The 72,089-nt window shown below is 36.3% G+C and overlaps 5 protein-coding genes across 5 annotated transcripts; 1 reads left to right on the top strand and 4 right to left on the bottom strand.

Moving 5' to 3' along the window:
• Positions 1-49,751: 49,751 nt before the first annotated feature.
• On the bottom strand, positions 49,752-51,248 carry LOC141667708 (uncharacterized). Its single transcript, XM_074474307.1, has one exon. It carries the CDS (start codon positions 50,883-50,885, stop codon positions 49,848-49,850), a length of 1,038 nt encoding a protein of 345 aa, XP_074330408.1. The 5' UTR covers positions 50,886-51,248; the 3' UTR covers positions 49,752-49,847.
• Positions 51,249-57,305: 6,057 nt separating this feature from the next.
• On the top strand, positions 57,306-59,019 carry LOC141664139 (anthocyanin synthase-like). The gene is made up of 2 exons (XM_074470033.1): positions 57,306-57,882; positions 58,058-59,019. The coding sequence occupies exons 1-2, from the start codon at positions 57,374-57,376 to the stop codon at positions 58,824-58,826; spliced, it is 1,278 nt and encodes a 425-aa protein (XP_074326134.1). The 5' UTR covers positions 57,306-57,373; the 3' UTR covers positions 58,827-59,019.
• A 192-nt stretch (positions 59,020-59,211) lies between these two features.
• Positions 59,212-61,089, bottom strand: LOC141664141 (glyoxylate/hydroxypyruvate reductase HPR3-like). The gene is made up of 2 exons (XM_074470036.1): positions 60,496-61,089; positions 59,212-59,863 (listed from the first exon to the last, which is right to left on the bottom strand). Exons 1-2 carry the CDS (start codon positions 60,952-60,954, stop codon positions 59,339-59,341), a joined length of 984 nt encoding a protein of 327 aa, XP_074326137.1. The 5' UTR covers positions 60,955-61,089; the 3' UTR covers positions 59,212-59,338.
• A 47-nt stretch (positions 61,090-61,136) lies between these two features.
• LOC141664140 (glyoxylate/hydroxypyruvate reductase HPR3-like) lies at positions 61,137-62,661 on the bottom strand. The gene is made up of 2 exons (XM_074470035.1): positions 62,091-62,661; positions 61,137-61,820 (listed from the first exon to the last, which is right to left on the bottom strand). The coding sequence occupies exons 1-2, from the start codon at positions 62,556-62,558 to the stop codon at positions 61,296-61,298; spliced, it is 993 nt and encodes a 330-aa protein (XP_074326136.1). The 5' UTR covers positions 62,559-62,661; the 3' UTR covers positions 61,137-61,295.
• A 218-nt stretch (positions 62,662-62,879) lies between these two features.
• On the bottom strand, positions 62,880-65,079 carry LOC141668651 (subtilisin-like protease 4). Its single transcript, XM_074475616.1, has one exon. The coding sequence runs from the start codon at positions 64,983-64,985 to the stop codon at positions 62,922-62,924; it is 2,064 nt and encodes a 687-aa protein (XP_074331717.1). The 5' UTR covers positions 64,986-65,079; the 3' UTR covers positions 62,880-62,921.
• Between the last annotated feature and the right edge of the window lie 7,010 nt (positions 65,080-72,089).

Here is a 72,089-nt window from a genome sequence, read left to right as displayed (position 1 = left end):
TATAAATAGCCTTTTACCGTATTTTATTTCGTATCAAAATCATTTGCAGACAGATAATTATATAATTTTCAGAGAAAAGCCCTAATTACATAAACTGTTCTAAGAATCAAATAGCAAAACAAAGGCGTTACCGATCTCTGTTTTCAAAGCTTGAGTAACCAAAACGAAGGATTTGAGGTTCTATCAGATTCTGAGCTTTGTTTCACTGCAGAAATCAAGGTTATTTTTCTAAAAATTTATTTATTTTCGAATTTATTTTATTAAAAATATGAATTTTTGTTCGGATGATTGTTTGTATGATTTGATGATTGCATGTTGTAGAGCTTGTTTTCCTGATGATTTTCATATGTCATACGTCTGATTTGGAGTTCAATAACATGCTCAAAAGTGGGTTTAATTTTCGAATATCAAAATTAGGGTTTATAACCCGTATGAATGTTCTTAATTGAAATTTGGGGGTTTCTTATTCTGTGATAGATTGATGTTGTGTTATAGTGGGTTGTGTTCTCTGTGAAATTCGCAATCTAGTCGTATAAGTTTCATGAACCAACGAGGTCTATAGAGAAGGGAGTTGTGTTTTGAAGTTTTCCGATGTTCGCTGGAAACTGGAAAACTTCACGGCCAAATTCCGGCCAACTCAGGGATTGTTAGGTTGTTTTGATTGCATGATTGTATTCCTGGTAATTTGTAGATGTGATCTGGAGCTTGTGGTAAGGTGAGGAGGTCAGAATCGTGTTCTCCGGCGAACCCGACTGTTTTCCGGCGACGGGGTGTAAAATTGCAGTTTGGTCCCTGGACTTTTGGGGACGATACAGTTAGGTCCCTGAAGTTTCCAGACTTTGCAAATTTAGGATTCATGTTTATAAAATGTTTAAAAATCATATTTCCTATTTATTTTTATTATAAAAATTCGTTTTTAATTTTTGAAAATTCTAAAAATTATTATTTTAATTCTGAAAATTATTTTTAATTCACAAATAAATCTAAATTAATTAGTTAATTAATTTCAGTTAATTTATAATTGATTAATTGGTCAATTAATTCAAAAATTAATTGATTAATTGATTTAATTGATTTAATTAATTATTAATTGATTTTAATTAGTTATTTAATTAGATTTAATTATTTAAAAATGATTTAAAAATTCTGAAAAATAGTTTCGAGCTTTAAAATATTATTCTAAATTATTTCCAAGGCTCGATAATTATTCTAAAATTATTTCGGAGCCAGATTGGGCCAACCGAACCCTGTTTATTAACCCGAAATTGATACAACGACCCATTTTAATTCTGAAAATTGTTTTAAAAATCATTTTAAATACCAGAAAGCCTATTTATGACCCGAGACTTCTTTATAAATAATATATCATTGATTACGTGATGTATTATGTGCTACATGTGATTTGTTAATTGACTATCGGTCTATATATTCGGTGTTTACTTGATTATTGCATAACCTTCAATCCGTCAATCGAATTTGGGTAAAATGAAGGGTAGATAGAAGTATGTGTTGAATAGAATTTCATGAGTAAATTATTGATAGATGCTTATGATATGTGAGCAGAAGAGGCAAGACGTAGGAAAGGGAAACAGGTAGTTGAGGACTAAAACGGTTGTGATTGGAAGCGAGTGCAGTGTAGTAAGCTAATACCAGGCAAGTGTTCTGAACTTTCTCGAGATATTGTAGTACTTGATAATCCTGTGATATTGCAAGTGCTTTGAAGCACAGAAACCTAAATCCTGATTATTGTCCTTGAGCCATGAATCATATTCTTTCTAATCCATTGATTATTGTATACCCAAACAAGAACACAAAATCTACGATACTACTCTACAAATACATACAAACTAAATACCAAACACTGAAATAAACTATTATATACTCAACCCATGGTATCTTATACTTTGAAAGATCGAATTCTTGAAACCTTGAAACGCTGATTCCTTTGTTATCCAATTCTTTCATTACCAGCATCCAAGCTTTTAAATTGCCTTATTGATCCTTACAAGGATTGAAACCCTTTCATTGTTAAACATTTATTGTTGTTAATGATTTCGGTTATTGTTTACTATTGCATATTCTGTTATTATGTTAGAATTGGATTGTTTTTATAAAATTGTGGACCAGATTCGTGGTCAGACCATATAATGATCAAGTTAGGCCAATGTGTGCCTTGGATCCAGTAGTTAGAGCAATGTTGTGTACCTTGCTCGGGGTTAGTGCGTGACTGATCAGCAGCCTAACCTTGGTTTTTAAATTAAAAGTATAATATCCAATTCTAAATCATAATCCATTGTTCACTTGATATCATAAACATATTCACCTGATGATCATTATTCTCAGTTTTGTCATTGTGACTTGCTGAGCTAGTTAGCTCATTCGTGCGATGTTGTTTATATTCTTTCCAGTTAAAAAGGAACCAGTTGGTAAAGAGGATCCCCAGTCCAGCGCGAGAGCTAGGGGTTCAGGTTGAGAAAGCTGAGCTAGTAGGCTTCTTTTGGAATAATTTAAGTTTGTAAAAGTTTGTAATAATGTTTAATACTCAGTTTGAATTTGAAATAGTTGGGATTTGAATGGTTTGTAATATATTAGTGTGTTTGGCTTGTGTGCATACTTTAACCTATTGTGGTCCATGGTGATTGGTAAGTAGGGTCATTGCATATATTATTATTATCTTTATTATTGCTATAAGCAGGTTATAATTAAGATGTGTGTGTGGACCCCAAACTTCTGACCCGGGTTTGGAGGGCGCCACAGGTTTGGTATCAGAGCTACAGGTTATAAGTCACTGACACAAGCCTAGGTTGACGAGAATGGGTAGAGGGATAGGATTAGAAGTAAGGTATAGGATGATAGAACGTCGAGAGGTTGAGTGTTATGGTATAACCGGTATTAGTATAGGTTGCGTCGTGCTACGAGATTCTTATCTTACGATATGATTTCAGATAGCAGAGATGGCCGACTCTTTTATTCCCGTATCAGCTGATCACTCAGAACCTTCAGTTGGAGCACCAGCGTCGGATCCACGTCCTGTGATTCCACCAGCATTGGCTATTCTACCCCCATCGGTGTTGCAGCCCGTACCATTGCAGGCTATTCCACCTCCAGGCATGAGGCCACCTGTCAGAGGACCCCCACCTGCTGATTCAGGCTTTACTAGTCATTCAGTCACAGGAGTACCTTTCCAGTTCTCTTCCTATCCTGTCCCATATCATCAGTTTGAGGCTTGCCTTATGGAGCAGCGATTCCTACAGGGTCAGATCCAAGAGTTATTGTATATCATGCGTACCAGAGAGATGGGGAGTGGTGAGAGGCGACTTAGGGAGAGGCTTCAGGTGTTTCGTAGAGCAGCTGATGTGAGGATTGCTGAGGCTACACATGAGGACATCACCCCTGATTTTCTAGTGGAGTGGGCTAAGTGGGTTCTAGAGGAGCTTGAGGAAATAGGAGGTCCAGATTTTCCATGAGCCAGAGATTTTGAGATGGAGATGTTGAGCAGTGTTGTTATGGTTATGTAGTATGGACAGTAGTGTGTAGTGTGTATCATTAGACTTTTGAGTTATATTTATAGACTAATGGCTGACTAGTGAGTAGGTTGTTGTACCCTTTTTGCTTTTACTTTTGAAGTGTCTTTACGCTTGTACTACCTAAAACTTTTGATCTATATATTAGTACCTTTTCCTTTCCAACACTGTCATTTACTTTATCGCACCTGTTGTACTTTACCTTATTTATTGCACCAGTATACCTGTGATACCATGTACCCTGTTTTCCATAACTGTTTATATTCTGTAAAGAAGCATGCAATTTACTTAGTTACAACTGTTTTCAAAAAGAGATATTTCTATTTTACAAAACTTTTCTTTTATACAAAGATTTGATTCAAAAGCTAAATAAATTGATTGATTCTTTACAGAAAATGCCTCCCAGAAGAAATACCCGCACCAACACCCAGAATGAAGAAACCAACAATAACAACAATAACAACCAAAATGATATAAACCAGAATGTGAACCCAGGACCCATGGACCCAGCAATAGCCCAGATTCTTCAAATCTTGGCCCAACAAACAGTTCACCTGGCACAACAACAGCAGAGACAGACCAATCCCCAGGTAACTTTCAAAACTTTTCAGGCAGTAAACCCACCAGAATTCAAGAGTTCCTTAGAGCCAATTGAAGCAAATGTGTGGTTAAAGGAAATAGAGAAGGCATTTGCCTTGGTAAAAGTGAAAGAAGAGCAGAAGGTTGAATTTGCAAGTTACTATCTGAAGAATGAGGCCACCTATTGGTGGGAGATGGTGAAGACCTTGGAAAGCACAGATGTTATTACTTGGGAAAGGTTTAAGGAATTTTTTTTAGAAAAGTATTTTCCTCAGTTTGTTCAGGATCAAATGGAGCTGAAGTTTTTAGAATTAAAGCAAGGGAACATGTCGGTAACAGATTATGAGGGGAAGTTTGAGGAATTGTCAAGGTATGTGCCGTCGTATGTTGATACTGATAGAAAGAAAGCTAAGAGATTCCAGCAAGGCTTGAAGCCATGGATCAGAGGGAAGGTAGCTATTTTTGAATTGGATACCTATGCCGGGGTTGTACAGAAAGCTATGATCGCAGAGACAGAGAGTGTGATGTTCCAGAAAGAAAAGGAAAGCAAGAAAAGGAAAGTTGAGGAAAGTGAGGGTCAGTCACAAACAGGGAAGTTTCCAAATTTTAAGAAGGGCAAGTTTCAGCCAGGGAGAAATTTTAATTTCAGGAGACAAAATGCAGGAGACGGAGGCCAGGGCAATCGTCCAGCTAATGTGAATCAGCCGAATCAGTTGAGATTAACTTTTCCAGATTGTCAAGTATGTGGAAAGAAGCATGGAGGAGTTTGTAACAAGTTGAATGTGGTATGTTTTAAATGTAACCAGAAAGGGCACTACTCGAGAGAGTGCCGAAATCAGCCAGCAAGAGAGCCAGCAAATAAGGATCAGCCTATCCGGAATCCAGCAGTGAAGGTTCCAGCCATTGGATTTACATGGTTTAAATGTGGGAAGCTAGGACATATGGCCAGGGATTGCAAGACACCGGCCCCAGTCAGTAATGCATTAAGGATTATGGGATCTACTCCAACAGTGAATGAGACTCCGACGGCTAGAGTTTTTGACATGTCGGTGAAGGATGCGATCCAGGATACGGATGTCGTGGCAGGTACGCTTAATGTGAATTCTTTATGTGCCAAAGTGTTAATAGATTCGGGAGCAACTCGATCGTTTGTTTCACATGATTTTGTTAGTAAGTTAAATTGTCCAGTTGGGTATTTAAATGAAATAATGACTGTGGAATTAGCAAATCAAGAACGTGTAGCTGTTAACCAAGTTTGTGGGAATTGTGAGATTGAGATTTCTGGTAGTAAATTTTATGTAGATTTGATACCGTTTAAGTTAGGAGAATTTGACGTTATATTAGGGATGGATTGGTTATCTAAGCATGATGCTCGGATAGATTGTCGAAATAAGAAAGTAATGGTGAAAACGCCAGACGAAAGAATAGTAACGTTCAAGGGACAGAAGCAGGTAAAGAAGTTCTTAAGGATGATTCAAGCCAAGAAGTTACTACGACAAGGATGTGAGCATTTCATAGCATATATGATCGACAGAAGTCAGAAGCCAGCAAAACTTGAAGATATTCCAGTTGTAAATGAATTTCCAGACGTATTTCCTGACGAGTTACCAGGACTTCCTCCAGATAGAGAAATTGAATTTGCAATTGATTTAGCACCTGGAACCGAATCAGTATCCAAGGCCCCGTATAGAATGGCGCCCGTTGAGATGAAAGAATTAGCAAAACAATTGCGAGAGCTGTTAGAGAAAGGAGTAATTAGACCCAGTGTATCCCCGTGGGGTGCACCGATATTATTTGTTAAGAAGAAAGATGGAAGCATGAGACTGTGCATCGACTATAGGGAGCTCAATAAGTTGACGATCAAGAATAAGTATCCGTTACCCAGAATTGATGATTTGTTTGACCAATTGAAGGGAGCCAAGTATTTCTCCAAAATCGATTTAAGATCGGGATATCATCAACTAAAGATCAAACCAGAAGATATACCAAAGACAGCTTTCAGAACAAGGTATGGGCATTACGAGTTTTTAGTGATGTCGTTTGGATTGACCAACGCCCCAGCAGCGTTTATGGACCTGATGAACAGAATTTTCAAAGAATATTTGGACAAGTTCGTTATAGTATTTATAGACGATATTTTGATCTATTCAAAGACGGAGGAGGATCATGCGGAACATTTAAGGACAACTTTGGAGATTTTAAGGAAAAAGAAGTTATATGCTAAATTGTCGAAGTGTGAGTTTTGGCTACAGGAAGTTCAGTTCTTAGGACACATAGTCAGTAACGAAGGGATCAAAGTGGACCCGGCAAAGATCGAGGCAATTACGAATTGGGAAAGACCGAGAACACCAACTGAGGTAAGAAGTTTCTTGGGATTGGCAGGATATTATCGACGATTCGTTCAGAATTTCTCAAGAATTGCAACACCATTGACAAAGCTTACACGAAAGAATGAAAAGTTTATATGGAATGACAAGTGCGAAGAAAGTTTTCAGGAATTGAAGCGGAGATTAATCACAACACTTGTTTTGTCACTTTCAGACGATCAAGGGAATTTCATAATTTATAGCGATGCTTCCTACAAAGGATTAGGATGTGTTCTTATGCAGCACGACAAGGTGATTGCGTATACGTCAAGGCAATTGAAACCACACGAACAGAAGTACCCTACTCATGATTTGGAGTTAGCAGCTATAGTTTTCTCTTTGAAGATTTGGAGACATTATTTATATGGAGAAAATGTGAGATTTTCACGGATCACAAAAGTTTGAAATATATATTTACCCAGAAGGAACTTAATATGAGACAAAGGAGATGGTTAGAATTGATTAAGGATTATGATTGCTCGATTAATTATCATCCCGGTAAGGCGAACGTTGTAGAAGATGCGTTAAGTCGGAAGGAAAAGTTAAATGTATTATCTGTACCTGAAGAGATATATAAAGAATTTCAAAAATTGGAATTGGAGATTAGAATTTGCAAGCCTGAGGAAGCAAAAGTGTACAGTATGATTTTCCAACCGGAGTTATTGGAGAAAATAAAGAAATGCCAGAAAGAGGTAATGGATCAAGATATAAATAGTTTGGTAGGTGAGGAATTATGCACGCAACAAGATGATCAAGGTATTCTTAGGTTTTCTTCAAGAATTTGGATTCCACCAGTAACGGAGCTGAAAAATGAAATTTTACAAGAAGCACATAGTTCAAGATATTCCATCCATCCAGGGAGTACCAAAATGTACAGAGATTTAAAGAAGAATTATTGGTGGCCAAATATGAAGAGGGAAATTGCGGAATGGGTTAGCAAATGCTATACCTGTCAGAAAGTTAAAGCGGAGCATCAGAGACCAAGCGGATTGCTACAGCCATTGGAGATTCCAGAGTGGAAGTGGGAACATATTGCCATGGATTTCATAGTTGGATTACCAAGGACAAGGGCTAATCATGATGCCATTTGGGTTATAGTAGATAGACTTACCAAGTTAGCTCATTTTCTGCCTATAAATGAAAGATTTTCGCTCGATAAGTTAGTTCATATGTACTTGAAAGAAATTGTAGTTTGTCATGGAGTTCCAGTGTCTATTGTATCTGATCGAGATCCAAGATTTAATTCAAGATTTTGGAAGAGTTTTCAAGAATGTTTGGGAACAAGATTGAATATGAGTACGGCCTATCACCCCCAAACGGATGGTCAAAGTGAAAGAACGATCCAGACAATCAAGGACATGCTACGTGTTTGTGCTATTGATTTCAAAGGAAGTTGGGACGAGCATTTACCCCTAGTAGAGTTTGCTTATAACAACAGTTATCACGCCAGTATTGGGATGCCACCTTATGAAGCCCTTTATGGACGCAAATGTAGATCTCTAGTATATTGGGACGAAGTAGGAGAACGCAAAATACTCGGACCTGAATTGGTGCAACAGACTAAGGAAGTTGTTGAAATTATCCAGAAAAGATTAATAGCTGCACAAGATCGTCAAAGGAAATATGCGGACCAGTCAAGAAAAGACATGGAATTTGAAGAAGAAAGATTGGTATTATTGAAAGTATCACCGTGGAAAGGACTAACGAGGTTTGGGAAGAAAGGGAAGCTAAACCCAAGATATGTCAGACCTTTTGAAATCCTAAAGCGTATTGGCAAAGTAGCTTACGAGTTGGCGTTACCTCCGCACATGGAGCACATTCACAATGTTTTCACATATCAATGCTTAAGAAATATAATCCAGACTCCAGGCATATAATAGAATATGAGCCAATAGAACTTCAAACAGATTTATCATATGTAGAGAGTCCAATAGAGATTCTAGAGAAAAGGGAGAAAGTATTAAGAAATAAAGTGATAAAGTTAGTAAGAGTATTGTGGAGAAACCCAAAGGTTGAAGAGACAACCTGGGAGTTAGAAAGTGATATGAGAGAAAAATACCCTCATTTGTTTTCTTAGAGATTCTGAGGACAGAATCCTTTTAAGGGGGGAAGGATGTAATATCCGGGATATATCGTGTAATTATTTTTTCTATTATATAATTATTATGTGTGTTCAGTATTTATTCTGTGAGCTAATTGTTAAGTGTTATCTGTACTTGAATATTCAAAAATAATATTAATTGAGTATTTTAATTTTTATATGTCCAAAATAAAATATAGATAATTGTCATATCTTCCTAATTATTTTTATGTTGGTTTATGGATTTATAAGAATCATATGAAATTTCTAAAATCTTTTTCCAGGTAATTAAAATCTATTTTATAAAAACGGGAACCAACCGACGTCAACCGTTGTTACGTTTTTGGAACCCGAAACTCTTTCGAGAACTCCTTCCTAACCTAATTGTAATATTCCGAGCATATTCCATGTTTCGACTTTTTCGATCCGGGGTACGGTTTGTCCTGCGCGGGTCCCGGCGCAACATTTTCGATACAATATTCATTTCGGTAAATCAATAAAACCCGTATTTTCGATAAACGGGAGCTTTTTATTAAAATATCCCAATTATCACTTCGTAATACGTGTAACCAGGCGCTGAGACCAAGACCGCAGTACAAATTGTACTGATTTGGATAATTATCCCGAAAACTGATACCGTTTGGATCAGTTTTTACAAATAAACGTACCGTTTTATATCGGGAATGATCCAACGGGATACTAATTTTCCGTAATTATAAATAGCCTTTTACCGTATTTTATTTCGTATCAAAATCATTTGCAGACAGATAATTATATAATTTTCAGAGAAAAGCCCTAATTACATAAACTGTTCTAAGAATCAAATAGCAAAACGAAGGCGTTACCGATCTCTGTTTTCAAAGCTTGAGTAACCAAAACGAAGGATTTGAGGTGTTCTATCAGATTCTGAGCTTTGTTTAACTGCAGAAATCAAGGTTATTTTTCTAAAAATTTATTTATTTTCGAATTTATTTTATTAAAAATATGAATTTTTGTTCGGATGATTGTTTGTATGATTTGATGATTGCATGTTGTAGAGCTTGTTTTCCTGATGATTTTCATATGTCATACGTCTGATTTGGAGTTCAAAAACATGCTCAAAAGTGGGTTTAATTTTCGAATTTCAAAATTAGGGTTGATAACCCGTATGAATGTTCTTAATTGAAATTTGGGGGTTTCTTATTCTGTGATAGATTGATGTTGTGTTATAGTGGGTTGTGTTCTCTGTGAAATTTACAATCTAGTCGTATAAGTTTCATGAACCAACGAGGTCTGTAGAGAAAGGAGTTGTGTTTTGAAGTTTTCCGATGTTCGCCGAAAATTGGAAAACTTCACGGCCAAATTCCGGCCAACTCAGGGATTGTTAGGTTGTTTTGATTGCATGATTGTATTCCTGGTAATTTGTAGATGTGATCTGGAGCTTGTGGTAAGGTGAGGAGGTCAGAATCGTGTTCTCCGGCGAACCCGACTGTTTTCCGGCGACGGGGTGTAAAATTGCAGTTTGGTCCCTGGACTTTTGGGGACGATACAGTTAGGTCCCTAAAGTTTCCAGACTTTGCAAATTTAGGATTCCTGTTTATAAAATGTTTAAAAATCATATTTCCTATTTATTTTTATTATAAAAATTCGTTTTTAATTTTTGAAAATTCTAAAAATTATTATTTTAATTCTGAAAATTATTTTTAATTCACAAATAAATCTAAATTAATTAGTTAATTAATTTCAGTTAATTTATAATTGATTAATTGGTCAATTAATTCGAAAATTAATTGATTAATTGATTTAATTAATTATTAATTGATTTTAATTAGTTATTTAATTAGATTTAATTATTTAAAAATGATTTAAAAATTCTGAAAAATAGTTTCGAGCTTTAAAATATTATTCTAAATTATTTCCAAGGCTCGATAATTATTCTAAAATTATTTCGGAGCCAGAATGGGCCAACCGAACCCTGTTTATTAACCCGAAATTGATACAACGACCCGTTTTAATTCCGAAAAATGTTTTAAAAATCATTTTAAATACCAGAAAGCCTATTTATGACCCGAGACTTCTTTATAAATAATATATCATTGATTACGTGATGTATTATGTGCTACATGTGATTTGTTAATTGACTATCGGTCTATATATTCGGTGTTTACTTGATTATTACATAACCTTCAATCCGTCAATCGGATTTGGGTAAAACGAAGGGTAGATAGAAGTATGTGTTGAATAGAATTCCATGAGTAAATTATTGATAGATGCTTATGATATGTGAGCAGAAGAGGCAAGCCGTAGGAAAGGGAAACAGGTAGTTGAGGAGTAAAACGGTTGTGATTGGAAGCGAGTGCAGTGTAGTATGCTAATACCAGGCAAGTGTTCTGAACTTTCTCGAGATATTGTAGTACTTGATAATCCTGTTATATTGCAAGTGCTTTGAAGCACAGAAACCTAAATCCTGATTATTGTCCTTGAGCCATGAATCATATTCTTTCTAATCCATTGATTATTGTATACCCAAACAAGAACCCCAAATCTACGATACTACTCTACAAATACATACAAACTAAATACCAAACACTGAAATGATGTAACACCCCCAGATCTGGGGTCGGGGATCCGGGTTGTCACGGTCTTTCTTTCCACAATATCACTTCACTTAATTAATAATAAATAACCTCATGCTGTGACCCCATACTAACACACACCACAACCCGTTATAGTCTCAGAGATGAAATTAAAATAAATACAAGTCTTTGAATCCACCATTTAACAGTTATTACAACCCAAGATGATTACTTGATAAATTTACAGTTAATTGCCATTATCTGCCACAAGTTATAATTATACATAATTTGATTCTCAAAAGTAGATGGTCTGATCTACCATGGATCTACCTCTGCAGCTATAGCAGCTACAACATCATCGGGAAGACGCGGGACGCTTCCCACGCGCTTGCGCTGGGTCTGCTGGAGTCTGGCCATCTTTCCTAACTGTTGTTGTGTGATGAAGAAATAAAGCAAGAGTGAGCCTTACAGCTCGCAAGATAATATATAGTGATAACAATAATATAAGTATCTAAATGGATACTTACTAGAATCTTTTATCGTGTGTAAGATAATTACTAGTATATACTTACTAGTATATGAGCCTTCTCATAGTACTCATGAAAGTCTTGGTCAAAAGAAATGAACCAAGTTTGATATCTTAATGCGATGAAGTCGCAAAATATTCAGTATATATACATATATACTTTTCAAAATATTGGAAGTCCTCTTCCATGCATAATATACACAAAATCCCAGTGTATAACTGTATAAAAATATCGTTGCAAGGTGATCTCATATATCTAACCTTGTCTCAACGTTTTTCTGAAAATCTTTGTCATTCATAAGACAATTATTAATTAGATATAAGTTTAAAAGATGAGGTTACCAAATACCCCAATATACTTATATCTTTCCCAAATACTACTTGAACTACCACCGTTCAAGTTATAATCAGTTTCAAAAGTTCATCACATAGATGAGACTACAAGACAAGATTTGAATAGATTCAATCTTTGAAATATTATTGAATGAAATAAAGTTACGAGATACTTTATTTAGTCCCGATATATATATATCCACATATATATATCTCTCAAACATTTCCTGGAACCTCTGTTATGTAAAGTATGAACAGAGTTTAAAACATCCAATGAATTTTGGAAAGGAAAAGAATTTTGGCATAAACCCGATATATATATTTCAAGAATATGAAACAGGCATGCATATATACCATATCACATGCTACAATATATCGCAAGAATTTGCTAAATAACCAACATGCATCTATCGCAAGATAATGCATATACAAGTGTATTCATCACAACAACAGTATAACGGATAGAATACTTGCCTGAGCGACTGGGGGTTACGAATGGCTCGGGACGAGTCTGGTAACCTATAAACAACAAGTAAGTTGGAATTAAACCAAAATCACTTGTAATTCTATACTTTAACTAACTTAGACTCTAACGCTTGTTTTGCGCTCACTGATTCGCTTAAGTCACTCGGGTACCCTCGGCTCCATCATTTTTAATAATTTAACCTTTACGAGTTTTAAAGCGATTCCTTCGCGAGTGACTTACCAACTGCCTAAAACACTTACCATAAATGTTTCATGCATTAATTAACCCTTTTTGGTCTTTAACCTACATTTCAAAGTAAGGCGAGGGGAAAAAGTTTCGTTCGCGAAACGCCGTTACTTGAAACGGTCGTTTCTCCTAAACCGTAAATCGGAATCGAACGAACTACATATCAAAACGAAGCTCGTAACATGAGCTATCTAAACATGGCAGTGGTCACAATCTAGCAGGGGGTTCTCGGGTCCTAATGCTATGCACAAAAACAGTCCAAAGAAAATCGGACGTTACGACGGCTATGTTTACGTGATTTCCAAATTTTAACCCATTCACAAACAACCCAAATCAACCTCAAATCCAACATACAACCATCCTCCATCCTTATCACATCATAACAACCCCAACCAATTCAATTTAACCATTCATACTTATTCTTAAACTTTACTTTAATCATTCTTAAGTTCTTTTAAATCAAAACCACAATAATTACCATTCCATTTCACTACCATACCAAATCTCAAACTCTAAATCATAACAACAAGCTACAATAACATCCTACTCATCAAAATCACCTTATAATATATATGAACCTAGGGTTTGGAAATGGTATACCTTCCTTGAAGTGGTGGGTGGAGCTAGGAAGCCTTAAGAAGCTTGGAGAAGTTTTAAGAAAGCTTGGATCTTCAAGAAAACAAGACAAACTTCAAGTTAAAAATCTTGAAAACACTATTCATTGTCTTCTTCATTGATTAAATGAAGAAGTTAGAGAAAGAATTAATGGCTTAAACTCATGATATAGCCATAACTAAGCATGAAGATGATTAGGGAATTTTCTTACCAATTTAGGAAGCTTTGATCTTTGATTTTGAAAAATCTATGCTTTGAAAATGCTAAAAAGCCGTGAGCAAGATGAACTCATGCCTTGGTTGTTTTGATTTTTTGATGGAAATGATTTTTTACTTGGCTTGGTTGACTTGATTTGTATTTGATTTAGCAATTTACTACCTTGCCCTTGAATTTGTGTGGTTCTTATTCAACCACACCTCCTTCCTTCCCATGTCATGCTTACCTCATCCTCATGATGTCATCCTTCCTTCCTTGTCTTCTTTCTATTGGTTGGATGACATCATTCCCATTAATCCCTTTGATTAACTTCCTAATCGTTGCCTAATGACCGCTGATCTGTTATACGGTTCGCTTAACTTTCGCTTTCATTTATCGTTTGAAGGATCATACCCGGGATCTTATTACTTAGGTCCCCTTAACCTTTCTCAATACATTGTATTCCTTTTATGATCCTCTCTTATAATCCTTTAATTTAAATCCTTTTTATCCTGTTACCTTATACTCAATTCTCTCCGTATATTGTGGATTTCCGGGAAAAATCAAAGTGTTCGGAATTGGATTCTGACGATCTTTACATACACTTATATACCACCTAGAGTACTAATAATATCCCATAAGATCAATAACAGAACCCCTACATAGCGTGGCATGAACAGTTTTCGCATTCAGCAAAAACACTATTCATAAGGGTTTCAAAAATTTCCAAAAATTGGGGTTATTACAGTCTCCCCTCCTTAAAAGGATTCCGTCCCGGAATCAGATAGAAAACAAATGGGGATACTTTCTTAGCATTACACTTTCTAACTCTCGAGTCAATTTTCCACATTGTGGTTCTACCACCAAACTCTGCCTAGTTTGATAATCCTTCTCCTAAACACTTGTTCCTTTTCACTCTATAACCCTTCCTGGTTGCTCCATATAGGTTACGTCGGGTTGCATATCTATTCGCTCATATGCCCCTATTTGACTGGCATCCGAATTACACTTCCTTAACATTGATACGTGAAACACGTTACGACCTGCTACATGTTCGGGGTTAGGGCTAGCTCATATGCTAACTTCCCAACGTCTTAATATATCCAAGGGTCCAACAAATTGTAGACTTAGCTTTCCTTTCTTTCCGAACCTCATCAATCCTTTCCAAGGGATACCTATATCATTACTAGGTCCCCTATTTCATACTCTTTATCCTTTCGTGTCAAATCAATATACTTATCATGTCCATCTTGGGCTACTACCAGCCGTCCTCTGATTAGATCTATCATATCCTTGGTCCTTTGGACTACTGCGGGTCCGAGCATCTTGCGCTCTACAACTTCATCCTAACATAAGGGAGATCGACATTGTCTTCCCTCAAGGATCTCATAAGGCGACATCTCGATAATGACATATGATCTATTGTCGTAAGATAACTCAATCCGAATTAAGTGATCATTCCAAATTCTTTCAAGTCTATTGCCCAGACTCTCATTATAGCTTTTATCATTAGAACTTTTGCTTCTCGGTACCCATTCTTTTCCAGTTCGTAATCGCTACTACCTTCCGTTCCTAATATTATACTGGTTATACTTTTGCTCGTTAGCGTTCTATAACCTTTTAATAACCACGTCAACCTTAGTATCACGAATGTGTTCCCATTCCGCATACTACCACCACTTTATTACTCCTTTTTCAGTTGTTTCTATTTTCCAAAATTTGATCAATCAAATAGAAGTAAAGGAATTTGTTGAGAGATCACTATGATCATGAACACTTGTTATATCGCATAGTTAGTACAGAAGGTGGCCAGCCTTTAGTACTTGACAAGCAATTAAACAATAGCTGGTATCCTACTCGGCTTCTATCACACAGATAGATAGTCATTCGGCAATACCTCCCCTTCTGGAAGGGTTGTTCTTCTCAGCTTACACGAAACGAAAAGAAGAGAAAAGAACGAACTGAAGAGAATTGTATATATAAAAAAAATATATATACTGCCACAAAATATCTGGCTTGGAACCTACCTCTGAATTATAGAGGTTTGTCATAGGAGAACAAAACATAAACGTATTTATATCAGCATCAAGTATTATAGCATCGCATTTCCCATGCCTAAATATTTCTATTCCGTCCATCATTCCATGGACCCACACTCTTCCTCGAGCTTATACATAATCACCTTTGAAACTCCCTCGACATCGAAAATCGAATCTGGGATCTCATTCTATACATCATCGTTACTAGAATTCTATGCTTGCACCGCAACCTTCCTCATATAGTAATACGACTCTCTTTTCATAAGAGGGAATAAATATACAATAGGTAGATACTCTACTTAATTAGTCTATCAATGATAACTTATACACTACCACTACCCGATTAGTGGTACTCAATCTCAACACCCATTCCAATACAACTCTCACGGTTGTAATCAGCTCATTAATCGCAGAATCATTACTGCCTTACTATGGTCCACCACTGACCTACTGTAGTCATTCATTTTCCATGAAGTCTTAATAACTAACCATACGGAGTCCATACATCTCGTATCTAATTCTCCTAAGGAGTTAACATAACCACCAATCACAATTCATGAAGAACACTCCAAACTCTGACGTACTTTCATGACATGAAGCAGATAAAATTTGCAGAAGAGTTTCGCTCAAAGCAACGATAGCAGGTTAATACCATTCTTAATCATATGCCTTCAATAGAAGACTTAACTCAAAGGTTTGTTTAGTCCTTTTTGAACTATGGTCCTGGCTTATCTCAAGATAGTATCTTCTGAGATAGATAGCCCGCTCATGGCGATTACACGAATTAAACCTTTACTAACTACTATTACGGTTGGGTATTGCACAGTCATCAGAAGGAATGTCAATCTTCCAAACCATAATACAACCTTCACAGTTTTAACCATCATCACTGTATTCTTTTGGCACATGCGCCTATAATTATCCACTTACCTTTAAAGTGTCGGCCACCTCTTTGGCCTTTCCTGATAGTAAAATTTCCTTACAGTCAATGTCATTTTAACCACCTCCAAATAAATTTTCTACCTTATTTCCGATCACTGCTTGAGTGAAGATGTTTTCCTTAAAATCAGATGGGTAAATAAAAAAAAATCACCATTTTTCCATAAGTTATTGCCTCAATCTTTAGAGGCTAATCACTGTCAAGACTGACTCTTAATCATACTTAGAACATCTTTTATCTTAAGTCCTAATTGCCCTGAACAGTTTCGACCATTACTGGTTCGATCCATACTTTCTCGTGGTTTAACACGTGCCCCACTTGGCATCATTATAATTACGTCATATTTCCTTTATCAACATTTCTATTCTTGAGAATTTTGAATATTACCTTTTTCCTTATAAAACCTCTAAGGTTATCCTTCAATCGTTCCTCCTGTATTCCCTAGATACAGGGCATATCACAATACCATTTACTAATAGTAGAACCATTGTCTATATACTTCTGCAAAATTTCTCCACTGATTCTTAAAGGTTGTTGTTACCTTAACCCTTTCCCAATCATACTGTCAAAACTCATACTGTCCCTATTAAGGGTGACATGCCAACCTTTATGCAGTCCCCTAGGATTCATTTTAAGTTACCAGTGTTCGATCCTTAATTCCACCTTTAAAAGGTACCTGCATCCTTCCATGGATAAATCAAGTCATATTTCCTTGATAGATTATCATATTCATCATTCCCACCTCGATAGTCTATACCTAACTTCATAATAGCATCCTTATTCAAATTGAGGTCAATCCATATGGCCTCCAAATGATAACAACGATTATCCGCTTGTCTTGCCTAATTTGGTAACGATAACAAGGATGTTCTGGAAGATATTGGTCGTGTTCAACGTGAACTTCTTCTTAATAATTCCTTATTTACTTTTGTTGTTTATCTCAACAGTCACCTCAATGTTGGGATATCTCTCATACCTGGCGTCTCCCTATCTGGGTATCAAGCCACCGATCTTACACTTCACATTCTTGAAGGTCACTTCCTTCATCCAATTTTCCTAATTTCTTACTTCCTTGTCTCCTTAGTCTATCCGCGTCTCATTATTTATCCTTCGAATTATCTCAAGGTTTCCTCGAATCTTCCCAACTTATGGGGGATAAAATATATGTATCTCTTATGCCCTCAACCATCAATTTTAACTCATGGTGAATCATCATCATCCTGACGATTACATACTTTTCTATTTCTATTGCTATGAGTCTTTAGGGTTTCCTCATACCCAACTCCCTTATCATTCCTCAAACTCTATTGCCGTTATATTCCTTTCTCTTATCATTATTTCATGAACCAACACAACATAAGCATTGATTCCAAACATTCCGTCATTCTGGATTCGTGTCTTCAGAACGAATCTTGACAACTTTTACAACTTAAATTCACAATTCATCATACTCGTCTGCCTTTGTTCTGGCTCTAAAGCTTTTACTCTATCTCTATAACCTTGGGAAGTACTTTCCTGAAAACAATTGACTGAACTTAAATCAGTTTATTATAATCTCTTGCTCCGTGCCTTCCTTGGTCTTTCACCAGCGGGTGGTCTCTCTCTTAGGAGGGTGAGTGATAAAAACAGTCTTTTGTGGTTCATCAATCATTTTGAATCTCAAATGATTCCTCTATTTCCTTTAGCCAGGCTCTTGCCTCGACTGGGTCAACCTGTTCCTTGGAACTCTGAGAGCTTAGCGACTTAAAGGTCATGAAAGAATTTCCTACCGCATTGTTTCCTCAAGGTGGTGGTTGGGGATAATAGTCTAAGTTCTTTTTAGACAGGTCCATGAATTTCCGTATAGGAGTACCGTCTCGGGTCTCCTTATCTCGCTCGACTTTCTGTTTCCTTAGTATGAAATGTTTCATCCTACTCCCCATAATTGGGGTCATCTTTTAATTTAAAATCCTCATTTTCCACTCCATTATGTCATGGGTTCCTTCTATCTTGATGGCGACCTCCCTGACTATCACGTTCAGGGTTTGCTCTAAATCTTATTCCTCAAACTATGGCTCTCATCTAAGTTCTCATCCTTAAGCTCTTGAACTTTCGGAACCCAAATTCTATAGGAATACCTCATTATTCCCTTATCATCTTTCTCGATATTAATCTTTTATCTAATTGTTGGCTCTCTACCTTCATTCATAACTTTTTCTGGCACAATATGATCTTTTCCAATAATTCGGGCTGTATTGCAATCTCAAACAGCTTTTCGGTACCGGCTCCGGTTACCTTCACTACTATTTCCATTTTCTCAAAATCTCTTATCAACTCTCCCAAAGACATTATCATCTTGAGTCTCTCCTTTTTACTAATGGTATCAGCCACCACATTGTCTTTCCCCGAATGATAAAGAATCTCCCAATCATAATTCTTGATTAGCTCTAACCGCCTCCTCTGGCGTATGTTGAGCTCTTTCTACGTAAGAATGTACTAGAGCACTTATGGCTTAGGTAATTCTCGCACTTCTCTCCATACAAGTAGTGCCTCCAATCTTTAGGGTAAAACTATTGCCACGAGCCTAAGCTCATGGGTGGGGATATCGAATTTCATATTACCTTAATTGTCTTGACATGTACGTGATTACCTTACCGTGCTGCATAAGCACGCACCCTAAGCCCTTGTGCGAAGCGTCACTGTACTTCACAAAATCTCTTTTTCCATCCGGCAACGCCAGCATAAGGGCCATCACCAACCTCTGCTTCAGTTCTTGAAAGCTGTTCTCGCATTTCTCTGTCCATTCGAACTTCTCAGTCTTACGAGTAAGCCGCGTTAAAGGGGCTACTATCTTTACAACTTGAACGAACCTCCGGTAGTGACCGGCCAATCCTACCTCTGGTAGTCGACCAAACCATGGTCATCAATTCATCAGTGGTCCTTTATCCAATCCTGTCAGGATCCTCCATGGGATCCTCCTCAACAACTATCCCTTCTAGGACAATATCCTCAACCGCTACATCCTCAATATCAACATCATCCGGTCCTGCATTAGGACACTCTATCGGATCCACAATCCGATCTCCAATTAGTAATAAAATATCATCGCGATGTTGCTCCTCAACCTCAGGGTTCGGAGTCCCGCTACCATATACGATAATGAACTACGCTTCTATCGCTACATTTATAAGGGTTCCCATAAGGGTTTTAACTGTCAGTACTACGTTAGGTAGTCCGACTATGAACTTGGCAAGAGTTCTTATTATCTTAGTGAACTTATTATCTTAACGTCCCATCATCTCTGAGGTTTATAACGCTTGGCTCTGATACCATTTCTGTAACACCCCCAGATCTGGGGTCGGGGATCCGGGTTGTCACGGTCTTTCTTTCCACAATATCACTTCACTTAATTAATAATAAATAACCTCATGCTGTGACCCCATACTAACACACACCACACCCGTTATAGTCTCAGAGATGAAATTAAAATAAATACAAGTCTTTGAATCCACCATTTAACAGTTATTACAACCCAAGATGATTACTTGATAAATTTACAGTTAATTGCCATTATCTGCCACAAGTTATAATTATACATAATTTGATTCTCAAAAGTAGATGGTCTGATCTACCATGGATCTACCTCTGCAGCTATAGCAGCTACAACATCATCGGGAAGACGCGGGACGCTTCCCACGCGCTTGCGCTGGGTCTGCTGGAGTCTGGCCATCTTTCCTAACTGTTGTTGTGTGATGAAGAAATAAAGCAAGAGTGAGCCTTACAGCTCGCAAGATAATATATAGTGATAACAATAATATAAGTATCTAAATGGATACTTACTAGAATCTTTTATCGTGTGTAAGATAATTACTAGTATATACTTACTAGTATATGAGCCTTCTCATAGTACTCATGAAAGTCTTGGTCAAAAGAAATGAACCAAGTTTGATATCTTAATGCGATGAAGTCGCAAAATATTCAGTATATATACATATATACTTTTCAAAATATTGGAAGTCCTCTTCCATGCATAATATACACAAAATCCCAGTGTATAACTGTATAAAAATATCGTTGCAAGGTGATCTCATATATCTAACCTTGTCTCAACGTTTTTCTGAAAATCTTTGTCATTCATAAGACAATTATTAATTAGATATAAGTTTAAAAGATGAGGTTACCAAATACCCCAATATACTTATATCTTTCCCAAATACTACTTGAACTACCACCGTTCAAGTTATAATCAGTTTCAAAAGTTCATCACATAGATGAGACTACAAGACAAGATTTGAATAGATTCAATCTTTGAAATATTATTGAATGAAATAAAGTTACGAGATACTTTATTTAGTCCCGATATATATATATCCACATATATATATCTCTTAAACATTTCCTGGAACCTCTGTTATGTAAAGTATGAACAGAGTTTAAAACATCCAATGAATTTTGGAAAGGAAAAGAATTTTGGCATAAACCCGATATATATATTTCAAGAATATGAAACAGGCATGCATATATACCATATCACATGCTACAATATATCGCAAGAATTTGCTAAATAACCAACATGCATCTATCGCAAGATAATGCATATACAAGTGTATTCATCACAACAACAGTATAACGGATAGAATACTTGCCTGAGCGACTGGGGGTTACGAATGGCTCGGGACGAGTCTGGTAACCTATAAACAACAAGTAAGTTGGAATTAAACCAAAATCACTTGTAATTCTATACTTTAACTAACTTAGACTCTAACGCTTGTTTTGCGCTCACTGATTCGCTTAAGTCACTCGGGTACCCTCGGCTCCATCATTTTTAATAATTTAACCTTTACGAGTTTTAAAGCGATTCCTTCGCGAGTGACTTACCAACTGCCTAAAACACTTACCATAAATGTTTCATGCATTAATTAACCCTTTTTGGTCTTTAACCTACATTTCAAAGTAAGGCGAGGGGAAAAAGTTTCGTTCGCGAAACGCCGTTACTTGAAATGGTCGTTTCTCCTAAACCGTAAATCGGAATCGAACGAACTACATATCAAAATGAAGCTCGTAACATGAGCTATCTAAACATGGCAGTGGTCACAATATAGCAGGGGGTTCTCGGGTCCTAATGCTATGCACAAAAACAGTCCAAAGAAAATCGGACGTTACGACGGCTATGTTTACGTGATTTCCAAATTTTAACCCATTCACAAACAACCCAAATCAACCTCAAATCCAACATACAACCATCCTCCATCCTTATCACATCATAACAACCCCAACCAATTCAATTTAACCATTCATACTTATGCTTAAACTTTACTTTAATCATTCTTAAGTTCTTTTAAATCAAAACCACAATAATTACCATTCCATTTCACTACCATACCAAATCTCAAACTCTAAATCATAACAACAAGCTACAATAACATCCTACTCATCAAAATCACCTTATAATATATATGAACCTAGGGTTTGGAAATGGTATACCTTCCTTGAAGTGGTGGGTGGAGCTAGGAAGCCTTAAGAAGCTTGGAGAAGTTTTAAGAAAGCTTGGATCTTCAAGAAAACAAGACAAACTTCAAGTTAAAAATCTTGAAAACACTATTCATTGTCTTCTTCATTGATTAAATGAAGAAGTTAGAGAAAGAATTAATGGCTTAAACTCATGATATAGCCATAACTAAGCATGAAGATGATTAGGGAATTTTCTTACCAATTTAGGAAGCTTTGATCTTTGATTTTGAAAAATCTATGCTTTGAAAATGCTAAAAAGCCGTGAGCAAGATGAACTCATGCCTTGGTTGTTTTGATTTTTTGATGGAAATGATTTTTTACTTGGCTTGGTTGACTTGATTTGTATTTGATTTAGCAATTTACTACCTTGCCCTTGAATTTGTGTGGTTCTTATTCAACCACACCTCCTTCCTTCCCATGTCATGCTTACCTCATCCTCATGATGTCATCCTTCCTTCCTTGTCTTCTTTCTATTGGTTGGATGACATCATTCCCATTAATCCCTTTGATTAACTTCCTAATCGTTGCCTAATGACCGCTGATCTGTTATACGGTTCGCTTAACTTTCGCTTTCATTTATCGTTTGAAGGATCATACCCGGGATCTTATTACTTAGGTCCCCTTAACCTTTCTCAATACATTGTATTCCTTTTATGATCCTCTCTTATAATCCTTTAATTTAAATCCTTTTTATCCTGTTACCTTATACTCAATTCTCTCCGTATATTGTGGATTTCCGGGAAAAATCAAAGTGTTCGGAATTGGATTCTGACGATCTTTACATACACTTATATACCACCTAGAGTACTAATAATATCCCATAAGATCAATAACAGAACCCCTACATAGCGTGGCATGAACAGTTTTCGCATTCAGCAAAAACACTATTCATAAGGGTTTCAAAAATTTCCAAAAATTGGGGTTATTACAAATGAACTATTATATACTCAACCCATGGTATCTTATACTTTGAAAGATCGAATTCTTGAAACCTTGAAATGTTGATTCCTTTATTATCCAATTCTTTCATTACCCAGCATCCAAGCTTTTAAATTGCCTTATTGATCCTTACAAGGATTGAAACCCTTTCATTGTTAAACATTTATTGTTGTTAATGATTTCGGTTATTGTTTACTATTGCATATTCTGTTATTATGTTAGAATTGGATTGTTTTTATAAAATTGTGGACCAGATTCGTGGTCAGACCATATAATGGTCAAGTTAGGCCAATGTGTGCCTTGGATCCAGTAGTTAGAGCAATGCTGCGTGCCTTGCTCGGGGTTAGTGCGTGACTGATCAGCAGCCTAACCTTGGTTTTTAAATTAAAAGTATAATATCCAATTCTAAATCATAATCCATTGTTCACTTGATATCATAAACATATTCACCTGATGATCATTATTCTCAGTTTTGTCATTGTGACTTGCTGAGCTAGTTAGCTCATTCGTGCGATGTTGTTTATATTCTTTCCAGTTAAAAAGGAACCAGTTGGTAAAGAGGATCCCCAGTCCAGCGCGAGAGCTAGGGGTTCAGGTTGAGAAAGCTGAGCTAGTAGGCTTCTTTTGGAATAATTTAAGTTTGTAAAAGTTTGTAATAATATTTAATACTCAGTTTGAATTTGAAATAGTTGGGATTTGAACGGTTTGTAATATATTAGTGTGTTTGGCTTGTGTGCATACTTTAACCTGTTGCGGTCCGTGGTGATTGGTAAGTAGGGTCATTGCATATATTATTATTATCTTTATTATTGCTATAAGCAGGTTATAATTAAGATGTGTGTGTGGACCCCAAACTTCTGACCCAGGTTTGGAGGGTGCCACAATATATATATGTATTGATATAGTTTTCAAAACTATTAATCGAATAAGGTTTATTCGATAACTTTATTTTATTTAATGAATATTATTTTGAATATTCATTCGAGGACTTATGACTCCGCTTACTTTATTTAATGAATATTATTTTGAATATTCATTTGAGGGCTTATGACTCCGTTTATTCTATTAATGAATATTTTTATATATTCATTCGAGGACTTATGACTCCGATTATTTACTAAATAATATTCTTTATTTTATTAAAGAATAATGTGTCGATAATCAAACTTACTTTTGATTATTCAAATAAAGATATTACTTTCGTATAAGTATATCTTTGGTTATTTAATATTCATTTCAAGTATAAGTTTTACAACTTCGACTTCAATTATTTTTATAAAGATTATTCTTTATGGGAATATTATTTAAATAATAATATTCAGATATTTTCTAATATATTGGGACTGCTTTATTTTATTAAATCAGCATCACTCCAAACATTCTTAAAAATATTTTTGAGTCCTCAAAATGATTTTAAAGGTTAGGGCGGATCCCAAAACTCATTTTTATATTTAAGATCCTCCTTTCGAAGGGGATTTAAATACTCGCTCAAAACCTGAGGGATCTGGCTCTGTGGTGTGTTTCATAATCGCAACAAGGTTGCTATTTTGATAAAAGAGTTTTCGATTACTTACCCAACACTCGGGAAGTAAAATTCTTGGAATAAGTTAATCCATTAACAGGCATCGCCTGGGAAATATTCGTGAGTTTTCCTTTCCAACTAGATACGACTTCTTGGTGGAGCCGTATCAACAAGTTTCTACTTGGCGAAAAGGAGAACGAGCTTTACGTTTCAGGGTCATGGATTTCATCTGAACTAGGAGTGGCGTAAGTGGTCGAGTAGCGCCGGCCCAGCCTTATTATATTGGCCCAAATGGCCTGGAAGTTTCGCTAAGACGGTCCATTCCTTAGGAGTCCAGTGTTCGGTTGACAAGTAAATCCGACAGGTTCTCCTCTACATGTAGAAAATGGTGGGGTTGCACTACTACGACTGATCATCTTAAGAGGTCTTCCTGGCGCGGCAAAACTCCCGTAATGACTTCATCATCCAATTGGATATTTCTGCAACACTACCCAGAGCACTTCGATAGAAAGGCTACGGTTGGGCGATTGTTGAGTGTTGGCAGGGTCAAGTTTTCAAAATGATGTTTGCATCAAATGAAGTATCTCGTAACTTAATTTTATTTTGATGATATTTTAAAGATTGATTCTATACAAGTTTTGTCTTGTAGCTTAATCTATGGGATGAACTAATTATAACTTGAATGGTGGTAGTTCAAGTAGTATCCGGAAAAGATATAAGTATATTGGAGTATCTTGTAACTTCATCTTTTAAACTTATATCTAGTAAATGATTATCTTATGCATGATAAAGATTTTCTGAAAAACATTGAGACAAGGTTAGATATATGAGATCACCTTGCAACGATATTTTTATACAGTTATAAACTGGAACTCTGTGTATATTATACATGTCAGAGGATTTCAAAGATTGTGAAAAGTATATATGTATATATATACTGAATATTTTGCGACTTGGTCGCGTTAAGATAACAAACTTGGTTCATTTCTTTTTGACCAAGACTTTCATGAGTACTATGAGAATGCTCATATATTGTTAATCATTATACATATTATTTTGGTGGGCTTGTTGCTCACCCTTGCTTTCTTCTTTCATCACACAACAACAGATAGAAAAGATGAACAGGACCAAGCTCCCGATTCGCAAGCGGTTAGGAAACATTCCGCAGTTTCCTGTAGGTGTTGATGCCGTTGTAGCCAAGGTAGGATCTACCAATAGGCTAGGCTTTCAACTTCTGATGTACCAGACTTATGTATATTTATGAATTGTATTAATGGCAAAGAAATGTAAAATTATTCAGAAACCCTTTTAAGGTGTAACAGTTTATAATTGTGGAATATAAGGACTTGTGTTATTTTTGGGTATTCATCTCTGAGACTATAACTTTTGATGTGTGTGTGTATATTGTGGGGGTCACAGTAGAGAGTAGTTGATTGTTTATTAAGATTGGGTGTTATTAAGGGAAATGGAACTCGTGACAACCCGGATCCCCGACCCCGGATTTGGGGGTGTTACAAAAATGGTATCAGAGCGAAGCGTTATAAACCTCAGAGATGATGTGACGTTAAGATAATAAGTTCACTAAGATAATAAGAACTCTTGCCAAGTTCATAGTCGGACTACCTAACGTAGTACTGACAGTTAAAACCCTTACGGGAACCCTTATAAATATTATGATAGTAACATAGTTCATTCTCGTATAGGGCAGCGGGGCACCGAACCCTGAGGTTCAGGAGCATTAGCATGAAGATGTTTTATTACATGTTGGAGATCAAATTGTGAATCCGATAGAGTACCCTAACGAGGGACCGGATGAGATTCATATTGAGAATGTTGCGGTTGAGGATGTTATCCCAGAAGGGATTGTTACTGAGGAGGATCTCGTGGAGGATCCTGACGAGAATGAAGAGAGGACCGCTGAGGAATTGATGACCGTAGTCAGGGCGACTACCAGAGCAAGATTGGTCGCGAGGGTGGCACTAGAGGATGAAGAGTTACCAAGGGCACAAAGGTTAATGAGGGCAGAAGGAGTGGGGCCTTCGACGACACCAATTATACCAATATCAAACCCTCTTCCAGAGGTTTCTGAAAAAATCCATGAGGTTCCACCAATTCCTGTTCCCTCCCGTGTTCAGAGCCCAGCACCTACTGAGGAAATGACACCTTTATCTCCTGCACCATTGTCACCTGATACCGTGCTAGGTTATCCATTTGGATCTCCTGGGTCTGCACCACCTGCACCCCATGGACTGCTAGATGCTACCACTCAGGCTTCTCTTATCGCCGATTATTATATGACTTTGGGTGGCCTTTCTGAGGCCCGTAATGTTAGGAGTGATCTGTTGGATCGACTTACTACACTAAGAATTGAGGGCGGGGTACTTCCGGCAGGATTAGCTCATAGCATGGACAGAATTGAGCTACCACCCGAATTACAGCTAGAGGCCATCTTGAGGGTCAGGTTGATCCAGCTCTACTTGCGACTATCTTAGACCTCATCACCTCGGTGATGGAGGAGGTTAGGGATGTCGTGCGTGCCCGCATTTCTTGATCCATGGTAGTGTGCAGAGCCAGAGCGATCAGACAAGGGCTTCATGTAGCACCGCTTTTGGAGGATCAGCCTAAGTTATGAATGATTAGTTTTAATGACTAGATGATTATCTATGGTAGTACTTTTGGGATAGAAGCGATCAGATCAAATGATGTAATTCTCTTTAATGTGTTCAGTTGTTGTACCCTCGAACAAATGGTTATGTATATATTCGTTAATTTCAGTTCAGATCAGTTTGTTTGTGATAAGATCATATTGTTAATTGCACTATTAACACTTAAGAGAGTGTCATGAAGTTTATAGAACTTGAGAATTCATAATTTGCAATCATGCAAGGACTGAACGAGGGAAAGACTTAGGCAAAGTAAGTAAGACAAATATCCAGAAATTCTCAAAAAATTTCCAAGCAATATGCCCCCACGAGGAATAAGATTAGGGGAAAACCTTGAATGTGATAATCAGGGAGGTCGCAATTAAGATATAAGGAACCCAGAATATAATGAAGTGGAAAATGAGGATTTTAAATTAAAAGATGACCCCAATTATGGGAAGTAGGAAGAAATATTTAGACTGAGAAAACAGAAGTCGAGCAAGATAGGAAGAACCAGGATGGTACTCCTATTGGGCAATCCATGGACCTGCCAAAAACAAAACTTATACTTTTATTCCCAACCACCACCTTGAGGAAACAATGCGGTAAGAAATTCTTTCATGACCTTTAAGTCGCTAAGCTCTCAGAGTTCCAAGGAACAGGTTGACCCAGTCGAGGCAAGAGCTTGGCTAAAGGAAATATAGGAATCATTTGAGATTCTAAATGATTGACGAATCACAAAAGACTTTTTTTGTCACTTACCCTCCTAAGAGAGAGGCCACCCGCTGGTGAAAGGCCAAGGAAGGCACGGAGCAAGAGATTATAATAAACTGATTTAAGTTCAGTCAATTGTTTTCAGGAAAGTACTTCCCAAGGTTATGGAGATAGTGTAAAAGCTTTAGAGCCAGAACAAAGGCAGACGAGTATGATGAATTATGAATCTAAGTTGTAAAAGTTGTCAAGATTCGTTCTGAGGACACGAATCCAGAATGACAGGATGTTTGAAATCAATGCTTTATGTTGTGTTGGTTCATGAAATAATGATAAGAGAAAGGAAAATAAAAAGAAACTGAAGTGGAAAGGAATATAAAGGCAATAGAGTTTGAGGAATGATAAGGGAGTTGGGTATGAGGAAACCTTAAAGACTCGTAGCAATAGAAATAGAAAAGTATGTAATCGTCAGGATGAGGGTGATTCACCATGAGTTAAAGTTGATGATTGAAGGAATAAGAGATACATATATTTTATCCCCTGTAAGTTGGGAGGATTCAAGGAAACCTTAAGATAGTTCGAAGGATAAATAATGAGACGCGGATAGACTGAGGAGACAAGGAAGTAAGAAATTAGGAAAATTGGATGAAGGAAGTGACCTTCAAGAATGTGAAGTGTAAGACCGGTGGCTTGATACCCAGAAAGGGAGACGCCAGGTATGAAAGATATCCCAACATTGAGATGACTGTTGAGATAAACAACAAAATTAAATAAGGAATTATTAAGAAGAAGTTCACGTTGAACACGACCAATATCTTCCAGAACATCCTTGTTATCGTTACCAAATTAGGCAAGAAAAGCGGATAACCGTTGTTATCTTTTGGAGGCCATATTGATTGACCTCATTTTGAATACAGATGTTATTGTGAAATTAGGCATATACTATCGAGGTGGGAATGATTGAATAAGACACCTTTATCAGGGATATATGACTTGATTTATCCATGGAAGGATGCATGTACCTTTTTAAAGGTGGAATTAAGGATAGAACATAGGTAACTTAAAATGAATCCTAGGGGAATGCATAAAGGTTGGCATTTCACCCTTAATAGGGATAGTATGAGTTTTGACAGTATGAATTGGAAAGGATTAAGGTAATAACAACCTTTAAGAATCAGTGGAGAAATTTTTCAGAATTACATAGACAATGGTTCTAGTATTAGTAAATGGTATTTTGATATGCCCTGTACCTAGGGTGTACATGATGAAGGATTTAAGGAATACCTTAGAGGTTTTACAAGGAGAAAGGTAATATTTAAAATTCTCAAGAATGGAAATGTTGATAAAGGAAATATGACGTAATTATAATGATGCCAAGTGGGGCACGTGTTAAACCACGAGAAAATATGGATCGAACCAGTAAAGGGTGAAATTGGTAAAGGTCGTGATAAAAGATGTTCTAAGTATGATTGAGAGTCAGTCGTGACAGTGATTAAGCTCTAAAGACTGAGGCAATAACTTATGGAAAAATGGTGGTATTTTTTTTACTCATCAGATTTTAAGGAAAACATCTTCACATAAGCAGTGATTGAAATGAGGTAGAAAATTTATTTGGAGGTGGTTAAAATGACATTGACTGTAAGAAAATTTTACTATCAGGAAAGGCCAAAGAGGTGGTCGATACTTTAAAGGTAAGAGGATAATTATAGGCTTTTGTGCCAAAGGAATACAGTGATGATGGTTAAAGCTGTGATGGTTGTATTATGGTTTGGAAGATTGGCATTCCTTCTGATGACTGTGCAATACCCAACCGTAATAGTAGTTGGTAAAGGTTTAATTCATGTAATCGCCATGAGCGGGATATCTATCTCAAAAGGTACTATCTTGAGTAAGCCAGGACCATGTTTCAAAAAGGACTAGAAGAACCTTTGAGTTAAGTCTTCTATTTAAGGCATATGATTAAGAATGTTATTAACCTGCTATCGTTGCCTTGATTGAAACTCTTCTGTAATTTTATCTGCTTCATGTCAGGAAAGTACGTCAGAATTTGGAGTGTTCTTCATGAATTATGAGTGGTGATTATGTTAACTCCTTAGAAGAATTCTATACGACATGTATGGACTCCGTATGGTTAGATATTAAGATTTTATGGAAAGTGAATGACGACAGTAGGTCAGTGGTGGACCATAATAATGCAGCAATGATGATTCTGCGAGTAATGAGCTGATTATAACCGTGAGAGTTGTATTGGAATGGATGTTGAGATTGAGTACCACTAATCGGGTCGTGTTGACGTATAAGTTATCTTTGATAGAAAAAAAAACTAGGTCGATTATTTACCTATTGAGTATTTATTCCTTCTTATCAATAGAGAGTCGTATTACTATACTAGGAAGGTTGCGATGCAAGCATATAATTCTAGTAACGATGATGTCTAGAATGAAATCCCAGATTCGATTTTCGATATCAAGGGAGTTTCAAAGGTGATTGTGTATAAGCTCGAGGAAGAGCATGGGTCCATAGAATTATGGACGGAATAGCAAAAATATTTAAGCATGCAAAATGCGATGCGATAATACTTGATGTTGATATATATACACATATGTTTTGTTCTCCTATGACAAACCTCTATAGATCAGAGGTAGGTTCCAAGCCAGATATTTTGTGGCAGTATATTTTTTTCATATATACAATTCTCTTCAATTCGTTCTTTTCTTTTCATTTTGTATAAGCTGAGAAGAACAACCCTTCCAGAAGGGGAGGTATTGCCGAATGACTATCTATCTGTGTGATAGAAGCCTAGTAGGATACCATCTATTGTTTAATTGCTTGTCAAGTACTAAAGGCTGGCCACCTTCTGTACTAACTATGTAATAGAACAAGTGTTCATGATCATAGTGATCTCTCAACAAATTCCTTTACTTCTATATGATTGATCAAACTTTGGAAAATAGAAACAGCTGAAAAAGGAGTAGTAAAGTTGTGGTGGTATTCGGAATGGAAACACATTCGTGATACTAAGGTTGTCGTGGTTATTAAAAGGTTATAGAACGCTAACGAGCAAAAGTATAACCAGTATAATATTAGGAACGGAAGGTAGTATAATATTACGAACTGGAAAAGAATGGGTATTGAGAAGCAAAAGCTCTAATGCTAAAAGCTATAATGAGAGTCTGTGCAATAGACTTGAAAGAATTTGGAATGATCACTTAACGCGAATTAAGTTACCTCACGATAATCGATCGTATGTCAGTATCGAGGTATCGCCTTATGAGATCCTTGAGGGAAGACAATGTCGATCTCCCTTATGTTAGGATGAAGTTGTAGAGCGCAAGATACTCGGACCAGCAATGGTCCAAAGGACCAGGGATATAATAGATCTAATCAGAAGACGGCGGGTAGTAGCCCAAGATGGACATGAGAAGTATGTTGAGTTAACACGAAAGGACAAGGAATAGGAAGTAGGGGACCTAGTGCTGTTATAGGTATTCCCTTGGAAAAGATGGATGTGGTTCGGAAAGAAAGGAAGGCTAAGCCCACGAAGTATTGGACCCTTGGAGATATTAAGACGTATTGGGAAGTTAGCATATGAGCTAGCCCTACCCCCGAACCTGTAGCAAGTTCATAACGTGTTCCACGTATCAATGTTAAGGAAGTGTAATTCGGATGCCAGACAAATAAGGGCATATGAGCGCATAGACATGCAACCAGACGTAACCTATATTGAGCAACTAGGAAGGGTTATAGATCAAAAATGGGCAAATGCTTAGGAGAAGAGTTATCAAACTAGTCAGAGTTTGATGGTAGAACCACAATGTGGGAAAATTACGTAAGAGTTAGAAAGTGCAATGCTAAGAAAGTATCCCTACTCATTTTCTATCTGATCCAGGGACGGAATCCTTTTAAGGAGGGGAGACTGTAATAACCCCAAATTTTGGAATTTTTGAAACTCTTATAAATAGTGCTTTTTGCTGATTATGCTGAATAAGAAAACTTTTCATGCCACACTATGTAGGGGTTCTTTTATGGATATTCTGAGATTTTATTGGTACTCTATATGATATATAAGTGTATGTAAAGATCGTCAGAATCCAAATTTGAACATTTTGATTTTTCCCGAAAATCCACCAGATATCGAAAGAATTGGGTATAAGGTAACAGGATAAAAAGGATTTAAATTCAAGGATTTTAAGAGAGGATCATAAAAGGAATATAATGTATTGAGAAAGGTTAAGGAGACCCAAGTAATAAGATCCCGGGTATGATCCCTCAAATGATAAACGAAAACGAAAGTTAAGCGAACTGTATAACAGATCAACGGTCATTAGCCAAGTAATTAGAAGCTAATCAAAGAGGTTAGTGAGGATGATGTCATCAAACCAATAAGAAGAGGACAAAGGTGGGAGGGTGACATCACATGGTGACATAAGCATGACCAAAGCAAAGTGTGTTGTTGGTTGATTTAGAACCACACAAAAGTTACCATGGTAAAAGGTAATAAAACAAAACAAATCAAAATCAACCAACCAAGTCAACCAATAATTCATTTTCACCAAAAAAACACAAAGCTATTTCATTTTCTTCATCTTTGCTCTCGGCTTTCAAGGAAAAAGCAAGGAAGAAAAATCCAAAGTCCAAGCTCCACTCAAGCATAAATTCCATGGTTTGTTTTATGGATTCTACATTTCATAACTTAGCTTGGGTATAATTTTAAGCTCTTGATTCAAATGGATTCATAGCTAATTAATTCACCAAAGATTAGGGTGAATAGTGTTTTCAAATTTTAACTTTGTGTTTCTTGATTTCATTTGCAAGATCAAGGTTATATAAGGATAGATCAAGGTTCTTTGAGGCTCCCTAGTAACTTTCCACCCTCCAAGAAAGGTATAAATCTTCACACCCTTTAGTAATAAGTTTGAATGTTGAAGTTTGGAGATGGTTTGGATGGATGAGTAGTAATTTGAATGATAAGCATGATTCGAGCTTAATTGTTAAGTAGTTTAGTTGAATTTAGAGGTGTTATAATATATGATTGGATTGAGATCCTTGAGCTTATTATGACTGAAATCAGTAGCATTGATGTGTATCTTGAGTTGTTATTGATTGGTAGTTGGATTGATATGGTTTGGAATGGTAAAAATTTGGGAAATTGCGTAAACATAGTCGTCGTAATGTCCGATTTACTTTAGACTGTTTTTTCTCTTAACATCAGCACCCTAGAACTCACTGTTAGGTTTCTACCATTGCAATGATTAGATAGTTCATGTTACGAGCTTCGTTTTGATATGTGGTACGTTTGAATCCGATGTACGGTTTAGGAGAAACGACCGTTTTAAGTAACAGCATTTCGCGACCGAACCATTACCCCTCGCCTTACTTTGAAACCTTGGTTAAGGACTTTAAATGACTAATTGGGGTATGAAAAAATTATGTAAAGTGTATTAGGCAGTTGGTAAGGCACTCGCGAAAGAATCGCCTTAAAACTCTTAATGGTTAATTTATTAAAAATGGTGGAGCCGAGGGTACTCGAGCGTCTTAAGTGAATCGTTAAGCGCGAAAGCGAACGTTAGGACGCTAAATGGTTAAAGTCTAGTTTCTTAAGCGACCGGAGTTTAATTCCGACTTATGTTGTTGTTCATAGGTTATCGGACCCACTCTAAGCTTAAGTCTATCCGGGAGCACTCAGACAAGTTTTCGATCCGTTATACTGTTGTTGTGATGTATATATTTGTACATGCATTATCTTGTGATAGATGCATAATGGTTATTTAGCAAATTCTTGCGATATATTTTAGCATGTGATATGGTATATATGCATGCCTGTTTCGTATTCTTGATACATGTATCTGTTGATTCAGTTGATAATACCTATGCTAGAGATAAGCGGTAATTTGCATATACCCTTAGTATAGGGGACCCAAAGGTGAACACTTTCTAAAACCGGGAGTCAATATTCCCGAGTATATTATATATATATATATATATATATATATATATATATATATTTATATATATATGTATTGATATAGTTTTCAAAACTATTAATCGAATAAGGTTTATTCGATAACTTTATTTTATTTAATGAATATTATTTTGAATATTCATTCGAGGATTTATGACTCCGCTTACTTTATTTAATGAATATTATTTTGAATATTCATTCGAGGGCTTATGACTCTGTTTATTTTATTAATAAATATTTTTGAATATTCATTCGAGGACTTATGACTCCGATTATTTACTAAATAATATTCTTTATTTTATTAAAGAATAATGTGTCGATAATCAAACTTACTTTTGATTATTTAAATAAAGATATTACTTTCGTATAAGTATATCTTTGGTTATTTAATATTCATTTCAAGTATAACTTTTACAACTTCGACTTCAATTATTTTTATAAAGATTATTGTTTATGGGAATATTATTTAAATAATAATATTCAGATATTTTCTAATATATTGGGACTGATTTATTTTATTAAATCAGCATCACTCCAAACATTCTTAAAAATATTTTTGAGTCCTCATAATGATTTTAAAGGTTAGGGAGGATCCCAAACCTCATTTTTATATTTAAGATCCTCCTTTCGAAGGGGATTTAAATACTCGCTCAAAACCTGAGGGATCTGGCTCTGTGGTGTATTTCATATTCGCAACAAGGTTGCTATTTTGATAAAAGAGTTTTTGATTACTCACCCACCACTCGAGAAGTAAAATTCTTGGAACAAGTTAATCCATTAACAGGCATCGCCTAAGAAATATTGGCGAGTTTTCCTTTCCAACTAGATATGACTTTTTGGTGGAGCCGTATCAACAAGTTTCTACTTGGGGAAAAGGAGAATGAGCTTTACGTTTCAGGGTCATGGATTTCATCTGAACTAGGAGTGGTGTAAGTGGTCGAGTAGCGCCGGCCCAGCCTTATTATATTGGCCCAAATGGCCTGGAAGTTCCGCTAAGATGGTCCATTCCTTAGGAGTCCAGTGTTCGGTTGACATGTAAATCCGACAGGTTCTCCACTACATGTAGAAAATGGTGGGGTTGCACTACTACGACTGATCATCTTAAGTGGTCTTCCTGGCGCGGCAAAACTCCTGTAATGAGTTCATCATCCAATTGGATATTTCTGTAACACTACCCAGAGCACTTCGATAGAAAGGCTACGGTTGGGCGATTGTTGAGTGTTGGCAGGGTCAAGCTTTCAAAATGATGTTTGCATCAAATGAAGTATCTCGTAACTTAATTTTATTTTGATGATATTTTAAAGATTGATTCTATACAAGTTTTGTCTTGTAGATTAATCTATGGGATGAACTAATTATAACTTGAATGGTGGTAGTTCAAGTAGTATTCGGAAAAGATATAAGTATATTGGAGTATCTTGTAACTTAATCTTTTAAACTTATATCTAGTAAATGATTATCTTATGCATGACAAAGATTTTCTGAAAAACGTTGAGACAAGGTTAGATATATGAGATCACCTTGCAACGATATTTTTATACAGTTATAAACTGGAACTCTGTGTATATTATACATGTCAGAGGATTTCAAATATTGTGAAAAGTATATATGTATATATATACTGAATATTTTGCGACTTGGTCGCGTTAAGATAACAAACTTGGTTCATTTCTTTTTGACCAAGACTTTCATGAGTACTATGAGAATGCTCATATATTGTTAATCATTATACATATTATTTTGGCGGGCTTGTTGCTCACCCTTGCTTTCTTCTTTCATCACACAACAACAGATAGAAAAGATGAACAGGACCAAGCTCCCGATTCGCAAGCGGTTAGGAAACATTCTGCAGTTTCCTGTAGGCGTTGATGCCATTGTAGCCAAGGTAGGATCTACCAATAGGCTAGGCTTTCAACTTCTGATGTACCAGACTTATGTATATTTATGAATTGTATTAATGGCAAAGAAATGTAAAATTATTCAGAAACCCTTTTAAGGTGTAACGGTTTATAATTGTGGAATATAAGGACTTGTGTTATTTTTGGGTATTCATCTCTGAGACTATAACTTGTGGTGTGTGTGTGTATATTGTGGGGGTCACAGTACAGAGTAGTTGATTGTTTATTAAGATTGGGTGTTATTAATGGAAATAGAACTCGTGACAACCCGGATCCTCGACCCCGGATTTGGGGGTGTTACAGGTACCCAAGTTTCCTTGGGTCCTGCCTTGTTAGCTTTCTTCTTCTGTTTCTTAGGTCTTATCTCATTTGACTTAGGAATTTCAGATTCTTCCTTAGTCATTGGGGTTGGACCTTTGAAACCATTCAATGTAACAGAATTATCATGCATATTATGGCTAACAGGAAATGTCATGCTTGGTATAAACATGTTATTCCAGTAAGGCATGCTAAATGGAATTTGAGGTATACTGTATGCAGCATAATATGGATTAGGTGCAAATGGCATGTTATCAAACTGTGCATTCATGTTCTGTGTAGGCATAGCATTAACAGGCATGGGAGGCATGGCATTCATGTTAGGAAATTGAGACTGAACAGACATGGGAGTAGGCATGGCAGATTTGCAATTAACAGACAAATAATTTACACTACCAAACTTGACACAGATTTTTCTAGGAGCATATTTATCAGGTGTGTAGTTATTGTGTTTGTTAATCCCTACTTTACCATTCCTATTGTTTTTCCTTTTAGTCTCTGTTTTTACCTCAATTTTCTCAAGTCTGTCACTTAACTGTTTGACAGTCATGTGACCAACATTAGCCTTTTTCCCTTTCTTAACTTGACTTGACTCTCCTGAAACAAAGTTCTTGAAAACATACCCATACTTCTCATTCAGCTTGATTAGTTTGGCTTTGCTAATGGGCTTGCTCACAGCCGATGGATGAGGATTTTCATCTTTCGACGGATAACACTTTTTGTTATCCGACGGATAGTCCTCATCATCCGTCGAGTCTATATCTGTTAGCAAACCATCTACCAAATTAGGTTCTAGTTTCTCTTTGCTCTTTTTCCAGGCTTCATCACAAAAAGACTCAATTCCTTGAACTTTGGTGATTTGAGCATGGACATCCCTGGATGTTTTCCATGCTTTAATCACCTCTTGTTCACGCTCGAGCTGCTTCTTTAAAATATCTTCCTTTTTCAAGGACTCAGTTAATTCCTCCTTGGCAATCTTACACTCAATTCTTAGTTTCTCAAAATCAACAAACTGAGACTCAAGCACATTATTCCTCTCACTTAAAAACAAGTTGTTTTCTTTGATTTTAGAATTTTCTTTAGTAAGAGACTTAAGAGTAACACGCAAATGATATAATTCTGTAGACATATCATTTATGGCATCATTACACTCAGCTTTAGATAAATGTGCAAGGTTTGTAGTAATTACCTGATTGCTTGAGGAACTTGTCTCTGTTTCATCAGACTTGGCCATTAGGGCTAGATTGACATAGCTGACATCTTCATCTTCATCCAAACCATCTGTTGCCCAGTCATTCTCTTGTATAATAAAAGCCCTTTCCTTTTGTTTGATTAGATCAAAGTATTTTTGCTTATAATCCAAAGACTCAAACCTTTTCTTACTGGAATCTGACTTTCTACACTCATTTGCAAAATGCCCTGCCAAGCCACATTTGAAACATTTGAATTTTGACTTATCCACCATGTTTCTATTTGGCTTGGCTGCTCCAAAGTTCTTCTTGAACTTGAGCTTGGCAAATCTCCTGGAAAGAAATGCTAGGTGCTCATCAATGTCCTCCATGTCATCTTGGCTCAATGAATCTTCACTTTCTACTGCAAGCCCCTTGCCCTTGTTCTCACAGACCTTAGAAGTTGACTCAATAGCTTCCATCTTCACTTCCTTCTCCTTTTCCAAATCAGCAACTAGTGCAATGGATCCTCCTTTCTTCTTTCCTCTCTCCATCCTTTCATCCTGCTCTATCTCAAGCTCATAGGTCTTCAGGATGCCATACAATCTCTCCAAAGTAAACTCTTTATAATCTTGTGAGTTTCTTAATGAGACTGTCATTAGTTTCCATTCCTTTGGAAGAGATCTAAGGAATTTTAGATTAGAGTCTTTAGTCTGATAGACTCTTCCATGCAACTTAAGAGCATTTTGTAGTTTTTGAAATCTACTAAAAATGTCAGTGAGTGACTCACTTTCCTCATTATGAAAATGCTCATATTGCTGAATTAAGAGCTGCATCTTGTTTTCTCTAACTTGCTCAGTGCCATCACAGATTATCTGTATAGTATCCCAGACTTCCTTGGCAGTTTTGCAGTTGATAATGTTGTCAAACATGTCTGCATCAACTCCATTGAACAGAATGTTCATGGCCTTTTTATCCTTCCTGGCTTGTTCAATGTCAGGATCAGACCATTCGTGCCATGGCTTGGGAACTGATGGCTCGTTTCCTGTTGCAGCTCTCATTGGAACGTGAGGGCCTCTTTCTATGCAGTCCCCATAGGCCTCATCTTAAGAAAGCATATGAAGATGCATCTTTACCTTCCAATGATGGTAATTATCTTTATCTAGAAAAGGAATTTTGACTCCCACGTCTTTCTTGTTGATCTTGCTGAATTGTTTTGATCTTTAAACTCTTTGTAGATTAAGAGCTTGCTCTAATACCAATTGTTAGCCCCTTAACAATATAGCAATAATTACGGAAGGGGGGTTGAATGGAATTCTTGAACCTTTTTCTCGAAATAAAAATGTTCAACTCGAATATAGATATAAGTGTTTTGATTAGCACAATGTGGAATAGAAACTTAATTGAATCAAAACATAAGTAATTAAAAACAAGAATCTTTAAAAACTTTCTGGTGGATTTAAACAATTCCACCAGAGATATATATTATATATCGAGAGAACTCTGTGTGCAAGAATGCTCTTAGCTGCTTACAAATTGAACTACTGAGAATACAGGGAAATGCTAAAGATTCTGCTTACAAAGATTTCTTTTTTTTTGTATCTCAGCTCTCTTGTTTTTATTTGCTACGTTCTTGGTTTATATATTACCAAGATTACAAAGTCAAAAAGACTGAATAAATATAAAAACTATCAGTCTTAAGTTTTGCTACTTTTTGTCCTCTATTACCCAGTTAATGGGCTTCCACAGTAGATTTGTATAGATCTCGACGGCTGTGCTCAGCTTTCACTGTTCAACTGCTGTTTAAATTCTTTATATGATCATCCATTGGACTTTATGAACATCCATTGGATATATGATCATCCGTCGACTTTCGAACATCCATTGATGGCTTCATTGATCATCCGTCGACTGCTATATTAAACATCCATTGATAGTCATTTGATCATCCGTCGATGGCTTTGTTAATCATCCGTCGGTAGTTATTTTGGCACTTGACTTCATTTCACTTATGCAGAATTACAAGACATCATTTATATACAATTAATCAACCTATTCTGCATATCTAGTTAAAGTCAACATGACTTATAGGCTACTACAGAATCTATACAAAGATGTATACAGAACTGTGCTACAGACTCATTATTACATAAGCTACTCACTCGATGGATAATAAGTCAACATCCGTCGAGACTATAATGAGTTATCCGTCGGGACTATAATTCTTATCCGTCGAGTGCTACATTATTTCACTAAGTAAAATCTACTTTGATGTTTTGTTTATGAAATCATCAAGTACACAACATATGCACAACATGGATCAATTTCACCTTCTGGACGACTTTGACACCTTCGATTGAGGGATTTAGATCTAGATTTAGGTTTCATGTAATGGATCATCTAGATCAATTAGGAGTTATTTCAATTAACAATGTAATTAGGGCAGCTCGATATTTTTATGTTAGATATGAAAGACATATTGTACAAGTTGTGCAAAAAGAATCAATACAATTTATGTTTAAAGTATATTGTAATTATTGAGCTTTATATGTGTTGAAAATTGTTGAGATTTTGCCTCTTTTAAGTTACATTTATGACTATAAGTGGGTACTAAGTTGCATGTAATGTTGCAAATGATAGTACTGTGTTGCATGTGTTGTGGCATTGTAGGTTTATAATGGTGCATACGAGGTTCTCTTCGGTGTCTAGGTCTCCTTCGGAGTGTGCTTCTGCTTCAAAGGGGAAATTTAAGATGAGCCCAAAGGAAGTTGCAATGAAAAAGTCGAAGTTAAAGGGGAAAGGGAAGAAGGCGAACTTTACAATTCAAGATAACATGATTCCACCTCCTAAGGTACTGCATTTTTTTCGTATACTAGTATGATATTAATTATATATTTGTATTCATTATTTTCTATTTTACAGGGGATGCAGTATGTTATTCCTGTTAAAGAGCATGGGACAGCGAAAATTAACACCAATAATAAGTATAATCTAATTAGTGATTTACTGAAAACATTATCTGTAAAGCAGCTTGACGATCTTCGTGCTTCCTGTTTTGGCCATTTTATCCATTTAAGATCTTTGAAAATCCAATACCAACTTATCCATAACCTCTTGCTTAGACAGTTGAAACAACCAAACCCTCTTGAAATCTGGATTGGTATTGCTGGGACAAAGCTTCGTTTTGGCATACGTGAATTTGAGCTTATCACTGGTTTGGGTTGCGTTGGTGCTTTAGATAAGAAAAGGTTTTTAGGTCTGAGAATCAATTTGTCGAGCAATACTATCATGGTGCTAATAGTACAACCAAGAGTCATGTCAAACAGTCCTTTTTTCAGAAAGAATGGAAAACTGATGAGGATGCAATTAAGTTTGCAAAATTGTATTTACTTCACCATTTTCTTCTTAGCTCCAGTAGTGATTCTGTGAAACCTAAGGGTGACCTTGATATGCTGGATAATGGAGATTTTGATCAGTTTCCATGGGGTAGGGAAATTTATAAGACAATCTTAGAGTCACTTAAATATAATGCAAGAACAGGTTCCAAAGACAACTATTATCGTTTGAATGGTTTTCCCTATGCTTTTCAACTGTGGTTCTACGAGTGTTGTCCATATTTGAATGGAAAGTACTGTGATGCAAATAGTGGATGTATTCCATGTATGCATACCTGGTCAAATGATGGTAATGTGAAGTTTGAGGATGTGTATACTACATTGTCATTGAAAGCAAAAGAGGTATAACTACTAAATTTACCTTGCTCTCGTTTTAATTATATAGTAATGTTTTATTCATTTGTTTTTATTTGTGCAGCTGGAATTGAGAAACTTAACTGCTACCGCAAGTGAGATTAAGGAACCTTATCAAGTTCTCTCATGTGATACTCAAATTTTTTAATAGTTTATGCATTTGCCGCTGAGAAGAAATACTCTTTAACCTTTTTTAAGTTCTTCTTGAACTTACTTTTAATGTTGCTCAGGAGATGAAAGATGCAAAATCCATGTGGTATCTCTGGATACACTTTGCTGACAACTTTTATTATGCTCTCATGACGATCATATATAATGGTCATGTCTCCTCTCAATCCATAAGCATGTCTGAACATGTAAAAAAACTATTCCCAAGAATCATCATTTTATGAATTGACTACAGCGAATGCCAATGGAAAGATCTTACCCCCTGCGTCCTGAGTTGCTGCCACCAATAATATACCTCTATGAGCTGATTTTAGAAAGGTACCATTAGAATGACAACCGGTATGCAATGAGGCCATCATTTCATTGAAGCATTCAATACAACAAAGACGTATAAGAAACACCCATCGTCTCTCACTTTAAAACTAATATTTAATCCGGGATTTGTTTAATGCAACATATACAAATAAGATACCAGTTGAGCATAAGATTCGGTTGCGTTGCCTCTAACAATTTCTTCCGCTTTTTCCTTGGATCTCCAAGCTTTTCTGTACTTCACTTGCACTATATAATAATGCTTCATGTCTCTTATTATATCCGCAACTGTGTATTTTAATTTGATATTGGTGTATTTGTTTTTTATGATGTCTGCAATGACGGTTGCAGTGGCTTGCCTTTGATCTTTAAATCTAAACTCCAGATCACAGGTGTGAGTGTCAACCAACTTTCGTATTATGAACTGACTTGTTTGTCCATTTCGTGATGCTCGCATCATCCAGCTGCAGTTGTTGTAGATGATTCTGGAGATAACATCAGTTCATTGAGAATAAGTCCTAGCAAGTTATTATAAGTACAATTGTTTGGAATCAATAATCCGCAGACCTTAAAGTTGATGTAGTTCTGATTTTCATTCCATTGGCCACCATGTTGTATTATAACTGTGATATTTCCATTTATCCTTCAGAAAATAATACCAAAAATCAATAGCCAATTGCAACTACAATCAACCAAATTCAACAATATACAACAAACAATGTATTTCATAATGTTCTCGTGTGTGCATAAAGAATTATAATGTTGATTAAACATGTTAGGTCACACAACACTATAGAAGGGGGTTGAATACAGTGTTAATACAATCAAATCGATTTAACACAATTATGTAACAAAGATCAAGTATATTGAATAAACTCTGTTACAATAAGAACTGTTGTTCTCTCTCAGTGATGAACAAATATCACTAAGAGCTGATAGGTTACAATGTATAATCTTCTCGATAATGATAACACATATAGTGTAAACCCTAAGTCTGTGTTTGTATAGTACACAGTTACAAGATAACTTCTAATTGATATGGAATACAATTCTGTCTCTTAAAATATATCAATCAGTTATCTTCTACAAGTCTTCCAGTCTTCTAACTCTTTCCATGCATATCTTCTTTTATTTTAGTCTCAATCTTCTACTGTAAATCAACTTCCTTCCTTAACTGTAAGTCCTCCCGCACTTAAGTTCTAATATGCCTTAAGTTCTGATATTAAGTTCTGACTTCCAGTAAGTCCTGATTTTAGTAAGTCCTGATTTGTCCTGTTGTTAAGTTTTGAAAACTAAACATAAATCATATTAGACATGACATCTCAAATATATCTAACAATCTCCCCCAACTTCTAAATTATGCAAAATATACAAGTTAATAGATTTGATGATGTCAAAAACATTTAAGTACAAATACAATAAGAGTTTAACTAGATAACTAACTACAACTTACAGTCCCTGGCTTTTACCAATCTCATTGAGTCAATCTGAATCCATGATGATTCTTGACAAAGCTTGATATCAGCTTTTCTTCTTTAATCCTTAGGACTTGAGACATTGTAGTCTTGACTTGCTTCATCTCTTCATTCTGACTTCCAATCTGGTATATTGCAGTCCTTAAAGCAGAGATATGGTTTCTTTCTAAACTATCATTCGGTCTTATTACCCTAGGATGAGAAGAATCTTCATTGTAGCATAGACATTTCTCTTTCAGTATCTCTTCAAGCTTAGCAGAATCCTTCTTCATTGGAATTTCACTTCCATCATCTTCAACAATACTAGGAATGAATTCTGTAGCTCTTGAACCAGAAATTCTTGCTTTATCTCTGATGGTCTTTAATATGAAGTTTGACCATCTCCTGGTAATATCAGACTTTACATCTAAAAGGTAATGAAAGAATTGAAGTTCTTTCAATGATTTGTTTAGCACATCTGATTCTGACATCTGATATGTCCTTCCATCTTCAAGAAATAGAATCAGATTTTCCTTAACATTGTGCTTGTCATGAGCATCCAGTACCACTTGAATAGAGATAAGCTTATCAAGGTGTTTCTGTGTAACATCTTCAAGAGGTTTGTCAATCAATAAAAATGGATCTCTTGTAGAAACTTCAACTCTTGTTTTGATCTTAGCTTCATCAGAACCTAGTCCAACCCTGTCTCTTGGTTCTCTAGCATTTAACCCAATAGTCATGAATGTAGACAACAATTGGCTTTTCTTTGGATCTGATGGTTTGACATATTTCCACAGAAGTTTCTTTTTATCAGCTACTTCCATTTTGTCTAAATCAACTTGTGCACTGTCAGAGGTTGACTTGATGACTTTATCAGACCTTGTTGTTTCTGTTATAGCTTGATGTTCTTCACTCTGAACAACTTGAACCTTGTCAGAGGTTGTCTTTGATTCTTCAGAAATCTTCTTTCTTTTCAGAGTTTGAACATCTTCATCTTCAGCAAGAATATCATCAGTAACTTAAACCATTTTGCACACTGGATTTATCAGGATTTGAGGAATTTTCATCTCCAGTGGCTTTGTTGGTTCATCAACTTTTCCTTTCCCTTTGTCTTTGGGATCAATCCTAGTTTGTGATCTAGTCTTGGGCTTTGATGCCTCAATAATTGACTTCTTCTTGATCACAATGCCTTTTTCCTTAGGCCTTGGAGGTTTCTTTGCAACAGAAGCTTTTGGCTTTAGATTTTTCTTTTCAGCTTTAAATCTAGCTTCTTCATCCTTAAGATTTTCTAAATCCATTCCTGGATTATGCTTCAGAAATAATCTTCTAGCAATTTCCTTATCAAGTGTCTGAATCTTGGGATCCTTGTAGTAGACAGTAGTCTGCTTCCCTTTGAGCTTCAGAGTTTGTATAAACCTTTGAGAATCTTGACTTCCATCTTGTATCAGAACATCAGGCTTTGTTAGACTTTGCTCATCAGAACTTGATATCAGATTTTGAGTATTAGTACTTGCTATCATATTTTGAGTTTGAGAAGCTTCAGAACTTGTCTTCTTTTGAGTAGAAGATTTGCGATGTATGAGTCGTAGAGTAGGTTTGCGCAGGAGCTCACCCTAGCGCTTGGGACTGCTTTCAGAGGCCTTGGAGCTGACATTCAGTGGCCCGTTTTTGGTGAGGACTCTGTTTATCCACCTCCTGATACTCCACCCACTGAGGGTGATGATGATGATGATTTCTCTGAGTAGGTATACCCTGTGTTCCTTTATATTACCTTCACTTGGGACAGTGAAGATTTTAAGTTTGGGGGTGGTAGTTAAGGAACATATTTGTGTGTGTCATATAGTTACATTTTCATGTAGTTTAGCTCATATAGTTGCATATTTTGTCATATAGTTTTTTTTTAGTTTTATCATGTCATATAGCTCATGCATATACCATGATCCCTTTGTGTTGCTTTATTGATTGATATGTGATATTGATGATAGTGTAGTGATAGCGTTAGAGTGATGTTGAATCTTGTTAGGTTGGCATGCATGCTAGAAACACTTGTAATTTCACTAAGTCTTAAAGTGTGCTTAAGGACTAGATTGTTGTCATGGTTTGATGATTTTTGAGGTTAATCTATTGCTTATACTTAGAATGTATGATAGGCTCTTGATGATAAAAGACATGAAAAGATAAAATTGGAGTAAAAATTGGAATTCATTGCTAGTTGTGGCTAGGCGTCAAATGGCTAGTAGCCGGCTCGTATTGTATACAAGTAGTCTAGGGTTGAGCAAGATGGAGCGAAACGCACTTGCTCAGAAATTGAAAAAAAAAAGAAAAAAAAAGAGTGAAAAAAAGAAAAGAAAAAAAATGGTTTAATGCATAATTGATCACGAGTGAGCTAGTGACCTAGTGACCTAAGGCTTTTATAGTCTGGGATCCGTTAACCTAACGCTCGCTAAATGGGTACCATTGCATAAGTCTTTTGTGGATCTCACTCATTGCACGATCAAATAAGCATTTGTTTGTTGAATAAAAGCATGATTTTGTAATAAGCTCCAGTGATCTTGAAGTATTATAAGTCATTTTGTGTCTAGAATATATTCTTTGTATAATCTTGTGATTGCCTTGAGGATAATTGAGTTATGATAATTGATCTAGTTTCGAAGCATATCTGTTAAGCATTAGCACACACCACATTTCTAGTTGTATGTTAGCTTGCGTGATTTGATTGATCTTTAGTCGCCTAATTGCATTTGTTGAGATGTCATGTGTTGGTTGGTTTAGTCATCGCGATGGGGATCGTTGCATTCATGTACTTTGAATTCATGCATATTTTTATTTTATTTTTGAGTCTGTGACGCTTGAGGACAAACATCGATTTAAGTTTGGGGGTGTGATAAGTAGCATTTTATACCACTTAGAACGTCTTATAATGGCTTGAATTGCTGTATTGAAATCAAGTATTTTGTGTATTTGATGTGTTTTTCTAGTATTTTGGCATTTCAGGGCATAACTTGTGTAATTAGGGGGATTTCATCATAATAAGCCCAGGTAAGTACTTGGAACCAGTTGCGGGGAGTTGTGCGAAGAAATCAGCAAAATCAGAAGCAAGAAGTGGAATTTTCCAGAAGGTGTGCAGGCGCCCGCCTGGAGACTGTAGGCGACCGCCTGGAGAGCAGGCGCCCGCGTGGGATTGGAGGCGGCCTCCTGGGGTTGGATTTTCAGATTCTGGATTTTCTAATTTGAGTTCTATTGGGCTTTTGCAACTGCTGTTTCCTGTGGACTCTTATATAAGTAATCTTGGGAGATGTTTTCACAACAACAAGTAACAAGCAAGGAGCAAGTAACAATGAGAGAAGATTAAGAAGGCCGTTCTAGCACGCAACAACGAAGAAGAGGAAGCATACGTTATCTTGTGATTCTTTTAATTCGTTGTAACAGTGGATGCTAGTTTTATTTACTTTGAACCTTAATACTCTTGTGACGTACTCTGTTTTTATAAAGTATTTTTATTAGTTTATATCGCTGTGTTATTATCATGTTTTCATATGAACCCATGGTGACAATGAGTTCTATCATGGGCTTATTGTGATCATGAGGTCGTAGCGGATTTACTATGGATATCTTTAGTTAATTGTTTAATACCTTGGTATGTGATGATTGTATGATATTTAGCATAGGTTGTACTTATTTGTCTTATGTGCGTCGCGAACATATAAGATAGTTTGTTAATCTCTTGTGAAGCGACAGTGAATCTTAAGATTTAGAACTTTCTATGCTAGCATAGGTTCATGTATTGTATGCATGATTAGTGGGTAACTCTAACCGTTTTACTTGCCCTGTGTAATCATACTGAATAACTTGCGCTTAAATCGTTATGTTGTCAAATTCTGTAGACATATAGGGTCTCAACATAATTGATGCCTATTCAACTTCTATCTTAATTGTGGATACTTGGTAGAATGGTACTTGTGCAACGAAAGTTGGCTTTTATCAGTTTCGTGTTGTTCAATTTATATCATCACCGTTACATGCTAAGGGTAATAAAAATGACTATTGAATGAAGTAGTAATGAAGTTATGATCTCATGTGTGTTTAATATTGTTAAGTCAAGTGTTAATTTAAGTGTTTAACTCTCGTAGTTAATAATTAGTTTATCAACCTTAAGTGTTATTGTCTTGACATTGAAGAGTAATCATACATTGGTGAGTAAGTGTTAATTAAATATATTTAATCAGAGTCTCTGTGGGAACGAACTAGAAATCATTCTATATTACTTGCGAACGCGTATACTTGCGTGAATTATTAGCGCATGCTTTATGCCTAACAGTAAACCCTAAGTCTGTGTTTATATAGTACATAGTTACAAGATAACTTCTAATTGATATGAAATACAATTATGTCTCCTAAAATATATCAATCACATATCTTCTACAAGTCTTCCATTCTTCTAACTCTTTCAATGCATATCTTCTTTTGTTTAGTCTCGATCTTCTACTGTAAATCAGCTTCCTTCCTTAACTGTAAGTCCTCCCCCACTTAAGTTCTGATATGACCTTAAGTTCTGATATTAAGTTTTGACTTCCAGTAAGTCCTGATTTCAGTAAGTCCTGATTTGTCCTGTTGTTAAGTTCTGAAAACTAAATATAAATCATATTAGACATGATATCTCAAATATATCTAACAAAACATTAGCAACACTATATGCAACTTAACTTCCTAATATCCAACCTTCTGATCAACTTAATCAATTTTAACAATGATCCTTCTAAAAGCCTCCAAAAATATTTTTAAATCCTGATTGCAACTTCAATGAGTGCCCCTACGGGGCCACCTAACCAAAAGTAACTAAATCAGCAACTAAATCAACTTTAGAAACCTCATTTGCAACTGAAATCAACCGATTTACAACTAGCAACTAAATACAACAATGGACAATAAAATTTAATAGCAACTAAATACAACAATGATGAATCTAATCAGAATAAACTTCAATTACAACTCAGAGTAATATTCGAATAAACATATATGCAACACAAACTTATGAAATCAACAACATCTACAAAATTATTGTAATTTCAAAACTGAAAATCATACTGGAAATATGAAATCGTAAGCAATACATAACTTCAATCTACAAATCAAATCAAATCAAATCAAATCTACAAAATTGAATTAACAAAATGCAACTAGAATTGAAATTTTAAAAACCGAGATTATATCTTGTTAAAGCGTTTAGATGCTAGTTGATGATGACGGATGGTTAGTTGATGATGACGGAGTGCGGGAGTGAGGAAAAACAACCATTGAGATCGGAGCGCGGGAGTGCAGCGGGAATGGGCTTCAATTGGGTTCAAACAGAAATAACGTATTATTGAAAATGGAGAGAGAAAGAAAGTATATTTGTACATAAAATTTATAGGGAAATTTGCCAAATATACCAACATTTTGAAAATTTATTTGCAACTCTACTACCTTATTTAAAATCTTGCAAATTTACTATCTTTTTAAAAATACAAACAATTAAATTGCAGAAATACCATTTTCATCTTCTCATTCCTTTTTTAACTAATCTTCCCTATCTCTCACTTTTCTTTCACTACCTTTCTCTCCTCCCCCTATTTTTCCCGTTCTGCCTCTTTCACTCTCCATCTCTCTCTCACTTCATAATACCTGATGATATTATATGAGATTTAATCCAGTGTTCATCTCTCCCTCCACACAACTCATCCAACTCCCCTTCGCCCCAATTCCTCCACCTCCTCCACCTCTTTTCGATTAGTTTTCTCAGTTTGGTGTTGCTGCTGACGTTAGCGACGACGTCGTGGTAATCATCGTCGACGGCAGCGTCGTTTTGAGAGTCGAAATCGGATTCGTAGTCGGAGAAATCGAGACCTTCGCGGCTTTGCGAACCGCCCATGATTAATTGAAGAAAAGTTTAAGGGCTTGTTTTGATGGAAAAAAAGATGAAATTGGTTGTTAGATTAAAATTGATTGTAAGATTGAATACTTGGTGAGTGGGTTTGATTATTTTTAGTTGATTTTGGGGTTGTTTTTTGTTAATTTTATGGTTACTTTTGTGGTATTAGTACTGCCCCCGCAGGGGTATTCATTTTTCTCCATTTGCAACCATCTCGACAACTTCTTTTGCAACTAAATGTAATTTGCAACAGTTTTTTCGAATTTGCATTTGTGGTTGCATATATGGTTATTAACAGTTGCAAATATGGTTGCAAATGCAACCTCCATATTTTTACAAATATTTTTTGAAAACTAGTATTTTTGCAATTTATTTTAAAAACTGACAGTATTTTTATAAAAAGTTTATAAAATTTAGGTATTTATGAGAAAAGCCCAAATTTATTTACATTATTTGTGAAATATATATATAAAACATATATATGTATAAAAAAACCCATTATTATATAGTGAGTACGAAAATCTGATATTTTGATACTTTTAGTATCATATTAAACATGATTTCGTTTATTAATAAAAATTATAGATTGGTTAACGTTGACTAAAAGACGATGAAGTCGATGAAGAATAAGGCTCGTGTTGATATGTAAGGTAGGATTTAATTAATAAAATAATTTAAAAATAATTAGATAGGGATAAATAGTAAATAGTAATTAGATAGGGATAAATAATAATTATATTGTGAGTATCAAAATCTGGTGCTTTGATTTTTTTAGTATCAAATTAAACATGCTTTCAGTTATTAATAAAAAGTATAGACAGGTGGACCTTAACTAAAAGAAGATGAAGTCAATGGAGAATAAGACTCGTGTTGATAAGTAAGGTAAGATTTAATCAAATATACAATTTAAAAATAATTATATAAGGATAAAAATTATAATTATATTGTGAGTATCAAAATTTGGTAATTTGATATTTTAGTAGTAAATAAAATATAATTTCACTTATTAATAAAGAGTATATAAAGAGTATAGACGGAGAACAAGTCACTGATAACTGATCTACCCTTTTATTATACAAAATAACTATATTAAATTTCTAGAAGTAATTAAAAACCATAAAAGAATTAAAAATATTTTACATTATACAGATGAAGAAGTACGAGGTGGCCTAGAGCCATGCTCAATTGTTGGCACTGTCCTAGTACCATTTGCAACATGGGCTCTCACATGTCCCACCATTGACACCTGCAAAGCTTCAATTTCATATGTTCTTCTCTCGATTTCATCCATCCTTGCTTTCTTCTTTACCTTCACAAACATTGCGATCAAAAGCAACCCGAGAAGAGAAGCACCGATTGCAGCGCCAATCGAGCTTCCCACAGCGATTTTCCACCTACTAATGGCTTTTTTCTTGAATGGTAATAATGGAGATTGGACAACCAACCCGAAATGACCGTGTCCTTTTGCATGACAAACATTTTCGGACACTTGATTAGTAAGTGTTACCTTACCATCATGTTCAAAGCTAGCACACGTTGGTATAATACCTGTTGTCACATTAACAAGCCTTGTGGTGTTACTGAAATCTATGGTGATTGGTTCTTTCTTCGCTTGAATTACAACCTCGTATGGTGTACTAAAATTCATGTCATCACCAGCATTATAAGCTAGCAGGCCTAGGACCGGTGATATAAGCTGATAACCTGTTAACTCGTAGTTATCATAGTATATGTATGACCAGTTATGTCCAAGATTTTGTGTCACAAGAAGAACTCTTTTAGCACAAGGGCGAATAGAAACACCACTGCCTAAGTGAAATTCGTTAAATGTTGCACCATACCTCCGGAGACTGCCACAACGATACCTTACTGTACTAACAATGATGCCTGATAGATTTGCTGGTAAATGAATGGTATGCGATTGACCTGTTCCAAAGTTGTTGCTATATGACTGAAATGTGTAATCTCTGATGAGGAGATCGAGAAGACGAGATGATTTGATCCCTTGAGCTTCCGTAATTGTCATTGTTGTCGAGGATGCTAAAGAAAGAACCACACAAAGAAAAATTAGCCAGCCCATCTGTGGAAGCTTTTGGTTGATTCCCAAGAAGTAGTTAGCTAACAAAGTATTTGTATATGTTACGTAGAATTGCATTTGCTTCTTAGCAATCAGATGCATGGAAGAGTGAATCTTGCCAGCCTTTTATTTTCTAGAGATAAAAACTAGGCTAGAAATGGAAGAAAAAAAACTGAAATTTTTAGGAAGAAGTGGTAAATCATAGAAGCTTTAAAGCAATTATAGTATAAAGAGAATGTATATGAACTTATAATATAAGATTGGTGGCCTGAGGCTCTGAGATTGTCCAGTACTCTAGTTCATAGGACTGTCTGCTGGTATGGAGAAAGTGCAAATGAGCTGGGCAGAAAAAACTGTAGTTTATCATTATTCACAAAAATACTAAACTGTAGTTTCTTGAGTAATGAATCCGCATTTATACTATACTGTGGTGAATATTATTTACTACACAAGAGTGGCTTTTTTGCATTGCCGAGATGTTTAAGTCCATACTTGCTATAACGCTAGGTCATGTGTTCGAATAATAAAAAAATTAAGGGTAAGACTGTGTATATTGGAACAATCTCATATTCTGCTATTCTGCTGATGATGCGGGAGTGTTATGCATGAGGTAACATTTTTTTCTTAAAGTGTACATATGATCTATACGAGGAGTGGTAGTGATAAGGCTGAAGAAATGATTTTCAGCATGGGTTTAATGATTAATGTTGATATTAAAAGTCAAAAGGAGAGAAGGCGTGCTCAGTGAATGGAATGAACGGCAAGTCCTCTTTATGCATGGGGACACAATACTCTTATTGTGTTTTCTAACATGATGTCCCACTCCAGCTGCTTTGCCCCTGTCATTTGACTGAATCGAAATCTGAACACTCTACGTCCATTGTTTTAAATTCATATCCAAAGATCTCCGAATTCTATGTAGTGGTGTCATTAGTCCCCTTAATTATACTCAAGATCAGGTTAAAAATACTGAAATAGATGTAAAGGAATAACAGTATTGTAGGGTATCATTGCCTTCTTCTTTTCAAGTGCAGAAACATGTGATTAATCCTTTCATGATGCATGACTCAACTTGTAATTTCAATACTATATCTTTTGCCATAACGGTTACATTAAGAAAAAGATGTATATGCCTGCAGCAAAATCATAATGACATGTGGATCAATAGAAGTGAAATGTCTCAAAATGGAAGAGCCGAAAGCATTAGCGAAAATTGAGGGGCTGTGCTGTATGTCAATCCTGCATTCCAAATTGAAGGAGCAACATTCCAAGCTATAATAGTCTATTTAGATGTATAAGAAGTGATCTTGAAAGAAAGAGCCTGGCCTTGTAATGTTGCAAAAGCTTGATACGAAGCTCCCCAGTTGTGGCTCATGCTAATCCACCCTGTTTTGCTTCCTTTTACCCACATGTTGGAAATATCACCACCTCCAGCTACATTCATTACATATACCAACAACCAGTAGTCATTTCCCTCGAAAGAAAATCAAATTCCTCCGTTCTTGATGCATGGAACTCTGCAATATTATTGGAAAAAGCAAACAACGATCAGCAAAACATTTATTTTTTCAGCAGTTCAATAAGCTACATTCTCTAAAACCAACACAAAATTCATTTGCACACAGTGTACGTGACTCGTAACAAAACTTGTTTATTAGTACGTTGCATATGTTCCACTGCAGTAATTATAAGTATGCCTTTGAACGTATTCCTAAAAAAGAACAAGACTTTTTAAGTATGACGGAAGAAGAAGCATCTAGGCCAGGTAAAGGAAAGTGGCTTATCAACGAACCCATGGTTGCAGAGGCAGATTCATCTCCATAAAAAGTGGCATTAGCAAGGGACCATGGACTAGGTCGATATATTGGGGCATAAGCTAATACTAATTTACCGAAGATTGTGACAGACAATGCCATGAACAAGATGTTTAATCTCCATGAATGTACAAAAGAAGCCATAAGTTTATATTTATGGTGAAAGCAGGGACAATGTCCATTGTAATATGAATTTGATGTTTATATATCCAACAACAGAGTGCAGGGTACAGATGGAATGTCAGGAAGGCAGCAGTAGTATAATAACAGTAGTATGTGAGTCTTATTAGTACTACAGATATGGTAGTATCAGGTCATTAAGGGTAGTATGGTAATTGTTGAGTTAGTTACATTTGCACACTAGTATAAATAAAGTTGTAAGAATACCAGATTATGCATTATGAATATATGAAAATGGAACTTGTTCCACAAGTCTCTCTCTTCTCTCTCTAGGGTTTCTCTCTTCTTTTTCAAGTTACTATCTGATTCTGTCTCTCTCTCTACAATTTCTGACTCTATCTCTCCGTTTCTGCCTCTAATCTGTTGTTTCTCTCTGTTTATTTACTATATTTAGCTGTTATCTCTCTCATTTATCTAGAAAATACCAAAAACAGTTACAAAACTAGTTTAAGAACTACCAATTCCTGACAAATTGGTATCAGAACTCTAAATTCGGATCAACTACTGCTTCTATCATGTTGTGCACTCTAATCCGAGCTGATCGCGCCTAGAATCACAGTAATCGCAGTTCAAAGTTCAGAAATTTAGTTTTTCTCACTTCAGGTGCTTTGTTTCAATCTCTACTTACAGATCTGTTCTTAGTCTGTTGAAATCGGTAATTGATTATGTTGTTACTGCTTATCCAGTTGTGTTTCGACACAATTAGTGTTAGTAACTGTTCTTATTGAAGAGAAACACAAAAGTATTAGGTCAAATTCTGTTTTGAAGCTTTGTAGTTCATATTACATTGTTTGGAGAACTTAGAGACACTTTTGGATCTCAAAATTGATTGAGGTTGAAGAGTTGATTGCATCTGTAAAGTAATTGTGGTTTTTGCGAATTAGTATAGTAAGGATTGGTGTATTTGATGTACACTAAGATGATAGTAGTGGATCTGTGGATTGAAGTTGAAATTTAGTGAAAGCTTTTGTGGTCAGAAATTGTGCACACCAGGTGTTTGTGTGAGGTCCTGTGAGTGTAGAGTTGATAAACTAGTGTGTTGTTGTGTTCAGAAGTCATTTGTCGTGAAATACTATGTATTTGTAATGTGCATTGAAGGTGTTCAAGATGTTAATTAAGTGAACAGTTGTTAAAAGTTTGGTGAATTGTGAAGGTGTATCATTTGTGGAAGTAACTAGGACTGTGAATTCTTGTGATTGTGAAAGTTGTGAAGTATTAGAGTGTAGTTTTGAGTAGTTGAAGACAGGTGCCTATAACCTGTTTGATAATTTGATTCTGAGGAAGAAAACTGTTTGTGAAATTGTGTTTGGAGGTGTGCCTAGTACAAATTGATAATACACAAGGATGAGTATGGAGGCTGAGGAGGACACATAATTTGATGAACTTTTTCATGAAGTTCAGCTACAGTTCTTGAGCTATAGCGAGAAATCTAATAAGAGATTTAAGGAGTTGGAGAATTCGATTGAGATAACTGCACGGTACATGGAAGTATTAACAAAGAAAAATCAGAAAAAGAGAGCACTTAAGTTGGAGAAGTTAGTTGCTAAAACAAAGCAGGAGACTGCACATATGGCACACGAGAAACCTCTGCATCACCTTAAGCTCAGTTTTCCTAACTTCACCAAGGAAACTGGAGTGAGTGAATGAATACAAGATTGTGAACAATATTCCACAATGTTCAGAATTAAAGATGCAAAGAAGGTTGCAATAGCAGAAATGCACCTGGAAGGATTGGCTAGAAGATGGTTTCAGACCTATACATTGGGAAGAAATACTATGAATTGGACAGACTTTTGTCAACGACTAATTGATAGATTTGGAGCATGGGACCAGGAACCCCATAGTTCTCTGATAACAAGAAAGAAGGAGGTAGGAGACTATCAAGAGCATCCGAAGTTTGATGAATTTCCAGGTGAAGATAAAGGGGATCGGCAGTCTCAGGAAATCATTTGTATAGCTTTGGGATTAGAGGAATTCTTTCAGCCAAAGAGAAATTCTGAAGAAGGAAATTATGGTGGTGCAGAATTGATAGGGGGTGAATCTCTTCAACTTGAACCTCTGGATGCTTATGTGTTCTGTGAAGACTCTCAGAATAATGATTCGAGTTCAGAAAATGGGGCACAATATAGAGCATTAGGCAACAAAAGGAAATGGCATGATAAAGATACGTTTTCATTGTTGGACATCTCCACAGAAGATAATGATAAGCCTCTTGTTGAAAATCACTTCAGGCAGAAGTTTAAGAAAGAGGAACATGCATCACTCTTAAACGAGATTAAGCTAATAGACATTGGAGTTAGTGTTCCTTCTTCAACTAAAGAAGTGAAATCTGCAAATGATCTGAATCCAGTAATTTTAGATGAAACTCCACAATTTTTGGAGTATAGTGATTTCAGCAGGCCAATAAGTTGTCCTTTTGAAGCTGGACAGATCAAGTTGATACAGGGTGAAGAGCAGCTACTTAGTGATAAAAACATAGCTTCAATAATTCTCACCAACATGAGAAAAATGGCCGAGGCTTCCCTGAACAAGACAACTACTGAAGATCTCTTAACCACCGCAATTTCTTACAGATGTGGTAAAATGTCTAGCAATTTCAGTAAGAATGAAGTGCTTATATTTGATCCTGGTGGTTCTGTTTTGAACGGCCAGCAAACAGATCCTGGTGGTTGTGGTTTAAATGGCCTGCAAACATATTTTGTTGATGTGTTCAAAGATCTGGTCAGGAATATTCAAGAAACTCAAGGATTTTGTGTTGAGACTGCTGAAATTGTTAATAAGATAAATCAATGGTATGCGCATTCTGTAAGGGATGGAATGAAGGTGATACAGAATTACCTTGAGATGAGACAAGGCATACCTAAAATGGATAGGGTTATTAAAATTGAAGACCCCGAGGCCTCAAAGAAAAGTGTTAAAAGAACCATGTTTGATCCAGGAGGATATTTGAAGTGTTTCAATTATGTTTACGATGGTGGTTCTATTGAATTTCTAAATGGTCATTACATGGTGCAAATTGTTCTAGAGGTAGAAGAGCTGACCAATAAATTACAAGAGAACAATTGGAAGTTTTATGCCCTCATCAATGCTCCAAGGCAGCATCTCAGGGAGTTTGTCTCAGCCTTCTATGAAGATATATTAGTGCATTGGAAAGTTGGACACGTCTACCTGACCAGCAAGAGGATAGTCTTGAAGAGCATGATCCAGCATGAGGACATGCTTCAATTTCAAGGAGGGAGGAATGTCAGGAAGACAGCAGTAGTATAATAATAGTAGTATGTCAAGCCAAGAGACTACAGATATGGTAGTATCAGGTCATTAAGGGTAGTATGGTAATTGTTGAGTTAGTTACATTTGCAGACTAGTATAAATAGAGTTGTAAGAATACTTTTCAGATTATGCATTATGAATATATGAAAATGGAACTTGTTTCACAAGTCTCTCTCTTCTCTCTCTAGGGTTTCTCTCTAGAAATCTATCTTCTTTTTCAAGTTACTATCTGATTCTGTCTCTCTCTGTATAATTTCTGACTCTATCTCTCCGTTTCTGCCTCTAATCTGTTGTTTCTCTCTATTTATTTACTATATCTAGCTGTTATCTCTCTTATTTAATTAGAAAATACCAAAAACAGTTACAAAACTAGTTTAGGAACCACCAATTCCTGACAGAGGCGAGGTTTTGTATTCGTGCTTTCACGAAGATGGTAGTCTTCCAGAGTCAATTCATGATTTTATTATAAGTAATCACGTATGTTTGCTTAATATATGCAACAGAAAAACAAATAGATTGCATGAACTGAGTGGCAACGTGCAGGCAGGTAGTATTACATATACTCACTGCAACTACCATGTTATAACATTATGTGCAGGACCGGACCCAACTGAACACAGACAAAATCTTGCATGTTCATTCTTACATTTGCTAGGGGTTAAGACTGATTTATAGTTTTCACTAAAAGGATGATTTTCTCTGTTTAAAGAAGAGGATGTACTTATCCCGCTTAAAGAGCAAGTGTAATGGACAACTAACTACCGTTCTAACAGAACTTATTAGTGTATAAAAATTATGAAAATCACCGACTTGTTATTTCTTCTGTCGATAATGTGTGCAAGAAAATAGATCATAATTATCATTTGCGAGAGACTTGTACCTTGTAACATATTTTTGAAGCAACTTTTTTGCAATGGTGCTGTTTATCCTGAAAAGTGAATGAAATTTTCTCTCATCAAACTTAAGAATTTATGTTATTTGGATGAATATTTTAGTGATTATGATAAAAAAAATAAAAAAACTAAAGCCATCGATACATTATTTATCATAGTTAAACGATTGAAGAGTCAGACATGCATTTCATATATATGATCAACTGAGATGAGAGGGGCTGTAACCACCAGTCAAGCCAATTAACAACTTTCCAAGCTTGGTTTGGTAATGAGGGAATTCAACTTACCACGTGCAGACTCCTGTTCTCTAACACTACTTCAGTAGCAGCATATATGACATTCCCTTTATAAGTGAACTCCCACAAAAAGATTTGCATCAGCCCATGCACAACTACATACTTTACTTCAAACACAGAGTGCATACTGAACCTCAATGGTGACAAACACCTCAGTATCTCCAAGAGTAGAGACCCTGGCTGGAAGTGGAATCCAGCTAATCCCGAAAGAATACGTGAGGCCGAAAGATGAGCTTATCAGCATCACCAACATATTTGAAGAAGAGAAGAATGATGAAGGGCCTCAAGTTCCTACGATTGACATATCTGACATTGTTTCTGATGACAAAGTTCTCAGAGAAAAATGCCATGAAATGATCAAGGAGGCTGCCATGGAATGGGGGGTTATGCACCTTGTTAACCATGGGATTTCAAGTGAAGTCATCGATCGTGTTAGAGTGGCTGGACAAGAATTTTTTTCTGAACCAATTGGTGAAAAGGAGAAGTATGCAAATGATCCAGGCACCGGAATGATTCAAGGGTATGGAAGCAAGCTAGCCAACAATGCTAGCGGCCAGCTCGAATGGGAAGACTATTTCTTCCACCTTGTTTATCCTGAGGAGAAAGCTGATTTGTCTCTTTGGCCTAAGAGACCCCAGGACTATATGTAAGACACCACAAACATATGTGAACTATGAATCATATGGTGGAAAAAGATCCACATATACGGCCTACGGCAAATGCCAACTGCTAACTATCTTTTATTTTGTTAAGTACAAATCATCAAAGTTTATGATTATACTAGATAGCCTAACATGAACTTGTTACTATATATAATGCAGTCCGGCAACAAGGGAGTATGCAAAGGAGTTAAGAGGGCTAACGACAAAGTTACTATCTGCATTATCTTTAGGATTGGGACTTGAAGAAGGAAGGCTAGAAAAAGAAGTTGGTGGAATGGAAGAGCTACTACTCCAAATGAAGATTAATTACTATCCCAAATGTCCCCAACCAGAACTGGCTCTTGGTGTTGAAGCTCACACTGATGTGAGTGCACTCAGTTTCATACTCCATAATATGGTGCCCGGTCTACAACTCTTCTATGGAGGCAAGTGGGTAACCGCAAAATGTGTTCCAAACTCCATTATTGTACACATTGGGGACACCCTTGAAATTTTAAGCAATGGGAAGTATAAAAGCATTCTTCACAGGGGACTTGTGAACAAGGAAAAGGTCAGAATTTCGTGGGCTGTTTTTTGTGAGCCTCCAAAAGAGAAGATTATTCTAAAGCCACTACCAGAGACTGCAACTGCGGCTGAGCCACCGCTCTTTCCTCCTCGTACCTTTGCTCAGCATATGGCACACAAGCTGTTCCGGAACAGACAAGAAGCTATTGACTCAAAAAAGGTTGAGCCACGGGTACAGGATTATTCTAACACTAAAATACCTCAGCCAGGGGAACATAAGAACACCGAAGAAACTAAACCTCTGGACACTGAAATCTCAAAGCCATGTGAAGAGGATACTGGTTTTCTTAAAGCTCAAATTTCTCAGCCACTGGAACAAGAAAATGATTCTCCTAAGAGTAAAAATTTGGTTCATGCTATTTAGGATTGATTTCCAGATCTATACAACAAAAATTTAAAGCTACCAACTGCAACATTTACTTTGGCACAATGAATGTTGTAATCTCCTCTTTATATAGATAAATAAGCTTTAGACATCACTGTCTCAGCTCATGTTTGGAATATGTTAATTACCGTTTGTTGCAACAAATCCAGCTATAGAGTGTTAATCATCAAAATTGTGCCAGGTTCAGTTACTCACATCCTTTGTTTGAAAATTTAACATTATGAAAATTTGAGGATAGCCCTTCAACTACAAACCACAATATTTATCCCAAAGTAGTTCAAAGCTCGACTTGCTTAAAATCTTGCTCAGTCAAAGTGGTCTCAAACAAGCCATTTATAAGATTGTGCAGGAAAAGACCCCAGAGTGGAAAAGTAAAACCTCCTTGCTAATATGACATGATATTATGTTCTGACAACAGTAATTTGTTTTACTATTTAGTATTTATGAATGCAAGTAGAATTAATACCTGTAAGATAAAAGAAGACTATTTTTCATATAGGTTTCATCTCTGAAAGCAAGAGCTGATTTGCAAAAAATGCATCCAAGTTACCCATGATTACACTTGATAGTGCTGAAAAGGATTCTGGGGTTATCATAGCTCTGTGTGGAGAGAGCACGACATTGTCCAGTGTAAATAGCTCTTCTGGCACATGTGGCTCTTTCTCAAAGACGTCAAGAGCAGCTCCTCCGATCTCACCTTTAAGCAAACACTGTACTAATTCTTTCTCATCAATGAGAGGCCCACGTCCGACATTAACAATAACACCAGTCTTTCCTAGAGATGTTATGACATCCTTGTTAATCAAGTGGTGAGTTTCATTTGTTAATGTACAACAAAGTATGAGAGCATCACTGTTCCTAGCAAGGTCATGAATGTTTTCATAATATGGGAAGGTAACATTTGTCTTCTTCTTTCTCGAGTTGTAAGCGATGATGCAGCCAAATGCCTTTAACCTTTTCGCAACTTCAGAACCAATACTTCCAAGTCCCACAATCCCCACACGTTTCCCACCTAACTGTAGTAAGAAAAGTGTTACTGTTATACTTAAAGCTATCTAGTAAACTGATGCATCATCAGTGTCAAGCATCAATAATTTCAAGTGATGGAAAATCCAAGCTTGAGCAATAAAAATTCACTGGTATATATCTTCACATGGCTAGTTGAGTTTCTCTCTTGTAGATTAATTTGCACCAACCTACTGAACAATTCATTATTTCTAGCCCAACCGGATGTCGGTTGTTGGTACATAATAAAGCTCAAACAAATTAAAAGAAAAAGAGGACTTTATCTGCCAAGATAAGGAAACACAGTGATGTTACCTACATAGAAGATAGTATTAGCTTCTTAATACAGCATTTAGATGCAAAGTATTGTTGTGATTTTTAACCAACATGACACAAGTCAATGTAATAAATTTAATTAGTCAGATGATTTCCTAGATCTGAAAACTGTGAAATACTGTTAAGGCACTCCTAGCACAATAATAGAAAGCGTACAACCAAACATACAGTAGCAGCAGGGTAAAGTCCGGGGAGGAGTAAGATGTACCCAGTATATACACAAACACGACAATTTCAATAATATAGTTGTTATTTAATGAAATTCTAATTGTATTAAACTCAATTACTAAACAATCAAAATATTGACCTTAGAAGCAAGAGGGTAGTGTCCTTTTGAAGGCCAGAATCCATCCCGCAAAAATCGATCTGAAGCTGACAGCCGACGAAGAATATCTATCAATAGGCCAATTGCATAATCTGCAACATCCTCAGAAAAGGCATCACCAGCAGTAGTGACTTTAATTCCACGGCGCCAACACTCAGCAACATCGATGTGGTTGACTCCAACGGTAGATCCCACGACACATTCTAGTGCAGGGAGCTGGTCTAAAGTTTCAGAGGTGACTGGTGAAATGCCAATACAGATCAAGACCCGGACAGAGCAGGATAGGGTGGGAAAGGATGGATCAGAGACTTCGAGGAGACGATAACGAGTTCGGATCAGTTGACTAATAGGATGGTCTTTGTATTTTGGATCGTAATGATGTAGTACCAGAGGAAGTTCAACGTTGTTTGGGTTAGAAAATTCTTGAGCAGAAGCCTCCATAGTTAGAAAATTCTTGGAGAAGGATATACTAGCTAGCCACTGGCTTAGCTTTATTTGCTCGTTGGTCTTGTTATTCAATCAAATTACACATTAAAATATCCAAGACACCAAAAATATTGCAAGTGGTTTGGTGTAAATTACTATATATATGTCAAGACAAGAAAAGAGAAAAAAATTCAAGATTCTGTCTATTCATAGCATTACTTTATTTAGTTTGAATAAGGTCATAAATTGCTGGCAAAATATTGTAATTAGCAATAGCCTATGATGTAGACAAGTTTATATGCCTAAAATGTTTACAATTTAAATTGGAGAACATGGGTAGTAGTATTAGTAAATTTTCACTCCGGCATGATCTGGGAGAGCAAAGGCTTATTAGCAAAGAAGGCGCTTAAATTTCCGATGACCACATTCTTCAATGCTAACATGGATTCTGGGGTCATAACCGCTCTATGAGGAGATAAAACAACATTGTCTAATCCAAACAGCTCTTCAGGCACACTAGGTTCGTCCTCGAAGACATCAAGACCTGCTCCTCCAATCTTACCTTGCACTAAAAACTTGGCTAGTTCCTTCTCATCAATGAGAGCTCCACGACCAACATTAATGACAACACCGGTCTTTCCTAAAGCAGTCATAACATCCTTGTTAATCAAATGGTGAGTTTCTTTGGTTAATGCACAACAAACAATGAGAACATCAGTGTTGGCTGCAAGGTCCTTAACATTGGCATAGTAAGGATGCGAAACATGTGCCTTCTTTTTCCTTGAATTGTAGGAAATTACGCAACCAAATGCTTCCAGCCTTTTAGCAATCTCAGAGCCAATACTTCCAAGCCCAATGATACCAACACGCTTACCCCCTAACTGCATTTGTAAAGATTTCAGTGCAATTTAATTGATAACATAAAGAAAGCTCACATAAAGAACCTCAGAATTTACTGGAACAGGGCTTAATCTTCTTAGGAAGACACCAGTACTAGCCACTAGCAAATCACTAGGCAACAGGATAAATTAATTTGTATTTAATCAAACGCCTGTATAAGCTAAATTAATTTGTATTTGATCACCTATGTAGGATAAATTAACCGTATACTATGCATATAAAATACTGATCAGAAAAAGTGACATGTTGACCTTAGAACCAAGAGGGTAGACTCCTTTAACTGGCCATAATCCAGCCCGAACAAAACGATCCGCGGCAGAGACCCTCCGGAGAACATCAAAAAACAATCCAACAGCATAATCAGCAACATCTTCAGAGAAAGCATCTCCAGCGTTAGTTACTTTGATGCCACGGCGATGACACTCAGCAACATCAATATGGTTCACGCCAGCGCTGCTACCTACCACTATCTCCACTCCTGGAAGCTTATCCAGAGTCTCTGCAGTGAGTGGAGTAGGACCTACAACTACAAGGGCTCGAACAGTTTGAGATGGAGCGGAGAATTCTGGGTGATTGGGCTCGAGAAGCTGGAACCTGGTCTCGAGCCATTCGTTTAAAGAGAAGTTGAAACGTGGTGATCGATGGTTGTATACTAATGGTAGAGATTCGTTTTTAGTAGTTGAGTTTTGTGTTTTTAGAGTTTCTTGAGTAGTGGCCATTCAGAATTTGTGTTCTGTGCTGAAACACATTAACTTCTGCACTAGCCTATTTAGGTAGTACAATATGTATTTAGTGTACATGTTGTTTCCATGTTAGCTTGTCTAGAGTAAGACAAGCTTTGTATGTGGGGCTGCTCTTCCTTTTTTGATAGGCTGTATTCAGCCTTTCTTGATTGTTTGTGATTGGATTTGGTGTGCTGTAGTTGTAAACAAGTAAACAATTTTAACAAGGTAAATTATATGATGTCATTGCTTACTCTATAGTCTAAACAATTATTTTGTGCCATATATGAATGTATGATTTTTTTTTTTGCTTAAAATTTAAGTCTGCGTTGACAGCTTCAATCTTTGATGATACAATGCTTAAACTAGCTTTACAGACATTGGGCTACTAACTGTATGATGTGTCGATGTCCATTTCAAGAATCCTTGAACATATTGCGTGTTTATGGCTTCAGTTGATCGGCTAAATGTTACTCGGTAACTTAACCGTTGGTTTGCTTCTGTGAAATTGAGTCTTGTAGGATTGACTGTCATGAGAACACCTTTTGGTGGAATGATTTCGATGTTGTATGAGGAGTTTGGTTCTCCAACGTTAGTGATTGTTCTTGTGTATGTTTGGTTGATAGAGGAAAGAATGATTGAAAATGAAGGGTAGTTTAGTTGTGCTTCTGGTATGCTTGTTTCGTTGGTGCAATTGATCGTTCGTTGTGTGAGTATTCCAACTTGATCATCGGTGTATCCTAGACCACATAAGTATGGTATGTATTCATCTGGATGAATGTCGTATACAAGTCCAGGATTATTGGCTTTTGATGGATTGACATGGCCTGCACCAATGGCAAAGATATCAGCTGGCATTGACCTTTCTGTGACGATGGGATTTTTATCGAGGTTGAGTATATCAGCGGTGGTCATGATTGCAGACTTAATTGCAGCGGGTGACCAATTAGGATGTGCACTTTTGAGCAAAGCAGCGATTCCACTAAGGTGAGGACATGACATCGATGTTCCAGATTCAACATTAAACGTGGATAATGAATTTGAATTACCATTAACAGAGAATGGCCATGCTGATAAAATGTTAACTCCAGGCCCGACTATGTCTGGCTTTAGAATTCCTGGGGTTGTGATGCTAGGACCTCTTGCGGAGAAGGAAGCAACTGCAGGAGCCAGTGGATCTCCATTTGCAGTTCCTTTAAAAATGATTGCTGCTGTAGACGCTAGTGTTGAATTTATGAAAGCTTTAATCTTAAGCCCTGTGGCGTAACTAACATGTGCTGCAGGGAGAACATGATTTTCCGCTACAATGGTTGATCCGTCTATTTCTTGATTCAACAAAATCATCGCTGCACCTCCAGCTTTTCTGACCGTCTCTCCTTTAGACAGTCTTGCACTTAGTCCTCGCTCGCATAGTACAATCTTTCCTTTGACATCAATTCCTTCTAAGGATCCTTCAACACAAAATGAAGAGTTGGAGTTGCTATTTGAACCAGCATAGATAAGTGGCATTAGTGCTGAAGAGAAACCTTCTGGTTGGAACAAGGATTCACCAGTAAACTCTTCACCATTTCCTAGTTTTGCAATGACTTTGAAGCTCCTATCTGTGGTGCTTGCACCAACAGTTAATATCCAAGGGGCATCATTTGCCACAGTGCTGTTTAAAGGGCCTGTGTTTCCAGCAGAGCAGCTTACAAATATTCCTTTTTGAATTGCTGCAAATGATCCAACAGCAATAGCATCTTGAAAAAATGGCACCGATTCCTTCCCTACTATAGAAATGGAAATAACATCAACTCCATCACTGACGGCAGCATCAATTCCTGCAAGTAAGTCACTTTCAAAACACCTTCCTGTTGTGGGGCACACTTTGTAGATTGCCAAATGAGCTTTAGGTGCAACTCCTACAGCTGTGCCATTACCAAGGCCAAGCACTTCAGCATTTTTCACAAACCTTCCAGCAGCTATACCAGCTACATGGCTTCCATGTCCTTCTTGATCAAGCGGAGAGATGACTGTTGCCGAGTTGTTGAATGATCTTGCGCCAATGATTTTATTGTTACACTTCGAAGTAACAAACTCACACTTCCCTTTCCATCTGGCTGGTGGAGAAGGCATTCCTTCGTCGGTAAATGAAGGATGTGTGGGCAAAATTCCTCCATCCAAAACACCAATAATAACCCCTTCTCCGAAATTTGATTCTCTCCATAAACCAGTTTCTTGTTGCAATCCCAAGAATCCAGGTGTGTGGGTTGTCTGTTGATGCAACACTTTCTCTAGTTGTGCAGACACAAACCCGTCCATTTCTTTCATAGCCTCCACATCTTCTTCAGTAAGTCTTGCTGCAAAACCATTGATCACATGTTTGTATGAGTAAAGAAAATCTTGTTGCTGGTTCGAGGCTGCTGCAACTGGGCGACCAGACATAAATGACTTATGATAGTTGCTCAAATTATCGGCTTGAGTAAATATATGAGCCTCGGGCTTCTTAACGTGTATGATGTAAGTTTTTAACTCATTTTTCTTGGTCACGAGATCTATGCCCTCAAATTCACTTCCTCTAGCAAGCTCAGCAGAAAATGTGAAGATGACACTAAGAGTGATAAGTGAAATAATGGCCATTTTCAGCAACATTTTAAGCTGCAAGAAGATAGTGAAGAAGAAGAAGCGTGCTACGCTTTGTACACATGTTAATGATCAATCAATGTGTTTATATACTGCATTTTTAATATATAAAAATGCACCGTCATAATTTAAATAAATAGGCGTTTAGGCTTGTCCTTGTAAAACTGAGCATCTTCACTGGAGTTCTACTAACCTTTTACACTGCCTAAATTGATCTAGCTAAAGTGCATTTGTTTAAGTTAATGGAAACAATAAAAATGAGCCTGCGGAGACTTGTTCAGACTGATGTTTTTTAAATGGCAGTATAAGTATGTTAGCCTGTTAAACATGTTAAATTGTTAGTGACATTCACAATGTGTGGTTAAACGGCAGTGCTGTGTGGTTAAACGGCAGTGCTTGGATGGTTGCATGCTTCAACGGCAACATTTGGCATATATTCTTAGACAACATGGATAGCTGATGTACTAATGATATAAAAAACTAAGCTAGCTACTCTTTTTACATGCCATCTGTAGATTGTATAATATACTTGTTCACTAATGTTATGTTTTGTTGTATACTTTTGGACGACAATGTCAACTGATTTGCCAGAATTGAACCGTTGTAATCTTGGAGATGAAAGAGAGTTCGATCACGTAATCTGATGTTACACTAAACAGAAACTGAATCAAACACCCCCTGTTAGACAATGGTTACCAAAAAAACTTAATTGGTTGTTGAATAAAAAGCCTTGTGTCATTCTATTTCAAACAATGGTGATTCAACTTATTCGAAAATGTTGTCTAAATGGTGTCCCCGTGCTCCAATGAGACAATGGTTGTATTCATCCTCATTGTGTGACTGCTATTAATTCAAGTGTTGTTTAGGTCACAATAAACCAGTGTGCTTTTTATGATTTTACACAATGGGTTTTCAGACTGTTGCGCAAGTTAGACAACAGTTTTTCGGAACCAATGTGTTATTTATTTAAGACAATGGTGCAGAAAAACCAATATTAGAAACAAAACATAACAGACACCAGTTTATCACCTCTGTTGAGTAAAAGAGTTTCAGATAATGATGTTCTACTCGTTGTTTGAATCACCTGCATTAGAAAATATGTGACAACAACTTTCATGGAAAACCATTGTCTAATTACCTGAGGGTTTTTAAAAAAATTGCCTAAAACATATAACAATCTTTAGACAAAAAGCAAATCAAATGCTTTAAGAACATTGTCAAAGAAATGCTTCCAACAAGTTCTCAAACCAGATGTACAAAAAAATTCTCAAACCTAACTGAAAGGTACAAATTACATATAACAATTCTTAGATAAAAATCAAACCAAATACTTCAAGAACAATGCCAAAGCAAATCTTACAATAAACCGTCCAACCAAATTTGATTAAGTACAAATTATAAGCAAAGGGGATAACATAGGCACTTATAGGTAACATATGATCAGTTGATATAATTATGGAAGCTGAATCATCTTTTCTTCCTCCCGCATGTAACTGCTATTTTCTTCCTCGACTTCATCAACAGTTGGGAACATGGTGACATCTACCTCATTCTCAAGTTCAATTTTTACGGATCCCTCATTTTCATCGTCACTTTGATCATCAATCTTGTCTGGTAATTTTAATACAACTGACCAAAATTTTTCAAGAGGGTCGTCAATATAACAAACTTGCTTGACATGTTTCCCTAACACAAAAGGGTCGTTCAGAAAACCTAACTTGTGTAAATTAACAATTGTATATCCTAAATCATCTATCTTAACCCTTTTGTTCATACCTATCCAATTGCACCGAAAGATAGGGACTCGAAAATAGTTATAGTCCAACTCCCAAATACTTGTGATTACTCCATAAAATATATGTGAAATATGCTCAATGTTCTTATCCTTACCATGCACGAGCATTGTATCAGCATGAACACAAACACCGCTGCATTGAACTTGTCGCGTCTCATCACGATCTTTTGTGTTGTAGGTAACACCATTGATTTTGTAGCCACTGAATGTAAGGACATACTTGTTAGGCCCTTCTGCAAGCCTCATTAGCTCCTTAGATACCATACTTTTCACATCAAGCAATTCCGATGAAATCAGTCCAAAAAATAAAAATACTAAAGCAATTAGACATGTACTTGATATCTTTATATTAGAAAAAAATTAATGTCTAGCTAATACCTTCTTTTGAAACCAATTAGGGAATGTTTCATTTTGCTTGTTCTTTAGCCATTCTTCATCATTTTCATGTAATAGATATCTTGCCACCAAGAAGGCCATATGTTCACTGTGAGTAAATCAATGTCAGTTTTTGTTGAAAAAAATCATAAAATCATGGAACAAAAAATAGCTATATTTATTACTGAAAAATAAGAAATCTAAATAAAGAAACTTACTTGAAGTATGGGGTCAATTCATTACTATTTTGAAGAAGACACAGATGTGCTTGGTGCAAATCCTTGATGCTCGGCTTTATCATTGTTGTACCAGATAAGGGTATGTATTTCTCCTTGTTCTTATCCCTACCTGGTAACACAACTGTTGGTTCTTCAAAATTAACTAAATACTCAACCGCCTCTTCTGCAATATAGGCCTCAGCGATGCAGCCTTCCGGATGAGCCTTGTTTCGAACATATCCCTTGAACGTCTTCATATATATTTCGAAAGGATACATCCGACGTAGGAAGACAGGCCCACAAAGCTCAACCTCTCTTACAAGATGAGATGAGAGATGGATCATTACATCAAACAAGAAAGGGGGAAAGTGCTTTTCTAGCTGGCATAAGGTCTCCACCAATTGAGACTACATTTTTTCTAATTTATCGACCTCAATGACTTTACTACAAATTCCCTTGAAAAAAAGGCAAAACCTGATAATAGTGCACCTGACTTATTTTTATAAGTACTGACCGAAGTGCGATGGGGAGCAAGTGATGCAATATTGTATGACAGTCGTGAGATTTCATTCAAACAAGTCGCAGAGTATTCATTGATACTATACCCTTAAGGTTCGAACAAAAACCATCAAGTAACTTCATGACAATCAAGGACGAGCATACAATCTTTTTTTCTTTATGCAATAAGTTCCAAGATGCCATCAGTAACTTCCCTTTTTTCCAGGATTTTTTTTGTCTCAGCTCCATTCTTATTCCCATTTCAGCCATATCAATACAAACATATTCTCTATATTTTGTCTTCCCGGGAATATTTAGCAATGTTCTGATTAAAGCCTCACATATATTTTTTTCTATATGCATCATATGAATTTGTATCTTTGAATCATCAATAAAACATGTCATACATGCAGTTGAAAAAACATCCAAAAGAACCGATAGATCGATCGGATGCATGGGTCCTTGCAAGGAAAGACAAAGATGGCAATTTTAAAAATGAGAAAGTTAAAGAAAAAGCTGAGAACATAGTAAGTTATTCATTTATATTTCAACTGAAAATATTCATCATAGTTCTAATTTGATTTATAACTTCTTCTACACTGTGCTCTTTTTAGGAGTTACTCAAGAAGAAGGTTAAAGAAGGGGAATTGGTAAAAGAAGGTAGAATTGATGTGTTAATCATGACACTCGATAAGCCTGAGCATGGAGGTAGAGTACGTGGGCAGGGGAGCCACGTGAAGCAGTCTATCTATTTTGATCTTCCGAGACAGAAAAAATCGAGGACTATTGAGGAGATGATACGTGAGGGGGTTAAAAACTTTATGGCTGAGGAGACTCCGAAAATTATAAAACAGAGAGATGCATTCTGGACTGATGAAATTGAAAAGATCAAAGCATAATTGAAAATGGCAAAAGGTATTGGTCAAAAGGGTAGCCCAATCATTGATTCCCAACAAGGAAGCTGCTCAGATTTAATGGCCGTGCCTCAGTTCGTAAACGAGAATGATAGAAATGATATTGTGAGGAAAAAGCTGAACGTGGAATCTGGTGATGAAGGTTCAGATCATGGTGATAAGGAGAATGTATAATTCTTTTCTAAAGACAATGTTGGATATGAAAAGATTGACGAGGAGAATGAGCAGAATGTTTTTTTCAAAGGTGAGGAGGTCCTATGGTTGACGTTGATAATGAGTTTGTTGAAAGTAAGAATCATCCTAAAGGTTTGAAGTTGGATGGTTTATCCAGTGTTTGTCAACTGGCAATAGGATCAGTAAGCAACATCGTAGCATATGGTCGGGTTGTTCAAATCCCTGTTGCTAAAGGATGTGAGCCGACTCTTCACGAAATGCACCTTTCGAAGGAAAATGCAACAGTGTCCATTTTTTATGTAATTCAAGAGGATGCTAAGATCCCATTCCCCGTTGGAGATGAAATTGTAACTGTAAAACAAGCAATAGGTTATTTTATTGCATGGCCAAGGGATCTCATGGTGGGGAACACAGGCAATATCCAAGTTTTGTCTACTCCAAAGGTAAAGATTGATGATAGTGTGTGTGTAATTGATATATTTTGTTATGTTTTTAATGTGTTGATGTGCATTTTTTTTATTTTCAGAATGTCAAAAAGCGTGGTGCGAAGAAAGTTGGTTCGAAGAAAACAAAGAAGCCTGTAGTGATAGAAACTGATGATGTGGAGGATGAGCTTCATGTAGAGATGGGTTTAAATTATCCATCATCTTTAAAATGGTTGTGGATGTGGGCAAATGATGCTTTAAGCGATGGCAGAACTGTAAGTTTTCAGTTAAATAAATAAGCATTTGCTGTCTCAAAGAAGCAGGTGATCTTTCTTGCAAGATATACATTCCTTGTGTGGTAGAGGTGAAATGTCCGGATCTATCATTACCATATTCATTCAGTAAGTTTCCCAGTACATTAGTTTTTTCAATTTGTTGTTAATTGTCTTCAATTAAAAATGAGTGCATTCTTATTTTAATTGTTCTCTAAATAAAATGAAATTAGATTCCAACTATTGTTTAATTTGTTTACAGCTTCTTGTATGAGTTTCTGAGGAAGAATAAAATGACGAATTTGATTGCTTTTGTGGAACCGGGTATGGTTGGAGCCATTGGTTGTGGCAATGCAGGGGAGAGGTCACGTGTGCTTGCCAACCGTTTTATGAATGTTATGGAAGGTCAATGCTTTCTTATTTCTTTCAATGACGTGTAAGCATTTCTCACTTTATAAGTACACTTCATATTTTATTATCTCATTAAGATGTTTAAGTATTTGTAAATTAATTTTCATTTTTTTATATTTTTAGTGAATTTTAGAAATTTGTAGAATATATTTGTATGGCTAGAACTTTAAATTTGTTAACTTGTAAATTAATTTGGTAAGTTTTAAATTGTTAAATATATAATTAAATGAGATATAAGTAATTTATTTAATTATTTCTACAAGTTACCTTTGGTTATTTTTTAGGTAACATCTAACTACATAATTGAATTTCTCAATGACACATCTTCTCATGCTTTGGTAGGAATCATTGGTCATTGTCCGTTGTTGTTCCAATAACGGAGGTAGTATACCACGTGGATCCTCTTAAGCGTCGTATTACAAGCGATGAATGGGTAAAAGTTATTGACAAGTGAGTAAATATTTTTAATTTATTAAATACTCTGCTTTAGGTAATTTACGCAAAATGTTTTTTGTTGACTTGTACTATTTTCTAACAGTACGATAAAGATGTACAAAGAGAGGCTGAATAAGGTTTCCAGGAAGAAAATTTGTTGGGAGAATATGGTGTTACATATTGAATTCTCAATGATCAGAAGAAGTTCAGGATCTGGCTGTTCGGATGTCATCAGGATCTGATGTACCGTCAGGATTTGGTATGTCATCAGGATTCGTATGACATCAGTATTTGAAGACAGTCAACATTAGAGGATTTGTTCTATTCCTTATAATATGGAGCAGATATCTGTTACGTTTGAGTTATATGACTTTATCTATTTAGTTTAAGATATGTATCAGTTTCAGTTAGTTTTTGATAATGCATATCTTTGATTAATTTGTTGTAGCTGTGTAGTATATAAACACAGTTTAGGTCAACACTTAGCGTACAACACTCGAGGATCATTCGACCTAGCAGCTCTCAAGAACATCAGTATTTCTTGAGAGGATTTTGTAATAGTTTTTATCAGATATATAAAAAGCTGTTATATTTTATTACTTGTTCGAAATATTTATACAATTGTATCCAACCCCCCTTAAACAATTATATCTTTACTGGGCAACAATCGATATCCGAGCTCACTGATAAATTTACAATCAGAAACAATCTAAACATGTCTCTGAACAAGTATGAAAGCATTAAAATTCCAATTCTGAAAAAGACTGAATATCCAACATGGAAGGTGAAGATGCTCATGTACCTGGAAGCTACAGATCCAGATTATCTAGACGTAATCAATGATGGACCCTTCATGCCAACAAAACTGGTGCCTGCAACTCCTACTATTTCTGAACACTATCAACTGAAGGAGAAGACAGAATGGAAACCATAAGAGAAAGTAGTTGTACTGAAAGATGCAAAGGTAAGAAACATTTTGCATAACAGTCTTGATTCTGTGATGTCAAACAGGATCATAGCCTACAAGACTGCCAAAGAAATCTGGGATGCTCTTAAAACTCAATATCAAGGAATCATGGCCATCAAGAAGAATAGAAGGGCTGTTCTGATTCAAGAATATGAACACTTTAAGGCCAAGCCTGATGAAAATCTCACTGACATCTATGACAGATTTCTGACTCTGCTAAATAATATGTCTTTGGTGGGAAAGGTGTATGATCGAGAGGATTCAAACACCAAGTTTTTGAGAACTTTAAGTGAATAATGGGAGACTCAGACTTCAATCATACGAAATCAGTATGATCTGGACGTAATTACTCTGGATGAAGTCTATGGCATGCTGAAAACTCATGATTTGGAGGTTTAGCAAATGAGAGAGAGGAAAAGCAG

Source organism: Apium graveolens, chromosome 6 (genome assembly GCF_009905375.1).
Source record: "Apium graveolens cultivar Ventura chromosome 6, ASM990537v1, whole genome shotgun sequence".
Lineage (NCBI taxonomy): Eukaryota > Viridiplantae > Streptophyta > Magnoliopsida > Apiales > Apiaceae > Apium > Apium graveolens.
Note: the sequence above shows the minus strand (reverse complement) of the source record. Positions and strands in the feature narration are given on the sequence as shown.

What these genes read in the sequence shown, in the direction of transcription:
- LOC141668651 (XM_074475616.1), bottom strand. Translation starts at nt 64,985, where the DNA reads ATGTCTGGTCGCCCAGTTGCAGCAGCCTCGAACCAGCAACAAGATTTT.
- LOC141667708 (XM_074474307.1), bottom strand. Translation starts at nt 50,885, where the DNA reads ATGCATCTGATTGCTAAGAAGCAAATGCAATTCTACGTAACATATACA.
- LOC141664141 (XM_074470036.1), bottom strand. Translation starts at nt 60,954, where the DNA reads ATGGAGGCTTCTGCTCAAGAATTTTCTAACCCAAACAACGTTGAACTT. An exon ending in ACTACCCTCTTGCTTCTAAG is followed by an intron (nt 59,864 to 60,495) that starts GTCAATATTTTG and finishes TTCTTACTACAG; the next exon opens with TTAGGTGGGAAACGTGTGGG.
- LOC141664139 (XM_074470033.1), top strand. Translation starts at nt 57,374, where the DNA reads ATGGTGACAAACACCTCAGTATCTCCAAGAGTAGAGACCCTGGCTGGA. An exon ending in AAGAGACCCCAGGACTATAT is followed by an intron (nt 57,883 to 58,057) that starts GTAAGACACCAC and finishes TATATAATGCAG; the next exon opens with TCCGGCAACAAGGGAGTATG.
- LOC141664140 (XM_074470035.1), bottom strand. Translation starts at nt 62,558, where the DNA reads ATGGCCACTACTCAAGAAACTCTAAAAACACAAAACTCAACTACTAAA. An exon ending in TCTACCCTCTTGGTTCTAAG is followed by an intron (nt 61,821 to 62,090) that starts GTCAACATGTCA and finishes TTACAAATGCAG; the next exon opens with TTAGGGGGTAAGCGTGTTGG.